The sequence below is a fragment of the Uloborus diversus genome, chromosome 9 (assembly GCF_026930045.1).
Source record: "Uloborus diversus isolate 005 chromosome 9, Udiv.v.3.1, whole genome shotgun sequence".
Lineage (NCBI taxonomy): Eukaryota > Metazoa > Arthropoda > Arachnida > Araneae > Uloboridae > Uloborus > Uloborus diversus.
In genome coordinates, this window is record NC_072739.1 from 9840105 (window position 1) to 9912193 (window position 72089).

General features: G+C 34.7%; 1 protein-coding gene across 1 annotated transcript; it reads right to left on the bottom strand.

Annotated features, from left to right (window-relative positions):
* Nucleotides 1-13896: 13896 nt before the first annotated feature.
* Nucleotides 13897-40005, bottom strand: LOC129229746 (calphotin-like). Its single transcript, XM_054864115.1, has 6 exons — nucleotides 39883-40005; nucleotides 32321-32506; nucleotides 31116-31505; nucleotides 24096-24500; nucleotides 21630-22112; nucleotides 13897-14163 (listed from the first exon to the last, which is right to left on the bottom strand). Exons 1-6 carry the CDS (start codon nucleotides 39932-39934, stop codon nucleotides 14048-14050), a joined length of 1632 nt encoding a protein of 543 aa, XP_054720090.1. The 5' UTR covers nucleotides 39935-40005; the 3' UTR covers nucleotides 13897-14047.
* Between the last annotated feature and the right edge of the window lie 32084 nt (nucleotides 40006-72089).

Sequence of the window (72089 nt, forward strand, 5' to 3'; positions counted from 1 at the left end):
ACCATCTGGAAGTTAAAGTGCGTGTTTTTAGTTTTTGTCTTATATCTCAAAAGCTATTTACTTGCAAACAAAACTGTTATTTGATGGATTAAAGAACGTAAAATTATCTTTCAAAAGCTTTTTTTTTTTTAAACTTTTATTGTATCTATAATAATTGACGAGTAATTAAATTTCAAAAAGTTAGTGAATTTTCGGAAAACATACCATTTTTTCGCTCTTTTCTATCTTTGGAGCCCTTCGAGGATTTATTTGATGTGATTCTTTTTCCTCTTTTCGATCTGAAGTAGTGGAGGTTATTAGGAGGATTTTATTTTTTGAAATTAGAAGGCAGGTGGGGGAGGAAGGAGGCGAGTAATGTAGAAAGACAAAAATATATGCAGGTGTTCTTTTCATTCTTTTTTTTCCTTCCACCATAGTCCAGCCAACCAAGATCCAAAATGAGGGTTAAAAATAAACGTTTAGTTATAAAAAATGGAATACATGTGCAAAAAGGTCTCCTAACGAACATACTAAAAGTCCCCGGTTTTAGAACGGTTTTGAGGGGAGCTCGTGCCACTATCTTGGGTTTCCGTTTTTTCGGTTTATTTTAGATTCCGTTTTTTCAGCTTTTGTCTCATATCTCACAATCTTTTATCTTGAGAGCAAAATCATCAGTTGTAAATTAAAAAGCACAAAATTACCTTTAAAAAAGTGTTTTTGTTATAAGTGTAATAGCTATGCAAAGAATGTGTTTCCAAATTCGTGCGATTTTGAAAACTATCGACTTTTTCCCCTCTTTTTCATTTTCGGGACTCTGAAAGACATATTTATCACTTGCTTTTAAATAAATGGACTAAGTTATGTCATTTACGTCAACTAAGACCCAAAATGACCTTAATGTATGTAAGAAATAAATGTGTACCCTTGTGCGGTAAGAATAAATGATAAAATTAATGATAAAAGGTTCAAATAAGCAAAAAGGGCATCGTCTTCCTCAAATTGTTATTTGGTGATAAATCGTTAAGGTCAGTTTTTTTTAAACCCCGGCAGTTTATGCAAGCAATGCTACACAATTCATATATATATATATATATATATATATATATATATATATATATATATATATATATATATATATATATATATATATATATATATATATATATATATATATATATATATATATATATATATATATATATATATATATATGTATATATAATCCTACTTGACGCTGCGAGCTCCCCCCTACCACTGGGGACTTTTGACTTTTAGTATGTTCATCAGGAGCTCTTCCTGTACGTGTGTGCCAATTTGCAAAACATGTTTTTTTTTTCACCCTTATTTTGGCCTTCGTTTACTAGACTATAGAGGAATGTGGGGAAAAGTGAAATAGTTGCTGACCGACCATCACGAGAAAAGCCACCGCCGAAATGTCTGCGCCCGTCTACTGTTATAGCAACGAGACGCGTCTCATTTTTTCAAGGGAAGCTTAATGCTGGAAAAACCCGTACGACTGCTCAAAGTCGAGTGCCAGAATGGCGCTAAAAAGCATTACCCTTGCAGAAAATGAACGAAGTCCGTTTCTATGGCAGTAGACGGGCTCAGACTTGACGGCGGGAGCTTTTCTCGTGAAAGTCAGACAGTAAGCTGACTGATATTTTTCAAAATGAACAAAATTAGAAATTTGTTTTGAAAATTAAAACGCATAAAGAAAGATCATTCTAATACACAATTCAACTTACATTGAAATACGAGTAGTATTATTTTTTTATTTTGGGCAATAAATTTGCGCCTTTAAAAAAAAAGTGGATTTTTTTCACTTTTTTTATGAAGCAAAGTGAAAAATAAAATATTTTTCTAATGAAATATTTTTTCCCCGATCCAATGAATGAGTTAATAAAAGGTTGAAAGAATAAATGAAAAGAAAATGAAACAATAACTAAGTAAATAAATGAATTAATATTTGAAGAAAAATAAATAAGTGAATAAAATAGTGAATGAATATGAGAACCAGTGAATGATTGAATAAATAAGTAAACCAATGAATGAAGAAATGCAAATGAATCCAACTAATAAATGAATACGGAAGTGGTTTAGTAAATTATTGAATGAGTAAACGAAATAAATTATTTAACTTTGCTCCATCCACTTTGCCTCACATGTACTTGACGAATTGTGCAACAGATTTAAAAAGCTTAATATTAATTAAATAAATACTGCATCGAATATTAGACGGCCTCATTTAACATTTAAAATGTTTAATAACAAGACTATAATATGAAAAATAATTTTTGACGCACAGCAAAATATTACAATGTGAGTATCAATTTTTGAAAATTGCGTGCATTATCATACGCTTCAATATTCAGAGGTAATTTTTCCCTGACTGGAACAGACTACATACACTGAAGTGACAAAATTCATGGGATAGCAATATGCAAATATACAGATGGCAGTAGCATCGCGTAGAACAGGTATAAATGCGCAGTGCTTTCGCAGAGCTTTCATTTGTGTTCAAGTTGTTCATCTGAAGAGATTTTGACGTGATTATGACCGCACGACGGGAATTAACAGATTTTGAACGCGGAATGTTAGTTGGAGCTAGACGCATGGGTCATGCCATTTCGGATATCGTTAGGGAATTCAACATTCCCAGGTCCACTGTGTACTGTGTCAAGAGTGTGCCGAGAGTATCGAATTTCAGGCATAACATCCCATCATGGACAGCGCAGTGGTCGACCGCGTGCACTTAACGACCGAGACCGGCGACGTCTGCGTAGAGTTGTGAATGCTAACAGACAAGCAACACTGCGTCAAATAACCGCAGAAATCAATGTGGGACGTACGAGGGACGTGTCCGGTAGGACTGTGCGGCGAAATTTGTCTTCCTTGGGCTATGCCAGCAGAAGACCGACTCGAGTGCCTTTACTGACAGCACGACATCGCTTTCAGCGACTCTCGTGGTCACGTGAGCATATCGGTTGGTCCCTAGATGAATGGAAAACTGTGACCTGGTCCGATGAGTCACGATTTCAGTTGCTAAGAGCTGATGGTAGGGTTCGAGTGTGGCGCAGACCCCACGAAGCCATGGACCCAAATCGTCAACAAGGCACTGTTCAAGCTGGTGGTGGCAGTGTAATGGTGTGGGCTGTTTTTACATGGCATGGACTTGGTCCTCTGGTGCGACTGAACCAAACAGTGACTGGAAATGCTTATGTTCAGCTACTTGGAGATCACTTGCAGCCATTCATGGACTTCATGTACCCCAACAACGATGGGATTTTTATGGATGACAATGCACCTTGTCACCGGTCCACAACTGTTCGCGATTGGTTTGAAGAACATTCTGGACAATTCCAGCGAATGATCTGGCCACCTAGATCGCCCGACATGAATCCCATCGAGCATTTATGGGACATCATCGAGAGGTCTGTTCGTGCCCAAAATCCTGCACCATCAACACTTTCACAATTATGGACGTCTATAGAGACAGCATGGCTCAATGTTCCTGCAGAAGACTTCCAACAACTTGTTGAGTCCATGCCACGTCGAGTTGCTGCACTTCGCCGGGCGAAAGGAGGACCTACACGATATTAAGACGTATCCCATGACTTTTGTCACTTCAGTGTACTTTATTAGGTAGTTAAAATATTACCAGATAGGTGGTTCTAAAAGCAGAGTGAATACTTCACTTGATCACTTTGCCCAGCTTTTTCACTTTACCCCACATTCCCCTACATGAGTAATCTCAGCGCCTCTTTTTAAAAAATACAAATGTTGCTTTAATTTACAAAAAGATATAGGGTCATAACAGGAAGTATCCAGCGTTGTTTAGCACAAATAAACAGATTACAGAACAAATACACGTGTTTCGGAGTTTCCCCTTTTTTAATTCATGTTATGAGCATTTGAATGCAGGATTATGGCGGCGCCATCAAAAATGGGGGGAGGGGGACATTTTATTTTTTAAATTTATTTATTTAAGTTTGTTTTATGATTTATTTTTAATTTAAGTTATTTATTTTATTTTATTTTATTCTGTTTATATTTTATTTCATTTATTTACTTAGTGTGTGTGTGTATGTCATTGGCGTTGCACAGAACTTTTTAAGTAAAACAATAATAAGAATACTTATAAATAAATGAATCAATAAATACATAAATAAATACACAAATATTGAAAAAAATAAAATTGAAAACAGAGCTAAAAAAAAAAAAAAAAAAAAAAGGGATAGAGGTTGAGAAAATGTTTTGGGGGAAATTGCGCCATTGAACTTGGGAAGATGGGCACCCCTGTTTGGATGTAAAAAATGGAAATGCGGAGTAAAGATAAACAAACCGTATTACGCCATTTGCTGTGATTTTTTGAAACTAAGATGTTTTGAGTTTCGAGTTTCCAAACAACTGTGTATGCGTCAGCATTGTTTGAAGATGGCACTGAAAAGGTTGCTTATCTAAGTTTAGTTATCTTACATTTTCCTCTCCGGCAAATCTGCAAACTCGAAATAGCTGGTTTCAACTATAAAAGAACTCCAATTATCCGAATCACTTGGAACGAGACTCCATTCGGAAAATCGAAAATTCGGATAATTGGAGTTTAGTTAAGGAGTATATTTTAATTAATCACGGTAGGCATGATGAAAATTGGAGAAAAAAGTATAAAAAAGAAAATGAGCTGTTAATTAATTAAATGAGAATTCAAATTAAGCGGACTTACAAGTATTTTACATTAGAAGCCAATAATGGGTGTGCACTATGAGATGGTGACTCATCCCAATAATGTTCACGGTGTGCCTACACTAGCTTTGTCACGTAATCTTTTCAAAACTCTAGCTTATTATTATTATTATTATTATTGACATTCTAAAAATGATTCGGATAGTTGGAATTCGGGTAATTAGAGTACTATTACTGTATTTTTACTTGCGATGGAGAAGGTTATTGAAAACATTTAGTGGTGAGTTTCACCTTCCTGCTATTTTTGGTGTGCAATTTAAAGGTTTTCATTTACCCTACAACACTTTGGGGAAAAAAGAAACAATTTAACAATTCCTTCTTCCTAGGTTTTTAGAAAGTTAATTTTTTATGTTTGTTATACTTTTTTCTATATATTACTTTCTACAAAAAAATGACGCATGATTTCCTTTTTTTACTTCCTTTTACGAAGAAAAGGAAGTATTGTATTCGCGAAAAAAATTTCACCCAAAAATCGGCCTTAATTTCCATTTTGCTCGCCTTACAACGAGTTTTCTCGTGACGTCTGTATGTACGCATGAATGTGTGTATGTATCTCGCATAACTCAAAAACGGTATGTCTTAGAAAGTTGAAATTTGGTACGTCGACTTATAGTGGGGTCTAGTTGTGCATCTCCCCTTGTGGTTGCAAAAAATGTCCCGTGCGTAACGCTAAGTTTTTTTTTCCAGCTAACCAAAGCCTTCAAAAAAATAATGCTGTTGGAGAATAATGCAGGCTTTAATATGCTATCAAAGCGTAACATTTAATCCCATATTTAATTAATAGTTACTTGAATAAAATAAAAAGCTTAGCGTTACGCACGGGACATTTTTTCGAGAATCGCCCGCTCCATCTATTGGACAAGCTAGATTTTTTTTTTCTTTTTACATTTCATTTTTACTTTCTTTTACAAAAAAGGAAGTATTGTATTCGCGAAAAATTTTTCACTCAAAGATCGGCCTTAATTTCTATTTTGCTCACCCCCCGATGAATGTTGGGTTTTTTTTTCGACTCGACCACACGTGGATATATGCCTAGGAACGTACAGACACCCAAAATATCCATTTTGACGATCCCCGAGTTAATTACAACGAGTTTTCTCGTGACGTCTGTATGTACGTATGTATGTGCGTATGTGTGTATGTATCTCGCATGACTCAAAAACGGTATGTCTTAGAAAGTTGAAATTTGGTATGTCGACTTATAGTGGGGTCTAGTTGTGCACCTCCCCTTGTGGTTGCATTTGGATGTTCCTAAGGGCGTCTTTTACACCTTTTTTTGGGGGAAATCATTGTTAATTTCAATGCAAACCCAAGTGGTGTTATAATTAGGCAAACACTTTCGCCAACCTTAGAGACAAATTTGGCGGTTTTATTTAATTATTGTTTTTTTTTTTTTTAATCTGATTTCATTTTGGCCACTATTAGCGATATTTAGAGAGATAACCATTGAATCACATTACAATGCCCAATATTGGGAAAATGAATCTGTATAGGACGTTCTGTTTCAGTTCGCAACAAACTTGAATTAAAAATATTTAAAATTTCTTTGCTTACTCCAAGGCACCATTATCATTAAATTAGCGTAAAAGGAAGACATGTGATGCTCGTTTTGTATGAGTTTTAGGTTTAAATGGTATCAGATTAAACTGGGGCCGAATTCAGGGAAGGGTCAAAGGGTCAGTTGACCCTCTGCGACAAGAATTTTATTATGATTACCATTACTTCAATTTTTTAGAACCGAAAATGTAGTGGAATTATGGTTAACTTTTTTGTTTTTGCTTGGTTCTGTAAGGTATTTCTTCTTAGTGTGTCGAAACTCAAAGGATTGACTGGGCCCCTTACTGGGCTATTGTTATTTTGAGTTTTTTGAACAACAATCATTTCTATTGAGTTAAACGTTTTTCAGAGCACCCTTCCACCTCAAACCACATGTGTGTATTTGTGTATTGTTTATGCTTTTCCAACAATTTTATAACTGTAATATCATATATTCAAAGCTTACGGTAACGTGGTCAACCTATCTGCCAAAAGTGATATGACTTTTGATGAAATAATATGATCCGTGGCGCAAGCGGCGCCATTGAAAAAATTAGAGGAGAGGGGAAAATTAGAAAAGGTTTTGGTCTCATTTGGGGGGGGGGGGGTGCGTAGAGTGATTCAAAAATACATGTAAAAAAAGTTTCTCCTAGATAACAGGACACCCTTCAGTATTTTTAGACTTGTGAATAATAATACACAGGAAGAGTTTTAGCTTCCTATTTCAACTGAAAGAGGGTTCTCAACCCCCTCCCCCAAAATTCATACGTATGGGAAAAGAGGTTAAAATATAACATTGGTAAAACAATGCTGCATATTATTATATACACTAGTAATATGCATATACTTTGCAATAAAATAATTATTTACAAAAAAAAAAAAAAAAACTGGTGCGATTAAATGTTTTTAAATTTGTGGCATTTTCTATGCTACGGCTAATGTTAAATGAATTCGCCATTGAGCACATTCTTAAAATTTGAGTAAGTAGCTAAAACTTTTGCAGCATAATACTATTAGTATGTTTAAAAAAAAGTAGGGGGTTTCCTGGACTAGGTGAAAAATAGTTTTTTTGAACTACCCTAAGAATCCGTCATCTACCTTGGGGGATAGGCTTAATTGATACTTTTTACGCAGGAGCAAAAGCTTTGGCCATTGAGATTTGACCCCCTCACAAAAATTTCTGGATTCGTCCCTGCATTAAACTTGTGGAATTAATTAGGGTTCTTGTGATCTGTGGATTAGTATCGTTGGTGCAGAACTTCATAAGCTTCTAAACTGATAGTGTATATCGTGGTTATCTGTCTGCATTAACTTCATAGAGAAGGAAATCAAGGTTTCCTTTGACCACGGCACCGATGGGAAGTCTCGGGAGGTCATTGGGGCCTCCCGAAAATTCCCTTATTAGGCAAATTTTGTCTGACGAATCAGTAACATTTGGAATTCCATTCGGCTACTTTCATCTGACGGCTCGGCAAAATATGAAGTTTTATTCGGTGATGTTATCATCATTCGGAAAAATTTGAAGTTTTGTTCTGCAAGCTTCGGCCCTCCCAAAAATGTAGTTTGCGGGGCCCCTTGCCTTTGGGTCTCCTAGTCTCTGGGGCAAATGAAAACACATTTTGTTAAATGGAAACGTGAGTTCATTTGCAAGCAAAATCAAAAGCTGAATATATTTTATGCCCTGCTATTATCAAGGTGTCTTGTATGTTATGCAAAAAATTTTGTTTTTCAAAGGAGTTGAATTTCGGTGAGGAAAGATCTAAAAATGATACGCTGAAATTTTGCTTCTGTTTACTCCTACCGGCACTGTGTGAAATAATTTGAAGCCTAATCTGACGAGACACATGCGCTGCTGATGTTTAAAACCGATGTTTGCAGACGGGGAATAAATTCCTTAACTGTTTCCTGACTGAATTGTGCGATTGTTTGTGTTGAAATTACTACTGATCATTGTGACTAAATTTTGAATTAGCTTGTATTTTGATTAAACATTCTCAAAAATGGTATATTTTAATGATTCAAGCTCTGTACATAAGAAAAAAAAACTAATTACGGTTAATAACGATCTGGAGTTTTTTCATTAAAGTTGTAATGATAATTGTAAATATTTCCCTAACTGTAAAATAGTCACCTTAAGAGCAAACCTCTTTCGCAAAATCTATAAAAGGCACTGAGTCAAGAATGCCTGCGTTGGTATTTTTCACTTTGTGAGCAATTGAGAAACGCTCTTGGTTATATATTTTTCATTGACTTTCTAATATAGAACAGCATGGGCGCTCATATGCAAAATTGTTAGAGGGGCGCAGGGAGTGGAGGCTCAGATATTTTCTCCATAGAAACCAATTTCAGTACAGATTAGAGTTATTAAAGTTTGACATTTTTAATAGTTTATTCATTAATGGCTGGAGAAGAAATGTTTTTACATTTTTGCAAAGAAAAAATCTATTGAAAGCAAGGAAGTTCTAATTTCTAAGGGGATTTTTGACTGTCTGCTCTAAAAAAAATATTTTATCAACTAAAACAATATCTTTATGATATCGAAAATATCTTCACAGTGATTTTTACGTAAATTTTGAATTAATTTTCACAATTTTCCATGATTTTTCTCAAAGCTTTATTTTTTATGTATAATTACTGCAATAATTACTTACCTTAAGGTAAAAAAAAATGTATTCTGTAGCTGTTCTATAATACTAAGAAATGTTTCATTAACTTCTTTTGTAAATAAGAGAAAAGAGTTCTCCGCAAAACTGTTCTCAAGTTTTTAACTGCCGTGAATCAACTTGATGTTTTTTTTTTTAAAGGAAAAAAATACTGTCATCGACTTATTTACAGAAGTTTTTATCGGCACGCGGTTCAAAAAATGTAGAGAAACGCCTAATAGACTATGCGAGCAATTATACACTGTATTCCAGTTGATAATAAATCTTTTTGTTTATCTGTGGTGGATAGTTAAACCCTTTCTTTTGTTTGTTTTTATTCACGATTTACTTTTACATTGCATTATCTATCTTAAGTAGTTAAGACCGTCGAGTTCTATTGGATGGGATTCCCTACTTTCGCAGTTGAAGCAGATAAGATAATATTGTTTAAAGTATTATCAATACTATTTTACTCCAACATTCTTGTAATAGTGAAATTATGCGCTTGCTTGAAGTTTTTGGGTTTATGTATGTAAACAAATGATCATGCTGACTTCTAAGAATGCTGACTTCAGGAACGACAAATGTATTTACTTTTGCTTCTAAATGTAAAAAAAGCTCTTAAAACAGAAAACAATACTTCTTTTAGGAAAAGATTCTTTTAGAGAAGGAAGAAAGCAACCAACTACATTACTGCATAGGATTGTGGTTGACAAATAAAAATCAGTCATTACCCCAACTTTGTATTTTTGTGGAAATGTTTGCTTTTGCACGACACCTCTTCATGTGTTATTTGGAGGTTAATAAATTATTTTGCAGTTAAATTTTTCTTTGAATTCAGTTCGTGAGCATTTTGAACCAAATTTATATACAGTCGAACCTCTATATATCGAACTTCCTCATATCGAAATTTTCTATATATCGATATCCCAGCAAATTTCAATGTTCATTACATAGAAAAATTGTTTCTATATATCGAAAAAATCTCTATATATTGAAATTTTTTTTGAGACATTCGTAGATTTTTTTTCCACTTTAGACTGTTTGTCTCATAAAAAATAAAGATTAGGGGAGAAAATTATGTTGACTAAAGGTTGCTAAGAAACTCTTAAGAAATCTGGGTTTGAGGGGCGTGTAGATAGGTCGTTGTTCCGTTCTGGAGTTCTTAAATTCCCTCAAGTTTATTTCAAATCTTAGTTGTAACCAGTAACACTGTAAAATCAGTTTGAAGTTATCCTTTTTGTCTGTTGATTATCATTCCTACTCTTTTTAGCTGCAGTAAAAATCATTCAAGTTAAGTAGATAAATTTTTTACTTTTTTCTCGATTACATTGTCAAAACGAAAATCCACTCATGTTGCGAATCTAGTTGAACTGCCGAAGAATAAAGATGTATGAAGGCACAAAAATGTAATTTCTGTTAATTCTTCAATTTTTAACTTTTGTTTAATTCGATGCTCATATAAATTAGAAATTGAGTTTTATGCACGAAAATTAGCTTTAATTTTAATGTTTTAGGAGACTTTTATGATAAAATAAGATCGTTTCTATATATCGAATTTTTTTCCGGCAATTTGCTACTTCGATATATGGAGGTCCGACTGTATTTTAAAAAACCTTATACCAGGGGTTCCCAAAATTCCATCTGGTACCACAAGGAAAGACGAGGGGTGCCACGAAATTTCCAAGTCATCAGTATACAACAATGTAACAGCTATACTGCCGCCTGCAGGTAAAGGGCAGCAACTGCAAGTTTTTCATTTTTTTTTTGCATTTTTGTCATCTATGGACGTCAGCTTTATAGTACAAACTTGTTTATTTAGTTTCCACTGAAAAGAAAGGCGCGAAAAAAAAAGTCTAATTGAAAGATTTCCCTATGGTTAATATTGAATCCGACACACATTTCTTCAAATATCTCGAAAACTCATTTCTTCAGATACTGCCGTTTACCTGCACACGGCAGTATAGGGGGTCGCGAGAAAATTATAATTCTTCAAAGGGTGCCGCGAATGAAATAAGTTTGGGAAATCCTGTCTTATACATTTGTCAACCCTTAATGATATCATTAAGTTATCTTTTCCCCATAAATTTAAAAAATATGCTCAATACTTTTTCAGCATTAAATTTATCAAAACGCGATCATAAAATAAAAGTAATTTAGACTTCATGTAACACAGTAAATAATTTAATTTTTATTATCACAAAGCAGAAGTATGTACAAAGTTGGAATGAAAACAAAGAGAAGTTTAAAGAGCATTTTGCAGTATTTTTCATGAGTAATCATGAGCTCTGAATTCAGAGAGCCCTGAATCAGAAATGAAAAATCTGAGAAATCATCAGAAATGAAATCAGAAGGAATCAGAAATAAGAGCTTTAAAAAGCTCTGAGTAAGAAATTCAGAATGCTCAATAAGCTCTGAAGTTCTGACAAGTGTTTTTTTTTTTTTTTGCAAAAACACTCATTTTAGAATTTAATAAACTGTTAAAGTCATACAGAAGTTTTACATGATATCTATCAAGACAGATTATAATTTGCAGTTATTTGTAATAAATACAATTGATACTAATACTATTGTTTGGTATCAATAAATAAGTTTAATAATTTATAAATTCTAATAAATTATGAATGCAAAACTTGTTTGAAGGACAAATACTTTTGACCTCTCATGAATAGCGAACTAGACACTAAGGTGGTTCAAAAAAACTTTTTCTCAGCTAGAGTCCAGGACATCCCCTATTTTTTTCGATTTACTAATAGTATTATGCTGTAAAACTTTTAGCTTCTTACTCAGATTCTAAGAGGGTGCTCAAAAACCCCTTAATTTTTCATTAGCCGTAGCGTAGAAAATGCTACAAAATTTAGAAACATTTAATTTCTCCAGCTGTTTTCATTATAAATAATTATTTTATTGCAATGTATATGCATATTACTAGTGTATATTATAACATGTAGCATTGTTTTTTCAGTTCAATGTATTTTTTTAACCCCCCTCCCCATACGTATGAAGTTTGGGGGAGGGGGTCGAGCATCCTCTTCCAGTTGAAATAGGAAGCTAAAATTCTTTAAGTATATTACTATCCACAAGACTAAAAATATTGAGGGGTGTCCTGTTATCTAGGAGAAACTTTCTTTCTTACAAGTATTTTTGAACCATCTCACTGCGCACTCATACATTTTAGCATTGATTCTTATTCAACGTATTCTTTAGCGTTGCTCGTTGTAATTTAGAAACATAATCAGATTTATTTTTTCCCCGAATTGACTCATATTTACGTTAAAATATATGTTGCGCTATGTAATGTATCTATGTAACTGCTATTGAAGCACTTGTCTGACTTGATGTGGTATACAGTACAATCGCGTTTATCCGGGCTGACTGGGATTGAAAGCTATCTGGATCATCGGAAATCCGGATAATCCGAGTAATATGGGTAATAAGCAAAACACATTCGTAAATAACTAGTCTCATCTTTTATTACAGCAAAAAATGGTACTTAGTAACAAAATTGCATAGGAATGTTACTCGCAAACACTTTACCATTTATAGTTCAGCCGCAGTGGTGTCGAACTGACACTCCAAATCCACCTTGTTGTTTGTTAGATTACACTGTACTCCCGATTATCCGTATGCGGATTATTCGGTTTGCGGATAATCCGTGCAGCCAAAAATTTAAATTAAAAAATTTAAAGTTAATTAAAACTAAAAATTATGCCAAATTTTTTGCATATTTTATTATTAGTACTAATGTATTAATTTGAGTTCTAGTAGAGTATCGTAGCTCAACCCGAAGTATTTTATATACACCGTGTACTTTACTTATAGCCTCCAAATACACACTTTTCAGCATGCTTGGTCATTTTAGAATTATCCGTGATTTTCGATTATCCGTGTACATCCGTGCATTAATTAGCACGGATAATCGGTAGTACAATGTACTGCAATTTATTGTGCAACCTAAAAAAGGAATTGCATTTAATTAAAATAAAGAAAGAATATTTGGCGCATTTCTAGTTCTGTTCTTGCTATCATAACTTAGAATAATTATTTTAGTGAATACAATTTTTGTAACCCTGAAAATTTCATCCGGATAAACCGGATATACGGATAAATGGAGGTCGGTTAAATGAGGTTCTACTGTGAAATAAATAAATACCTTCGTGCTGAGAAATAACAGGAAATATCCAACGTTGTTTAGCACAAATAAACAGATTATTTACTACACGTGTTTTGAGGTTTCCAGGAACCTCTTAAAGCTCACAACATTTAATTGAGAAAGGAGTTCCTAGAAACCCCGAAACACGTGTCTTCTGTAATCTGTTAATTTGTGTTAAACAACGTTGGATATTTCCTGTTATGTTCTACTGTACTTGTACAGGGTGTCTTGAAAAAGACTGACTGTTTAAAAAAAAATTGTAACAGGAGAACGGTTAATGATAAAAAACAAATTCTTTCAGAAAATTCGTATGGTGGGCGCTACATTTTCTCCCTCAGAGTTTCATATTTTAGTTCAAAAATGTTTCAATAGATGGCGCTGCTCATAGTAAGCCGGTAAGTCAAAAAAGAAGAATTGAAATTCACCGATTTTTCCTCCGATTGCGACATGGGATTATTTTCGAAAAATTATGATGTAATTTTTTATAATTTCTTTTGATATACGGGCTTACTATCTGCAGCGCCATCTATTGGAAAAAATACAACTAAAATTTGGACCTCGGGGGGCGGGGGGATTTACGGCCCACCACATGAATTTTCTGCAAGAATTATTTTTTTATCATTTACCGTTTTCCTGTTATAATTTTAAAAAACAGTCAGTATTTTTCAGGACACCCTGTATATAAGATGCGCTATTCGTGAGGGGACATTTAGTACAAGATGATTAGAAATGAACCATCACTTCCCATTTATGAAATACATTTCCTAAAAGTTGCCGTTAAACGTCCAAGCTCATCATCGGCAAAATTTAAATGCATTCATACAAAACTTCTTATCCATTCTTCAAAGATGACGTTTCGGAAGTTCTTATATGCAGTACACATAAAAAAGTTGACACCAGGGTATGTGCCACTTTGTTTTTATGATTTGTCCACAAAAAAAATGTCCACTTGAATTTACATTGATGCCCGAAATCTCCTCTTTTGTTTTTTATACTTTCAACAGGTGGCGCTGCAGGCGATGCCGTCAGGGGAGCAAACGCAGTCGCTGCAAGGTTTGCTGAGAGCTGTAACTTTGTCGTTGATTTTGTAGTACTTTCCGTACACGTTACATCCTGCAAAAAAAAAAAAAAAAAAGTTTTACTTTTAATTGCAAATTGTTTTTAGGACGCATATCTTACTTCCACAAATAACAATTTAATAACTTCCATATATCGCGGACAGATACAAAAGGGGGTGATGAGAGCGATCGCTCCTCCGGCAATGTTTTGGAATTGAAGCCCTAAAAACGCAACTGTAGACCATCTTTGATGATGACAGAGGAAGCAAAGGGGTACTAGGGCTTTCCTCCGGTCGTTTTTCGAAACTGGAATTCAAAAAACGAGATTTTTGACGACCTTCGATGATGTTAGGGGATTTTCGAAGCAATCATTCTGAGTTATTATGAAGTTGAAGTTCTAAAAACGCAATTTTAGAATACCTTCGGTAACCAAAAAAGGAAAAGGAGTACGTTTGGAAACCTCCTGCCTCCCCCTCTTTGTCTAAATCTCTACTTTTTAATTATTTTTAATAAAAATAATGCCGCTATCCCACCCCCCAAGCGTATATGAATTTGATACGTAGAAAGAGATAAGTAAAATAATCAATTGTCCCCTTCTTGAAAAAAATTCAGATCTGCCCATGCGGTTAAATTTCTCTATCTTATCGAGGAGTGCCCATCCCCCTGAAAGCGATGGCACCCCCAGAAATGCTAACCAGGGAATCACACGACTTAAATAAAAATGAAAAAAGTTTTAAATGGTTCGAAAGAGCATATTAAGACACTTTTTTTGACCCATAAATCATTCACCCTCGATCCGTTGTTTTCGAAATATATGGTCTTTAAGTCTGCCGAAATATTAAGATAAGTCGCCAAATTAAAAGAATTGGCAAAAAATTGAAAACACCACGTGATTTCACCGTCTGAATTTTACACGACAACTCATTCCCGTTTTTGGTCACCTGCAAAGAGTGTGAAAGTTTTTTTCATATTTTAGATTTTAATCCTTTATTTGTGTGTGTTACATTAAAGAATCCTTATCAAGCCTTTGAAGTGGAAACTAGAGATCTTTTTCCAGAGGAAAGACAACTTAATAATGATATTAAAGGTAAATTTTACTATTTCATTCTTGATCATCATATCATTTCAGAATGTTAGTGTATCCTAAGTGTGATTTACTTATCTTAAGCGTGTTTTACTTAAATAATTTAAGTGATAATTCTTTTTAAGGTATTGTGTTGCAAGTATATCTTAATAATCTAGGAGATTTAATATGAATTGGTATACAAAGCAACCTAGTTTGGGCTCATATATAGAAAGTAAAAGGGATAGTTTTTGATGTTGAAATAAAAGGATCATGGATTACGGTATCAGTTATCATTTAAATATATATATATATATATATATATATATATATATATATATATAATATCAATACATGAAGGTTTATTATCGAAACACTGTTAGAAAGGAATTTAACTTTTAATTTGAAATCGAAAAAATAAATAAATAATTAAAAAAAAAGGATTGTAAATGTCAATGATATGTACTACAAAATTATCAATATTGGAAACAACATCTTGGATATAGGGAACTAGTTGTTTTTATTCGCTTAAAAACTATTAATAAAGTCAACGCTCGTTGTAACAACTCCTGTCGTCCGAACAAAATCGGTCATTCCAACTAAAATCTGGCTATAACGTAAATGCACAGCATAATGTATGTTATTTATCCATTTTTAAAAATACTGGAATAACTTTTAAAAGTTGTGCTTCATGTTAAAAGGGAATTAAAAGACAAACAAAATAATAATTTTTTGAAGTTTTTAAAATTTGGTACGTTATAGAGTACTTACATATAACTTGAAAACGATAAAATACATTGAAAGTAACTGATAGAAATCAGATATTTCTTAAATTAGATACCTGGTTTGCTTTTGCTTTGTTTGAGATCTTTTAAAATTTAGTTTATCCTCGTAATTAGATACTGCAGAAGACTTCGGACCCCTGAGTAAAGAGTTAATGTAAAACATCTTACACATGCCTTTGCTAATTACCCCCCCCCCCCAAATGGAAATGATATGTCTTTGTCAGATTAAGATGTTGAATTCACGCCGTACCTTCCATTTCTCACAGAAATTCGCTAAATTTGACGACTTTATTTAAAATGTCGGCAGACTTTAAGAGCTTATTCAGTGGAGTACCTAGCATGGGTGACACCCGGGGCGGAAATTTGTGGTGTCGCCATGTACCCCCCAGAAAATCTTCGAATTTGTTGTATTAAAAATGTATTTTAGCTATATATTTTTCAAAAATTTGCAATTCCACTACGGGTGTCGCACCTCAGACGGGTGACACCCGGGACGGACCGCCCCCCCCGTAGTGACGCCACTGCCTTATTAATATTAGACATTTCGATACCAGGGACATGAGAGCGCAAAATTTATTTGCGTATAAACGTGTTTTCTGTCAAATGTTACATATTTAGATTTATTTTTTACACACTTAAATTTACACTATCGTGTGGTTTCCTGGTGAGGAGCTCCCCAAAAACGAGACCCCCAAAAAAGGGACTAAGGGTCCTTAAAGGAAGCCTCTAAAAATTTCAATGCTACACCCTATGCCATTGCTCCCTCTCGTAACGACTTATGGAATCTTGCTGGAAATTTAACCATGATCTATGTCGTTATTCAGTTATTCCCTTTTACATTTGAACTAAAGGTCTTTGATAACCAAGAAAGCATGCTTCTCTCGTTCAGTAAACAAAATTTCAATTCTAAGAGTGAAACATTAGTGAGGTAAATAAATATATGAATAAAAATTATGAGCGGGTGAAGAGAGCAGGGGTGCCCCGATGGGAAGTCACTGCACTGTAACAAATTTCGGAAACGTTTCTGGATATATCGGAAACGTTTCCGAAATAGTAGGAATCCTTCATCCAATAGCGAACTCCTCAATATTCAGAAAGCTTTTTGTTATTTCAAGATATCTAGAAGCGGAAGTGATGACGCAACGCTTCGAAACCTATTTCATCCTTCCAACCAGGCGCCAATGAGTCGGAAATAACGAGAACTTCTTTTTTTCTTATCTATGGTTGCTGCAGTCAGCAACTGTTTAGCATTGGATTGCTTGTTATTTCATGTCTAGAGAGTAATAAAATGTGTCGAAACTAATTTTACGCCTTTGCATTTTGGACTGCACTTGATTTTTTAGACGATGTACGCAGCTATTAAGTTATTTAATAACCATTTGCTTCTTTACAATTTCCAATGCGACCATAATTAGATATATATTGTGTGTTCAAGCGTGAATAGTTTCAACACCCGTGTTTATACTTAATGAAACGAAACCCTTTGGATTACTTATTCAGTTGTAAGTGGAGGTACTTAGATTTTCTTCCGCTCATGTTCACTTGTAAGTATTAATGAATATTTTAAAACATGTTGTTATATACATTTATATTTTTGTTGATTTGCATTTGATGAGGCTCCAATTGTAACTGTTTTTGGGTTTATCGAATTAATTTAAAGTTATCCTACATATACCTATGTGCGCGGTGTACTATTTGTTGTAACCAACTGAAACTGATTAATTACGCAAAAGAAGTAAGATTTATATTTGAGAAGCAATCACAGAAAAGTTATTTCAAAATACTTGGATGTACATACATTTTGGTTCAAAAAGAAAAAAAAATCAATTTTTTAATTCATTAGAAATATGGTAATGCAAATATTTTCTAGTATTGTAATATGCTTCACAAAAAATGTGCCGGTATAATTTATCTTTTTTTATTATAATTTATTCATTCATTTAAAAATATTTATACCATTAGAAAATGACCATGTTATCTATTAGTAAGAACATAGTTATGAAATTAATTCATCTGCTTATTCATTTTGTTAAATGTGGTTAACAATAAAAAAATTCCTTGACATTAGTTCCGAAAATAACATTTCCTTCGTGGATATACTAGTTTCATGTAGGACAGTCAGGAGGAATGAGTCAGTGGCAAAAATGGAACAGCTGCATTTACATGCTGAAATAAAAAGTAATATTATTTCATGTCATCGTTTTAAAAGTGATCAGTTTTTAAATACTATGTTATTAATATGCAATGCACATATGGTGAGAGACTGCCATTGACATTTTCAAGGGGTTGCTTTTTTTAAGGTGGGGGGCGCTTTATATCATTTCATGGATGCACCATCACTCTTATAGTGTGGGGGGGGGGGACTCTCGTATATATGAAATGGAATAATCATGTAATAGAGTTCAATGTTTTAATAAATAAAATATATAATGCATTTTGCGCACACTCTAAAAATAAAATCAGTAACCTATTTTGATTAAGTATTTATATTTGTGATAAACTGGAAAAGGGCAAGAGCAGAAGAATAAACCCGAATGGTTCCAGCAGGGGGACTTTGGTGTCATATTTAAATTCATCAATTTCTCTGTTGGTACTTTTCGGTACACTTTGTTCTTCAAAGAAATTGACTTGACGTGAACGAATTTCGGAACGCAAAGTGTAGGTAAGTTCTGTCAAATTTTATCCGAAAATAAAAGCTATCAAGTTTGATACAAGATATGTTTTTAAGTTCTGCATTAAAAATACAATATGTTGATAATTTTGTCTTGAAAATATTGAGAGAAAAACTGAAGTTTCATATTGTTTAACAAACAATCCCACTTTTGAGAAAGTACTCCCCTTCCCTCCCCCGACGATTTTGTGATTATGAATGAAACTACTATATTATTTCATAAATTTTCAAAAATTTATAACTGTGCATATGTTATGCTGTTAACCATGCTATTTGTCATTAGAAATTCAGAAAAAAAAAATCCACGAATGATTCTAAAATTGCTTGTTTCATTGCTCTTAGATATGAAAGAATTGAAACTGATATGGCATGTAATACTATAGTAAAGAATTATTTTTTAGAAAAAATCACGGAAAAAGGATTCCGAAATTCTCAGAAACGTTTTTGAAAATTGTTTGGAGAATTCCGAAATACTCGGAAACGTTTTCGAAACTTTCATGAACCACAGCTGCACAGAATACTCAGAAACATTTCTGGAAATTACGGAAAGAGGATCCCGAAATACTCAGAAACGTTTCTGAAAATTATAGAAAGAGGATTCCAAAATACTCAGAAACATTTCTGGAAATTATAGAAAGAGGATTCCGAAATACTCAGACACGTTTCCGGACATTACAGAAAGAGAATTCCGAAATACTCAGAAACGTTTTTGAAAATTTCATGAACCGCAGCTGCACGATATACTCAGAAACGTTTCCGATTTTTTTTTACAGTGTGTGACCCTCCAAAATTTCCTTATTCGGCAAAATTATAACCCTTCGGCGAAATTTGGAGTTCCATTCGGCAAATTGAGAACTTCAGCTCTCCCAAAATTTAAGTTCGGAGCCCCCTGTACGAGTGTGTGCGCGCGTGTTTGTAAGTGTGTGTGTGGGAGAGGGGGAGGGGGGGGGGAAGCGACGTATGGATCTTGTAGTCATGCGGTCAAAAGTGCATTTCCTCCAGTTTAGAAATAGGATTACTTGGCCCGTCTAAGGCTTTTATCTTTAAAAGCAGCTTCCCATTCTGAAGTCAACATTACTACTGAATGTCAGACAATGCTTTATTTGAATGAGTGATTATCATTACTGCTGCCTTTGGCCCTTGATGAACGTTACAATCAAGCAGACTTTTTGGAAAGCGAAAGTGATTTCTTTTTTTTTTTTTTTTTGGGGGGGGGGGGGGGGTTATTAGGGAAACTAATGTACCATGTTTCATAAACGCAGTAACGTACAAGTCATTCAGGAAGTGTTTTATCCTCAATCCCTCTATTTTTAGTTGCCAAACGTATATTTTAATAGTATTGAATCTATTTGCATAAAATGAACACAATCTTCTCAATCTTCTATTTTTACGGAAAAACTAAGGAAATAATAGGTATGGAAAACTTTTAAATGATTCAAAAGTTTTTATACTACTTGGAGGTATGTAAAATCGGGTCATAAATGGGATGTGTGACACAAAAATAAACCATTTTGATAAATGTAGTGTGCCACTTTGATTTAGAAAACGAAAATTTCTAAGTGTTTTAACTCACCATTTTTACTTCCTTTTATCTGAGTATCTTTCATAACTCAAGAACGGTATGTCCTAGAAAGTTGAAATTTGGTACGTAGACTTCTAGTGAAGTCTAGTTGTACACCTCCCATTTTGGTTGCATTCGGAGGCTCCAAAGGGAGTCTTTTACACCTTTTTGGGGGATATCATTGTTAATTTTAATGCAAACTCAAGTGGTGTTATAATTTGGCAAACAGTTGGCAATATATCGCCAAGCTTCTGGTCGTCAAGTTTCGTCGCCAACTTGGCGACAAATTTAGCGTTTTTGTACTTCCTTTTACAAAAAAGGAAGTATTGTATTCGCGAAAAAATTTTCACTCAAAATTCGGCCTTAATTTCCATATTGCTTACCCCCGAATTAATGTTGAGTTTTTTTTTCAACCCGACCACACGCGGATAAGTGCCTAGAAACGTATAAACACACGAAATATCCATTTTGACATTCCTCGAGTTAATACAACGACTTTTCTCGTGACGTCCGTATGTACGTATGTATGTGCGGATGTGCGTATGTATGTCGCATAACTCAAGAACGATATGTCCTAGAAAGTTGAAATTTGGTATGTAGACTCCTAGTGACGTCTAGTTGTGCACCTCCCCTTTTGGTTGCATTCGGGTGTTTCTAAAGGGGTCTTTTGCCCCTTTTTTGGGGGAAATTATTGTTAATTTCGATGTATACTCAAGTGGTGTTATAGTTTGGCAGACACTTGGCGATACATCGTTAGTCTTTTTGTCGCCAAGTCTTGTCGCCAAAGTGGCGACAAATTTGGCGATTTTTTAAAAAATCTGGTTTTAATTTGACCACCGGTGGTGATATTTAGAGAGTAAGCTATTGAATCACATTAAAATTGCCAATAATGGGAAAATGACATTAAAATTGGAGTAAAGTTAAGTCATGTGATGCACTCATTAGCTCGTTTAGTCACAACATCATAAGGCTTCTATGATTTATGTTGGTTAACAATATAGGACGACAAATTTCAGCAAATCCAGATCAGAATTAAAGAGCTTCCAAAGCTGCATAATGATTGGATCATACAATGAATTGTGTTCAGTATTACCACGCTATTTTGTAAAATAAAAGGTATAAAACTGATACTATACCCTTGCCCGCAATGCTACATTTGCCTTCTAAAATTAATTTAAAAAGTCAATCTCAGTATTACAAAATATGTAGTGTAAAATTAATCCCCATGGCTCTAAATTAATCTAAATGAATGTATATACTATTTACAAAGACTAAGCGATTGCATTCTAAAAGAATTGAAATAATTAGCGATTATACTGGAGATTATTCTTATGCTATGTTAAAATGGCAGAATACAGAAATGTGTCAGTAAAAAATAATAAAATAACCATCATTTAGTTATTATTTTTTTTAAACTGTATCTAATCCTTCTGATAATTACCAGAAATTTTGAGGTTTCCCCCGAGTTCTGCCGGCAATTCTCCAACAACCACATTCGGAAAAGTATCCAGCTCGACATCCGGCCCTTCGGTCACACCTGTCGTCGTCGGTAGAGTTTGTATCACAGGTAGAACAGTGCTGATTTCCTCTTCGGACAGGGGCGAGAGAGACACTTTCGACGGCGGGAGAGTGATGCCCTCATCGAGGACTTTTCTCACCCCACTCGAATTGTCATGAATCTCGGCCGATTTGTTGACTGGAATCTCAGTGGTGTCTTCTGGCGTCGTCGCATTGGGGTCGAAGACGGGGTTGAGTTGAGGAATGCTTTCTGTCGTGGCGGCGGGAGGAAGTGTAGTTTCGACGAGTTCTTCGCCGGATAGAGTAGTTGGGAAAGAATCGTCTGTTGTAGTTGTTTCTGGAACAGCTATTGGAGTAGTTGGGAAAAGCATCACTGGAGGTACTGTGGACGCAATTGTGGTTGTTGCTTCTTGAAAATAAATATAAATATGTCAGCCGTAAATTTATTGATATAAAATGATTATTATTTAATTTTTATAAAAAACTAGCAAACATACCCAGCGTTAAAATTATCAATTAACCAACGTTTTGAAGAACAAAAATTGTAAATTACTGTAGACGCGTGATTCGGTGTTACAAGGAACACCTTTTTCAACGCAAAGAAGTGTGAGCTTCTGGATGAAAAGTCAACCGAGAAAAGCCAGAATCCAGAATTCCCTCAAGCTCACACTTCTTTGCATTGAAAAAGGTGTTCCTTCTAACACCGAAACACGTGTCTACAGTTATTTACAATTTTTGTGCTTTATAACGTTGGTTAATTGATTATTTTAATTTTCAGCACAAAGGTATTTATTCGTTAAACCCAGCGTTGCCTGGATTAGTAATAATATTGAAAAACACTTTATACTTTATTTATTTTTAGCTGTGCCCCGCGGTTTCCCCCGTGTTAATAAGACAACAATGTGCTAAAAAACTGTTTTAAGTGCATCACGCTATGACATATATATATATGTATATATATATATATATATATATATATATATATATATATATATATATATATATATATATATATAGTAAAAGTTTACACACTCTTATCCACATCGTTTCTTTCCGTTAAATAAGAAAATCGAAAAAAATCAATAAATAATAATTAAAGAGCCTTGAATTATAAATTAATTAATTATTTAAATGAGCTGGGTAGCATCTGCTAATAATCTTCGCGTCCGGGTTCGAGCCCGGATCCCCATTGTTACTGGTCCAACGCTTTACCGACTAAGGTATTCGAGCAACAACAGTTGGAGCTATTAATGCAAAAAAAAAAAAAAAAAGCATCATTATTATTTTGTAGTAAGTTACCGCCCTAAGCCAGGGTTAAGGCAGAAAAAGCGCGAAACTGCAGTCCTCGGATGGAATAACTGAGCTGGTGGTGTATTTTTTTTGTGTATCATTATTATTTTTTATTTTAATTTCAATTTATTGCTGCTCCACTCTTATTAGTCATATAGCGTGATGTTATACAGCCTATAGCCTTCCTTAATAAATGGAATATTCAACACAAAAAGATAATTTTTCAATTCGAACCTCTTTTTTTGCTTACTATGCATTATTACTACTCTAGTATGTGTTATGTGTGGTTTGCCTCGAATATGTTGTTTTAGTTAGTACACTTATTGCAATTTTTTAAGTGTGATTGCTAATGATCGTGTGACATTTATGTAGTTAAGCCGAAATGAGCGTTAAATGCTCATTTATCCATTATTGCTTCGAATTTGAAATAAATGAACGAGTTAGGTGTTATCGAATAGCTTGTTTAAGCCGTTAAAGATTACTAAATGCTGAGTCTATGCATCAAAAAGTAGTTATTTCTTCGTAGTTTGAACCGTAAAACTTTTCTAATTCGTCGAAATAAGGTAATTTTGATGCTATGCTTGATACTTATGAAATCGATATATGATTTTGAATTCAATATTATCTATTTGTTACAATATCTATATGTATGTAGAGGTCGTGAGAGCAAAAAATAACTTGATAATGCATAAAATACACCGCAAGCTCAATCATTCCTGCAACTTTCTTTAAAATATCATGTTCTGCTATCAATCTTTGAGTTGAACCGCACTATTTCGTCGATCACTCGTCGGGTCTGTACAAATTCTACATTAGCTGCCAGCTTGTTTGGCTCTCTTGGCCCCCTTAAGAGTTTTCTCGCCTGCAGCTCAATTACTTACTATTCCGGGCTGATGAGTGCTAAAAAGCACAAAACGGCAGCAGTCCTCTGAATAAATGGCTGAGCTGATGGTGTATTTTATGTATTTCTGCCTCAGCCCTGGCTCAGGGCAGTAACTTACTGCAAAATAACCTAAAAATGATACTATGACTTTTCATTTCCTTATCAGGTTTCTGATCTTCAAGGAAAATAATTTGAATTTATTGACAAAAAATCTACCTTCATCAGTAGCCGGAGTAGATATGTCAACGTCCATACGATCTATATCAACTTTGTTTACATCCGCCTGTGGATAAACTTCTGGAATATCTGACAAACTAGGATCTTTAACTGGTAAACTTGATTCCGCGACTAGTTTGTTCACAATGACAGGAGGCTCATACTTTGGGACATTTTCAGCGGGTCTCAAGATAGGGCCGTGTGGTAGAGGTTTCCACTGGTTGTCAGATGTAATAAGAGGCGGCCGGATCTCTGGCATAATTGGCACTGGAACTTTTTGAGGAATAATAGGCGGTCGAATGTCTTGACTTGTAGGAACGTTCCTTTCGGCTGGAACAAAGGGAGGTCGAATTTCTTCACTTGATGGTTTAGTGTCTTCCATGTCAATAGAATCTTCTTTGATTCCTAAATGAAAAAAAAAGGTTTGGTATTATTATGTGAATTTATTAATGTTACATCTGGTTTTATTCAGGAAGATATCAATCCATGTAAAAGGCAGCCAAGAACAGGAAAAGTAGTTACAATAAACAACTGAACATGCAACAAAAGTAACAATTTAAAATCAAAAAATCTGTAAATTAGAGGTTTTCAGATTTTACAACAGGGAAGTTGCAACCTATTAAATGTTCATATTTTGGCTATTGGATATTGTTTATTGACCCTCAAAACTAAAAAATTCACCATCGCCGAATTTTAAAACACCGTGATTGATTTTTAATGAATTTTTCAAAATCCACGCGCAAAAGTGCGCTCTTCTGAAACGTCACGAGCCTACGTCACAGGGCGCTAATGGGCAGCCTTCCGCCGAAGATCCCTTGTTTTCGCTAGGGACACTTTGAGCGCGCTGATATTTTTATTTTTTAGAAATTCAATAATCCTTTTGAACACACTATGGAGGCCGGATTCGTTAAAGCACAATCTAAGTAATCTTCCTCAAGTAACATCAATGATGATATTCGAATATTTCCGAGAGGATGAGAGGTTTCATATTCCAGAAACGCGAGGAGTTGAATGCGAGGAGATAAGCCTTTTACGTTTCGTCTTCGAAGTCGAATGCACGTCCTTCGGCTTCTCCCCTATCGGAAGAGCGCATGACGTCACTTCCTATGCCATTTGGCGTCACAAGCACTTGAACTTTAAAAATTAATTTAAAAAAAACTACTTATCGTATCGCAAAATTTTTTTCATCTATGATGTTCATACATGTTATTCTATCATATAAAAATAAAATTGAAAAATCGAAAACTTCCCTATTGTAGTAGAAATAAAGAGAAAGTCATTTCAGGAAGTCCATGACTGATCGCGAAAAACAAATAAAGCTTTCCGATTAAATTTTGTTTTTGATCAGTTGAGTCAAGTTTTGAGCAGGAGAGGAAATGAGCAGCATTCATGTTGCCAGAACCGCAAATTAAACAGGTACTAGATGTTAAGATACCTATCTTGTGGAGGCGCTCTGAATTTATTAATGTCAAAGGTAAAATTGAGAATCTTGCATGCTGATCATGTAATTGGTGAACTAAATTCAGTATTTTAAATTAAAAAAAAAACTGATACGTAGATCTGTTTCGTAGGAACTTCAGATAAATACATTGAAAGTTAAGGTGTCGAAAGGTTTCAGTTTTTAATTTTAAAGAGGAACATATTGTAGTTCTTGGTTGAAATCACAGATTGTCGAACTTTTCCCCCCTCGAAGACCAAATACCAATTTTTGAAGTGATAACTTCTTATGGGAGGGTAAACCGATTTGTGATATAACGCGCGTAACGGCGCAACTCTTGTCTGGCATTCCTTTCGTTCGCACATACGACAGAAGCGCGCATGGTCGGTTTTGTTTCTTTACTCTTTGGGTCAGCTTTAAGCGTTAAGTGATAGTAGAAAAAGTAATGAAACTAACACAAGATGGATGATCGTCGCAACATAACGCAATCTCCTAACGAAAGGTGAGTTTAATAATACAATATAATGCCAATAACATTGTAAACAATATATATTCAAAACAGCATTTAATCTTTAAATTTGTTTTCAAAACAAAAACATTTTTGCGATTAGTCATACTAAAATTATCTCGCTTCATTCTGGGTTTTGACCTGTGAAAAGGTGTACATAGTTAGAACAAACTACCGTATTACTCCGCATTTGACGGCATGCCGCGAAATATGAGGGTCACCAGATTTTTAACAACCCTTTCCTGGTCCTTTGCTTCGTGCCGGAAAAAACAAGGTTAAAAAAAATCAAAACGAAGATTTTAATGTTAATTTTGCTTCTGATCGAGCTAAAAATTGAGTATCGTTTCTACAATCTAAATTACAATTACAAATGATTAATAAGTCAGAAGAAGCCACACTACAAGTCACGAAACTGTACTTGATGCAGTCTTTGCAAGATTTTTAGATAACATACAATGCAAAAATTTCGTTGCTTATTATAGCTACCATAAGCCAATTGTTACTTTCATAGGATTAAATAATGATAATAATTTAATCTTATCTTATCTGAAAGTTATCACTTCTGCCTAGCGCCCCGTCACGCACATTTTTTTTTTTGGTTTTCAGAGACCTCTTCATATAGAGATCGTTCGAAAGGAAGACAATGTAACGCATTTACATTTGAATTCCGTAAACTGAAACGGAAGTTGAAGTTCCACCCGTCTTCTGAAGTAGTTGAATGAAAACAAATTGTATGAAAGTGTTCCGTGAGAATTGCAGTTTAAATTTAAACTAAGAACTGTTTTCTATGTCCTAATTCCTTTTGCAATCATGCAAGATTTCCATTTATTTTTCTAAATTTCACTGCGGCTATATATTAGCAAATCTATACCAAGTGTGTAAATTTTTACAACTTGCAAAGTACATACAATATACCAACAGCCCGGTATCTAGAGACTGCAGTTTCGTCCTTGTTATGAATTCATTAGTCTGGACTGGTGAATAACCGAGCTGGAGGCAGATGATATCTAATGGAAGCTGAGAGTGCCTACAAAGTGGTAGCTAAAATAAATTTAGCTTACCAATGAGAGTTCGCAGCTATGGTTCTGTATAATTCGTAAATTGAAGGCAAAGCTTGGGTATTAAGCAGTAAGTTACCGCCTTTAAATAAGTGTAAGTCAATTGGTAAACGTTTAGAGATAATATGACTTAATTTGGATTCAGTCTCATAAACCCCCAGTTAATTCTTATGCACCCTCAGTTCTTTCGTTGATGTTGACCTCTCCTCTTGCAGGTCTGAATAGACTCCTAGAGCTCTATGTGTTACACTGTGGGAACCGATGGTTGAAACGAACCTAATTAAGAGAATACTCAGTCTCGGTTTAACTTTGTGTTTTTAGTAGACTATTTTGTATGAATTCCTAAACTTTAGCGTACTTTAATAAGATTGTTATGTATCTTCAAATTTATCATTAAAGTTTTCTTTTTTTCCAGAGTTAATCTGATCTGATTCGCGCGCGCGCGTTAAAAATCTTTATGACTCATTCATTTTATTCAAGAATTTCTTAAAATTAGTTTATATATGATTCACTCAAATGTTCCTTAGAAGTCTTTTTTTTTTTTTCCGGCTGTGCACCAAGTCGTGTTATTACTAATTCAGTTCTCTAAATTAGTAATACCACGCGAACTGGACACGATATTCATGGGACTATTAATGGAGTAGCAATTGCATAGTTTTTCAACTATATTAATTCTACTTCTGTTCGTTTCGTGATGGCTTACAAAGTATTAGCGATCTGCCGGATCGCGAAAAATTTAGATCGTCGCATACGAATCATTCATACCTAGATCCGCGAACATGGAGTAGGATACGACGGACCGAAACTTTTTTACCCGATTTAATCACGGTCTAAGTGTAAAATTTGTGACAAAAGGTATTCTCGGAAGAGTAAAGGCACAAAATCTTTGAAAAAATCATCTACAGTCGAGTCCCGACTTACGCGAGAGATGCGTTCCATGACCCCTGGCGTAAGTCGAAATTTCGCGTTGTGGAAAAATATATGCATACAAATTTTTTAGAAGCATACCAAATTCTTTTAGACACTTATAAAACCACTTCAAACTGCTTTAAAGCATTCCTCAACTATACATTACAGTTTCTTGCATAAAGAACTGAACCTTTACTGTATTTAAAAAATAAAAAACTGTTTTATTCAACATGAAATACTTTAAGATGCACAAAATGAATGATCAACGGGAAGGGAAAGACATAAAATAAAACAACACGGTACATATGTAGTCATAATAAAATGCTGCACTATAATAGTACTGTACAATAGATACGATAACAATAATTAAGAGCTAAAAAAATGAAGATAGTGATGATTTATGCTCCATGATCAGATCGTTATTCTTTTTAAATACGGTTTGCTTCGCCTTTTCTTTCATAACGTTTCAATTTGTGGCAACATCTCCTCTTCCTGATCTCGTTATTAATCCACAATACAAGAGCAGCTTCCATTTTCATAATATTTACTTTGTAAGACTGCTTGGCAAGTTTCAATATTGAAACTAAGTTCTGAACTTTTACGGATATCTTTTTGTTTTGACTTTTAATTGTACGTATGGAAGATTCACTCATACTTATTGTCGCGTTACCGTCGACGTTTTGTAGTTGCTCAAGCATATCGAGCATCTTAGCCTTTTTTTTTCTAATCAGAAACTTTCTTTTTCTTACCATCTTCACAAAACTTTAGATGAAGGTGCCACTAAGGTGCCATTATATTTCATCAACTTTAATATTTAGAACGAAAAAAATAAATAAATAAATGAAAGATGCTGCGTTGTTATTTGATGCCTAACAACGGGGGGGGGGGGGGGCGATGCGTAGACTAATTTGGTGTGGGAACTTTCGCTGTCAGTGGTGCTTAAAGGGATGAAATTACATTCATGAAATCAAAATTTAGTAGCAATAACAAAATCGATATTTCCTTCCAAAAAAAAAAAAGAATCGTGTTGTGGAAGAAAAATTCGCGTTAGCTCTAAAATTCGCTACTCGTGAAATATTCGCGTTATAGCCATTTCGCGTAAGTCGAATCGCGTTGTAGCGGGAGTCGGCTGTATAGCGAAAACATCATCAATACGATTCATTCGTAAAAGAAGTCTCCACTAAGAAGATCAGAGGGGAGACTCGGGAGGAATGGTTTTGCGCTGCATTTATGCCGAAATAAAAGCATGAAAAATTATTTCGAGCTTGTTCAGTAGATTTAGCAGCAATGGTCTGGAGCTGCAACATGTACTGGACAACCTAGAAATCATTTTTTACATTTTATTTGGACTTATAAATGCAACTGTCTCATTCCTTCGGACTCACCCTTGCCGACGAAATTACACAGCGAGAAACATCTTTACAAACGGCAAACAGAGAATTTATACTCACGTTTTCCGAAGAATGACTAGAAAAGCCAAACTGAAGAATACCACAAACCTCAAATTAATAAAATCGGTTGTTTAATTGCTGAAATTGTATCTTATAATTCTTATGAATAATAAAAATTAATTTAAATGGAATTTAAAAATATTTTACAACATCTATGTAGAATTTCAAATTTGCAATAAACATAAAACGGATACAGATACAGGTCTTTATTTTCCCTCTGATATCCACGGATACGGATCGGATATCGAACGCATTACTAGATAGTATATACAACTAGATGAACGGTTTACCTCTTCTTGGCAATTTTTCAACATGTAGGGGAATGTGGGGCAAAGTGAAATAGGGGGGGGGGGGGGGGCAAACTGAAATGCAGAAATATTTTCTCTGTTTTTAGTGCCACTTATCGGGTATTGCTTTTACTATATAGTTACACATGTAGAATATTTCAGTCAGTAAAAAGTTACCCATGAAAATCATAGAATATGATAATAGTACAAGAAATTTTGAAAAATTGATAATCATATTGTAATATTTTGTTTATCTCAAAAATGTATTTCTGTTATTATTAAATGATAAAGTTCTTGTTATTAACATTTTAAATATTAATTGAGATCTACTGATATTCGTTACAGTACTTATTTGTTTAATATTAAGCCTATTTGTGTTAAATACTTTGTATTGTTAGTCAAGTGCATGCGGGTAAAAGTGGAAGGGGCAAAAAAAAAAAAAAAAAAAAAAAAAAAAAAAAAAAAATTAAATAACTCCAGTTCATTCACTTAATCAATCCTCGATCAAATCACTTAAGTATTTATTTATTATTTCATTTACATTCTTTCATTTAAAATTAATCTTTATATTTATTCATTTATTCACTTACTTTCGTATTCATTTACTATTTTGTTCACTCATTTATGTTTTCTTATAAATTAATTAATTTATTTATTTACTCGTTTATTGTTTCATTTTCTTGTAAATTATTCATTCATTCTTGTATTTACTCATTCATTTGGTCATACCTTTAATAACCGAATAGGAAATATTTCGTTAGAAAAATATTTTACTCTCCACTTTGCCCCATGAAAAATAAGGTTAAAAATTTCCACCTTTTTTTTGGAAGTACAAATTTACTGCCAAAAACAAAAATAAAGTTTCAATGCAAGTTTTAATACAAAATGTATTGTTCTTTTTTTATGTACTGGAATTTTCAGAACAAATTTCTAATTTGTTCGTTGTGAAAAAAGTAAGAAATTTTAACTTTTACTTTGCCCCACATTCCCCTAATTATTGCTAGCTTATTGATACCCAGATACGTATTGTGCCATTCTGACTATGGTTGGGGCAAGGCTAACCCGGCAATGTACATAATGGTTGAATAAACTTTCTGTAACCTTCAGAATGCTGACAGGTAAGCTACTATTCATGCTATTTGTGAGAGATTTTCGATTGCAAATTTCATTGTAGCACCTTATTTTACAGGGTCGTTGAGGTAAATGCGGAAAATGGGACACAAGTATTAAAACTCTTATAAACGCAAACAAAAAGGATTTATTTTGTACACAACTTTGCAATATTATAGAAAATATGTTATAAAAAGAAATTATTCTATATAGCCGCCGTTAGCTGCCACCACTCGCTCAAGACGTGACCGGAACCGACCGCATGCATGTTTCACCTCCTTCCTGTCCACGTTGGGCACCACCTCAGTAATGGTGGCTCTCAGCGCGTCCTTGGTATTATGAAATTTTGCGTTAACCTTTTCCTCAACTACGCCCCAAAAGTAGTAATCGAGGGGATTGCAGTCCGGGCTGGAGGGTGGCCACAAGTCGTAGGGCACATTACTGTGATGCCACGCTTGGGTTCTTCTCGACTTGTGGGCTGGCGCTGAGTCCTGCTGGAAGACATAATCTCTTCCGGCGGCCACCATGTCCATCCAGGGCTTGACTACCGTTTCCAATACGTGAATGTATCCATCGGCGTTGATTCTGAGACCTTCTTCAAAGAAATGAGGTGGCATAACATCCCCTTCGCTGCTGATAACCCCAAGGACTATGACCGCTGCTGGAAATTTGGTGTGCATGACGGTGGGCACTTCTGAAGCATCCACTCAACTGACCTGAAGGTAACACCTGAAGATAACCACTCAATAATCTCCTTTGGGGATTTACCGGCACGAAGGGACTCAAGGATCGCTGCTCTTCTGTCTTGTTCCTGGCTCATGTTGTTGCTTGTTGTAACGTGTCGATATGCGCGCGCCTCGTGACGATATGAACTACACATTAGATAACCTATTCGCAAATATGCACTCAACAACCGCTAGAGGGCAGTTAATAAACAAATTCCGGATTTACCTCAACGACCCTGTACATCAACGTTTGATGTGCAGTTTTTAGAGAAAACAGAGGATTTAGGAAAAGTTTCAATAAAAGCCTATTGTCCGTTTTCCACGAGAAGGCACTTGACCCCTCCTTCGTCACGTAATATCCGATGATCCTACTTCGCTGTTTTCGGTCATAGCATTTGTTGTAAAAGCAGCACTTTTTAAAATGTAAAAATAACTAAAATGACAACAGACAAATGAAGCAAGTGATCTAAAAGATATTAAGACAGTTTTGTACATTTAAATGCAAGCCCAAGTTAAGGCTGTCAGGTTGTTTCATTTAGAAGCGCGTAGATTGCTTACTGATCAACCCCGCGTAAAATGGAACTCTGCGGTCGAGGAGGTGGGGCGAAATGTCTTTTCGTGAAAAACGGACAATAGACGCTCTTTGTCTACTATAAACAATTTTTAGGTTTCGAAGATGCACAGGTATAATTCTTCCAACCAGGGCTGTCTTAAATAAATATATTTTTTAAAATCTCACCACATGTTACTCTAGGACAGCAGTAACCGGGAAGGTATTCGAGGATGCAGGACGGTTCTGGAGGAGATGGACACTGCTGCACTTGACACAACGGATGCCCGTAGAAGCATCGGCACATTTCGCAAGGGTTGCTCTTCACTATGACTTCGCCACTATTGTAGTATCGTCCATCTACGAAGCACACGTCTGCAAGAAAACCTCAAAATTAAAATAAAGAGAAATAGTTTTTAAAAGTTTTTTCTATAGCTTTCTTTTCTTTATTTTTCCTTCTATCTCCTCCCCCCCCCCTTTTTTTACCGAACCCATACTGTTTAGAAAATGTATTTTCCAAATGATCATACTCGTAGTGTCACGAAACTAAGTTCCTAAATAACTTCTGCCACGCAGTGATAACAGATACAGTCAAACTCGTTTCTAACGAGCCCTGATTTAACGAGAACCCGGATTTAACGAGGAAATCAGAAATACTTGGTTGGTACAATGTTAAACCTATGGGAGCATAACTCGCTTTTAACAAGCAAACCCCGCTTGAAGCGAGCAATATTTTTGTGAATCGCAAAATTCCTATTGACTTCCAGCTCAGCTTATCCTTTTTTGGCAAATTTTCTTTAACACTCCAAAGTCAACCGAAGTTAGTAATAAATCATGAACCCCGAGAACAAGTGATGACAGCACTTTTTTAATTTGTGGAGTAAAGAAACATAAAAAATTACATATGTGTGTATACGTGTATTCCTCAAAAGGAATGACATAAGAAAGAGACATTCAGACAGTTCAAAGCAAAAGTAACCAACTTATTTGGAACTGAACAGTGATTAAAAAGAAGAAATAAAGCAACCATGATGAATTTTTATGATTTTTTCCACGAACTCACTTTTACGAGCACTCGGTTATAACGAGCAAATATCGCGGTCCCTTTGCACTCGTCATAAGCGAGTTCGACTGTACCATCAAACTAACTTTAACAACACAACATTTTTTGAAGCAAAAAAAAAAAATTAAATTAACAAACATAAATGAGAACCAACATCTTACATATACAGAACTCTTTGGACAACAGTGTTGTCGTTTGACGGACTTATAAGTTTTCCCACACATGTACTGGGTGGCCAAGATCAGTGGTGTGCACAGTGGGGGAGGGGATACCTGTTGACCTGCCCCTGAGCTGAAGGGAGCCTGAGATTTTTAAAATATGGGGTGAAATATGGGTAGGAATGTAGGGGTAAACATTATGGAGGGGGGCGCGTAAAAGTCATTTGTGACGGGCCCCAAAATTTTTGTGCACGCTCCTGGCCAAGGTTAAAACTTTTCTTGTAAGGGGGGGGGGGAGGCACCAAATTTTACCAGGATCAGACCAACAGTTTGCGAATCGGGTCCTGCCTACGATGTGTATTAGAGGTAAAGTGTGCTTTTTTTAGATGTATAGAACTTTAGATTCAAATAAAACACAGTTAAATGGTGTTAATTGCCATGAATTTGGCTTTAGTCGAAAGATGATTGGTTCTTTACCATTTTTAGTTAAATTTGATTTCCGGCATGTGGCCATCTCGGCTGGCTCCGAGAAAGTCCAATCGGGAAGTCCAATTTTCTCACTTTTTACAGCAATGGAGGCTGTATGTTAGTGATAACGAGGCGAATGTTCTCTTCCAAAGCGTCAATCGTCTGTGGCTTACCGGTGTAGACCAGGGACTTCACATAGCCCCACAAAAATAGTCCAACGGTGTTAAATTGCATGATCTTGCGCGAAATTATTCGTTCACCAAATGTTTCTTTCAATAAATCAATTGTGACACGCGCTGTGTGGCATGTTGCACCGTCTTGTTGTCGATTCATGATGAAATGGCAAACCAAACTAAACACAAAACAAGTGACTGCTATCAAAATGGCGCACATATCAAACAGTGTTGCCAACTTAAAGTTCTGTACCTCTAAAAAAAGCAGTCTTTACTTGAAAAACTGATTTTATACAACTCATCAAATTTTGAAGGATACATGTTGGGTTACTTCCCTCTTTATGTATGCAATTAATGCAAATTTTATCGCAATGGGTTTCTCTTAATGCCTCCTTTAGTCTCAAATGTAACTACTTAGGGTCTGGTGGGGTAAAGTGGTCATAAAATCGTAGGTTTTCAACTTTGGTGGATAATAAATACAACAAATAATTTAAACACCTCAACTTTTTTTGTTGTTATTTTGCATTGCATTAGTAAAGAACACATTACATTGAAGTTTAGAAAAAAAAAAATTGATTTAATTAGTTTTATAACACTTTCTTTTCCCTTTGTATTTATGACCACTTTACCCCATGGGATGGGGGAAAGTGGTCATAGTTAAAAATAAATGCAAAACCGTATTAAATAACCCTAATATTTGTATATTTCAGTTATTTTTATGGTTACAAGTATATGCACTAATATATGCGCGTATTCACGAGTATATACGTGTCGTGTAAACATGAGTAATCACGTTCATATATGAGTAGATACCGTGCATGCCTGAGTATATACATGTATAGTAGACGTATATACGCATATATGTACAAGTGTACATGTGGGTATATACATAACTGTACATAAATGTATATACGGGTATACACGAGTTAATTCGTGGATGCATCCAGTGCGTGTTTGTACGTGTCTACTCACGTATATACACGTATATATGGAAGCACGAGTATATACGTATGTATACGTGTAAACACAATTATATACCTGAAAAAACGTATATACGTACATTTATGTGTCCGTACATACTCGTCAACCAGTACATATATGTATTCACGAGTATATACGCTTACATACATGTATGCCTACAGAGTGAATCCAAGCTCTTGAGCAAAAATCTAAGGGGTGTGAGAGGTGAGGATAAAAAGCAAAGAATAATAAGGAGTTTATGGTCGTTGACGCGCTACATGCACACAAAGCCAGAAACTGATGGATGCAAAACAGGTCACAATTTTTTTACACAAAGATGATTTTACTCAAAATTTAGTTTTCAAGAATGTTTAGAGCACTTTTTAAAAGTTACGGCCCGTAGTAGTTCTAATACACGCATCGCAACAAAGGCGCAGCGACGGAGGAAAGTTTTTCAAAAGTCTCGTTATTAAAACAGAGAGTGCTTTGTGATTGCGACGCATGCATTACAGCTGCAGGCCTCAAATTTCTTCAATCGCTTTAAAACCTTACAACCTAAAATGTTGTGCAAAATTGTCTTAGTGTAAGAAATTTGTGACCTGTTTTGTATCCATCAGTCTTTGGCTTTGCGTGCATGTAGCGCGTCAGCATTGTGTTTGTGACCATATGTTCCTTGTGATTCTTGCTTCTTATCCTCCCCTCTAACACCTGGTAAAAATTTTCCCAAGATTTTAAACTAACCCTGTATACTTGCATGTCATATGCTTGTATGTAAGTATCTACTCGAGTACGTACGTGTATATACGTGTCTACCTGAGTATATAAGTGTTCGTATACATACGAGTAAAAGCAAGTATATACTTGTATAGTCGAATGTATATCTGCATAGATAAAAAATACCCATATCGCAGATACCCATATACGTATTTATTGGTGCATTTATGTGAATACGTTTGTATACGTGCCTACACGAGTATATGCGTATGCATACGTATATACTCGTATATTTAACCCCATTTACGGTAAAAACAATACATATTAAGTGAAATTAATATTTAATTCATATCTGCCTTATAGATAACTCTTAAGTGACATTAGAAGAACAATAATCGTTAAGCCTAATATTATGACCACTTTACCCCATCTTACTGAAATTGTTCTAAAAAATGATCTAAAATATATTCAGCTAACTGCTAATGAGTAAGCGATCTTAAGACATGTAGGAAGCTTCCTGTGCCGTCAATCTGTTCATAATTCTAACAAACAAAATTTCCCGAAAAAGTTAAAAGAGGTGTTTAGATTTTTAAAATTTTCATATTTACACAAAATATTTTTTTTACCAAATAAAATTTTGCCAGGTTTGGAAATTTTGTATTCAAAATGTAGTTTCTAACTCCCCGAACCTAAAATAAAATTTTCACATTCATTCGAACATTTATTTCCAAGCTATAGTCATTTATTTGACGTATGACCACTTTACCCCATTGACCACTTTCCCCCACCAGACCCTACAGTTTATGGTTACTCAAACAATAATTAGACTGCTACTTGTAGAGCTAAAGAGGAAAAGACAGCTCACTTCATTTATCAACAGAAACTTAATATTTATCATCTGAACCAATTATTAAATTAGTTTTCAAGTTGCAGTCTAATGGACTTCACTGATTGCTCTGTGAAGAACGTTTGTATTTATTTATTTTTGTGCACTGTGAAGGAAAGCTGCAGTAAATGCGTTTAATATTAATATGACACCAAGTTACAGTCAGTAATATTTTTCCAACTAGCCGCAAAATAATTAACTTGTCATAAAAAAACAGCAAAATAACTAGTAACTAAATAAAGTAACTGATTAGAAATTCAAGATTGATAAAACGTAATATTTATAACCATGAAAAAAAGGGCAAGGGATGCCAAATAAAATGGCAGGTAACCGAAATTAAAATAATGCTTTTATAATTACTCTTCTTTTGTTTATAGATGTGCTGGCTAAATTTTTTGAATATTTTTTTACAACATAAGAGATGGATTTGCTGCGTGAAGCGATAGTTAGCCGCAAATATGCGTATTTTGCAGAAATGGCAATGAATGGTTTATTTTTAAATGTGAGTAAACAAGTATTTCAGCTATATTTAATGTAACGTCTTTCGATATTTTTTAAAAATGGCATAAAAATTGTTTAAGAAAAATTTCATGTACAAATACTTTACAAAACAACTATAGATAATACATCACTTTGAATTGTTTCAAAAACTATGCATTTTTAAAACAAACTTTTTTCCACTTTTCTTTGTGGATTATATAAATGCAATTTTGGCTTAAAACCGTTCAATTTCAATTGCATTACGTTCACTAATTTCAACCCCAATTATTCATAAAGGATAGTTTTATACATGAATAATATATCTATCTATCTATCTATTCAGGGGAAAGTGGGGTAAAACCGGGACCCTAAGGTTTACAGGCTTTCAGAGATCACAGTTTTTAGCATAAAGGAACAAAATTTTGCAAAAGTATGCACTACTTATCTATTAATGCAACCACAGTTTCGAAACCGTAAGTAGTTTTTTTTTCTAATTTTTATAATTTTTTTTGTAAAAAAAAAAGTCATTTTACCCTGTTTTGCCCCACTTTGCCCCACTAGTGGGGCGAAACCGGGTAGACATGTTATTGCTATGGGAAAATAAAATTTTTAAAAGTTTCCACAAAATTCTAGTTTTATTTAGTGACATATGTTAACTATTGTCATAACATACCAGAATAAGTATAAAAGGACACATATTGATGAGTTGACAGTAAATTTAACTGTCTTTACCTTTAATTTTTTGGTGTAATATAAGGCCTATGGACACCAGTCGCAAGTAAAATAGTTATCTTCCTCTTCGGCTCCTGAGCAGCAGCTTTCATAGGCCCAACGACGACATTGGATGCATTGGATCCATTCCTCACCACCCTTGGAGTCCGAATAAAGCTCTTGCAGTAAATGCAGGCAGTATTGTCATCCTCTTCACTGGACTCATCCCTCATTTACTCCTTTTTTTCTTTTTTTGGACGCTTATTTTCTGTCTGTTCCTTTTCGGCACTTTTATAATGTTGTCTTTTCTTTGATTCGTTTATCTTTCTTTCTGTTTTTTTTCTTCCGTCCATCTTTGGTCTTCTTTCCATCATTTTTCTTTTTCTTTTTTTCTAATCTTGCCTAAAGATGAAGCTTGTATGGGGAGCCCGTCAAAATGACAGTTTTTCCTTTTCCTCCCTGTCCTCCTTCGACTGCGTCTTTCTCCGAAAGTATGGGAGTCGTACCCAGTTTTCCCCTCGGTTAGTAGCCGGTTTTGCCCCACACGTACAGCTTTCATAAAAAATGCCCTCATATGACTATATAGAACTCTACAGACAATTACTTAGAATGATAATGAAGGTAATTAAATGTTGTACAAAGAGAGCTACATACCTTTGCTGTTGCAGAAACAGGAACGTAGTATAATCGGTCTAGTTTCGTTCAAAAATTTTAAGCAAAAACCACTCAAACAGAATTTTCTTCACAGGAACGAAAGAAGCTAGTCTATTACGTTCAAATTTAATGGCCACTGCTTTTTCATCAAGGTGGAAAGTAGTTACTCTCTTGTCTACGTGATTGCAGCGCTTACAGAGGCTAGAAGGGGGTACCCGGTTTGCTCCCGACTTCCCGGTTTTACCCCACTTTCCTCTATATATCGTCGCCTCAGAGCAACAGTAAGACATCTAATTCCAGGAATAACATTAAGATATCCTACTGTTGCTCTGAGGCAACGATATATATACAGTTGGATCTTGATAACTCAAAGCTTATAACTAGAATGTTTCTTTAACTCGAAGTTTCTATAAATTCTCGAAATTGTTGTGGACATTTCTCATAACTCGAACTACCGATAACTTGAACCTTTTAGCTGTTCCTTTGGGACTTCGAGCTATCGAGAGCTGACTGGATATATCTATATATATATATATATATATATATATACCGTTCCGTTTTAACCTGCAAGACCTCTATTTTCGCAACCGTTAGTCCTAGATGTATACTTCCAATCGCAAAACGTTCAAAATCAGATGCAGAGTTAAGATATTGAACGTTTGAAGTAAAAATAAAAATGGATCAAAAAATACAAAATTTAACTTTTTATACGGGCCCTAGATCCCCTAACTAATGTTTAGAAAAATATTCTTCATTGAAAACTATTACTGAAACAAAAAACTTGACATTTGTGCGACCAAAACTCAAGGTGATATTCACTTTCAAAGCTTTAAGGGACCATACAGAAGACGAGATTGGAACTCGCTCTTTCAGAAGAATGACAGGTCGTCAAAGTAAGAAAAACAAGGCATTTATATTTTTCATTGCTATTCAAAAATAAATGCAAATGTAATGCCGTGATACGCAAAACCTGGAACAATTTGAAAAACCACACTCTATTTGCACATATCATTATAAACACTTGCTTACCGCTATATTTCCCCCCAAAAGGTGTTATTGACGGAGAGTGAAAAGTGGTCTAAGTCACAAAACGCTGCGTTTCATATCTCGGTGAATATTGGTCGTACTAATTTCAAACTTTTTGTGTTGGAATTATTTTTCAATGGATATTATTTCCCTAAAGATAAGTGAGGGGACCTGGGGCCCGAATAAAAAGTTAAATTTTGTGTATTTTGACTCATTTTTATTTTTACTTCAGATTTTCAATATCATAACTCTGCATCTGATTTCGAACATTTTTGCAATTGGAAGTATACATCTAGGCTTAACGCCTGCGAAAATAGAGGTCTTGCAGGTTAAAGCGGAACACCCTGTATATAAGTTTTTTTTAATATAAATAATGGCAACAAAACTTTGGGAATCATTTTGTCAATGTTCAAAACATTAAAAGTAAGAAGTTGGAAACGAATGAATAAATGAATTACCAGTAATTTCCCGTGAATCTTCTTCCGATTGGGGAGGCTGTGGTACTGGCATGGGTTTTGGGATAGGCTTTTCTACTGCAGGTCTGCCACCGTTATTCTGAAATCTTGTGTTGAGTTTCCCGCCAAACTGTGAAAAGCGACGATCAGCAAATTCAGAATCTGAATCTTTATTTGTGTCTTCTGCTCTGAAAAGTTTTCCTTCTTGATCAAAATCATCGTTATCAGAAGTCACGTACTTTTGAGTAGAGGGATCTGTAAAGGATTTAGTGTAAACTTTAGTAATGATACTAGCGGATTCAGTGGGAGGAGACGTTTGTATTGTAGGAGTTAATTGTGTTGAAGTTTGTGAAATAATTTCGTTTTTGTGATCAACTTCTTCTGCAGACGATCGTCCGACTACATTGTCAGGATTTTTAGATTCGGAGGTTTTTCCATCAACTTTAGTTTTGTTTTCACTGAGAATAGCGGAAGAATTATTTACAATGTCAGATCGTTCTGTGGCTCCCACATCACTATGTGCTGTTGTTTTTGTATTTTGCGCATTTGGAGAAATTTTGGACGTGGATTCTCTCATCGGTTCCGCATCGTATAGATCTTCATAATCTTCTGACCATTCCGGATGGCTATCTGGTCCGAGTCTATGCAGTTTTTGGTGTGGATTGGTTGGTCTTCGATAATCTGGGCGATAACCGTAGCCAGTCTGACTCTGGAATTTTCCTGGTGGTACTGGCATTTTTACAGGTGGTCGTCGAATCGAACCTGTTGGTCTGTGGTTGGAAATTTCTACAAATGATGTCTCAGGTGGAGGTGGTGCTGGCGTTGGTCTAAAACGCAAAGGTGGTCTTTGTCTAGTGCCCGTTTTTTTATGGTTGTTTATCACTACAGGTAGTTCTTCATTTGCAGTTGATGGTCCTCCTTTCCTGTTATGTGATGGTCCATGATTAGAAAATATCATTTCTGGTGACTTAAAGCTGAGACTTGGTAAGTCAGAGGTTGAAGTTTTCAACGTGGTTTCACTCGGCGTCGTTCTGTAGCTATTATCCATTGTAGTTTCTTCAACTATTAGTTTTGGAGCCGCAAGATGAACGGATGATTGTGCATCTTTGCTAGGGACAGTATCTACTTTTGAACTCGACGAATATGTTTCTGTGGATGAATCCTCATTTAGAGAATTCTTCGACTGAGTAATAGTCCATAAAAGCTCAGCAATCTCTTTTGGTATTGATTTAGTTGTTTGGAAAGGGTTAGCTGAATAAGTTGGTTTTTTGTCATTTTTGTAGTTTAGTGTAGTGTACTCATCCCTTCTGTTTCCGGTAAAGGTTAACGTGCTACTCTCTGATGTATGTGGTACATGCTCTGTAGAAGTATCTTGATACTCTGTTTCTGTACTTTCTGTATAATAGTTTTGCGAGTTCTCTTTCGTCGTTGGTTGCAACTGACGAGTTGTTTGGTGACTGTTTTTATATGGTTGCGAATACTTTTCTTTGTGTGCAGCTATTGTTGCTGCGATGTCTGTTATGTAAGGCTCTGGAGTATTTTTTGCAGAACTGCTATAAGTTGTATACTTCGCTGGGACGTAGGCTGTCTGTCCAACATTTTCATCATGCGAATCTGTATGAGGGTAGTTTTCTGTAATTGTTGGTCTTTGCTTATAAATAGAATCACTAATATAGCTTCCTGTATTAGTTGTGGTCAAATGTGATTGATCTTTAGTTCTGTAAGTTGAGTATTCCGTTTGTGGTTTATATTTATTGGATAACGTTGTAATTTTGCCTCCTTGAGTTGATAGTCTATCGCCATATGTAGGCTCATTATAATCATCAAATGCTGCAAATGTTTGGGTGTTTGGTGAAACATCATCATACAATTCAACATAATCATAGGCATATGTGTCTTTATCTTCTTCACTGTACTCAGCTTCATCTTTTGGAGGATGTTTTGGGCTTGTTGCCGCAGGCATTTTCCCATTTTCGTTTTCTTGGGGAATTTTTTGTCCTGGTATTCTCGTACTAGACAGTCTTGTTCTATGTAAAGAGGTTGAAGTTGTTCTTGAGTTTTCTGCTGCTGCTTCTTCATCGTCCGCTTCAGTTTCATTTGAATCTAGTGCACTAGGAGATTCTTTAGAATGTCCATCTTTTTCTGTTGTCACGACTAAAACAGCAATGTTTTCTTCAGGAATGACTGAAATGCTCTCCAAGCTGGATTCTTCGGTTAGTTCAACAGTGATTTTTTGTTTTTCGGAACTTGTTTCTGGAATGTTATCAGAATCTCCATCACTGCTGATAGTTGAGAGCCTGTCTGTCGCTGATGGAATTTCATCAGTCCTTTCTGTTTCGAAAGTTTGAGAAGAAGATCCGTAACTATCGGATGAAGCTATGACAGTCACATCAAAGTCTTCAGTGCTATGAGATACCGGAACTTGAGTTTCATTGGAAATTCTTTCATCTGGAAAAGAAATGCAACTGCTCATTCTTATTTCTTTGCATATTTTTTGCATAATTTATACAAACTATTTGAAATAATGATATTCCAATAGAATACCCTTTCGAGGGTGATAGGAAAAGCGGAAATCAGGAAGTACCTCTCCTTTACATGAAAGGGAAATAAATTTAAAACTAGGTTAACAGATATGTTGATCTAAAAAATATTTTCGTTCAATGATCAAGTGTAAAATGGCGTAAAGGGAAACAATTATTTGGATTGTATGAAAAAGAAAAACTTTTGCTGGGCCTGTCATAAACATTGAGGTTGAGAATGTTTATGACAACTTTGGGGTGCAGTGATTGATCTATATTGTTAATAAGCTTTTTTCATGAGCAATTAATTAAAGAAAAAAAAACCTTTTTACAGAAAAGTTAAAAAAAAAAAAAAAAAAAAAAAAAAAAACAGAAATGAGAAAGAATGAGATAGGATTTTGTGCCAAGGGGAAAGGAAACTAGCGCTCATCAAAATTTATTTCGAAAAAGCACAACAAAATTTTTGAGGTTTTAATGTTTCTTATATCATTTCATAGACTGCATTGTTGGAGTTGAACCTGCTTACACAATAAGTTATAACAGTGACGTTAATCTGCTTACTAATTTTTGCTTTTAAAATACTTAAGTTCGTCATCCTGGCATGTAAATGCTCATTATTTTCTCTTCATTATTTTGCATTGCATCATGCGCCACTGTGTTATTTTAAGCGAAACGGGCGATTATTTTTTCAATATAACTTTTGTTTGAAAACAAGAAGAAAAAAACGATCTAGAAAAGATGGAGCCAACAATAATCAAAAATATGAAACTTAATAAGCTTGTAGTGCTTTTGTAGAACCTCTACCGTAAAAATATCTTACTTTCTGATGCTAAACAAACGGGCGGTAATTAAGCACAATAGGCTATGGCACGAATTTAAAAAAGAAAAAAAAATTGATTGCAAAATTCTACGGTACGCCCTTTTAATTCTTGTCCCTCTCCAAAAAGCTCTTAGACCCCTTAACCACCCTCAAAAAAAAAAAAAAAAAAAAAAAAAAAAAAAAAAAAAAAAAAAAATTGAATTTTAAAATTTTGAATTCAAATTATGTTTTTCGCAATCACGAACTGAGACAGGACCCTACTCATTGGAGTTATTGTTTCTAGAAACAGCTCCTGTCTCCCCCAAGCCTGCCTCTCCTCCTGGGCGGTTACGTGTGCATAGTTGTGTGTGTGCGTAGACCTGTGTGTATGCACGTAGGCGTGTGTGAGTGCATGTGTGTGAAGTTGTGTGTGTGTATGTGTGTGAATGTGCGTGTGTGTAGGACATGGACGCCTCCGACCAGGAGAAGCGGATAGTTCAAAACCGGAGCAGCCGCGCCGTGCCGCCAGCAGAGGCTTTTGGTCCAAGTTGAAAAAGGCACGGACACCAAAAACGGTCAAATGAGAACAATAAGCAATCGTGATTGCTCAAAAAAAAGCAATGGCGAAAATGGTGAAGTTCATGGTACCCATGCCTCTTCGTCAGAATGGGGTTGTTTCCTTCACTCAAAAGTACTACTTTTAGTCACTGAAATTGATAGAATAAGCAAAAAACATAACATGGAGCGAGAAAAAACTTTCATTCTCTCAACGCTCAAATTTTATTTAATTTTTTAAAGTGTCCGATTTTGAAAACAAGGCGTGGTCTTTATGACGTCACAAATGATGTACTTTGGAGCATCCATTTGTCTATCGCGTTTCCACGTTGTAATAATCATGAAGCGAATTAAATATTGCACTCTACGCTTGCTATAATTCCTGTCGTTGCCATTACACGTGAGTAAAGATGCGAATTAAATAATGCGCTCTGCGAATGGCAACGGTGAATAACATTTCATCATTTGTGATGTCATTGGCAGAAGCGTAATCAATAAAAGTGCACAGATTGAAATACTTTTTTAAAAATATTAAACTTAGTCAAATTATTTAAAAACTGGTCAGATCCTAAGTTTTTAAACATGCTCTTTCAAAAAAAAAAAAAAAAAAAATACTTTTAAAATTTTGGAAACAACCCCGTCTACTGCCTCAGAGGAAAACAGCTTGCTTTTTCTTTTCGATAGAGCGCCAGCTAGAGAAATCTCAGCAAAACCATTTTCTTTTTTAATAAGACTTTTCACCGCGAGTTCTCTCTCTTTATCTGATTCATGTTTGCTTTACCTATAATTAACTTGGTTAAGGTTTCTTATATACTACGAAAGTAAAATTTAAAGAAAATAAAAAGTCTTTTACCGCACTTGTACTCTGTAGGGCAGCAGTGTCCTTCGGGGATGACGGGTTTGCATCCAGGCACGTTGGGGGAGCATTCGAGCCTTCTGCAGACCACGCCCACCTGGGTGCAATAGCATGTCTGGCAATGGCCACTGCTGGGGACAGCCACGCCCACATCAAAATCATAGCCCTCAACACTGCACGAAGAAACTGAAAATTGCAGAGAACACATCCATTAGTGTCTTTCATTTCATAAAATAAGGATTTTAATCTAAAAGAGAATCAACATTGGAGACAACCTAGACGCAGACTAAGTTTTTTATGGACTGAAAATTTATGAAACTGAAAATTGCAGAGAACACATTCATTAACGTTTTTCATTTCATAAAATAAGGATTTTAATCTAAAAGAGAATCAACATTGGAGACAACCTAGACGCAGACTAAGTTTTTTATGGACTGAAAATTTATGAAACTGAAAATTGCAGAGAACACATTCATTAATGTTTTTCATTTCATAAAATACCGGTTTTAATCTTAAAGGGCATCAACATGGAGACCACCTAGATGCAGATAAGTTTGTTTTTATGGACTGGATGGTCGAGATTCCGTAAAGAAATAATTCATGTTTGCATATATGAAAGCTTTATTCTGGTGAATTTCAATGAAATGATGTACCTCTGACATTAAAACTATGTAAGTTGCCTAAAAAATTATATACCGTCGGCTTTTAGGAAAAAGTTACCCAGGTCATGTTATACATTTGACATATACGGGGTGTTCCGTTTTAACCTGCAAGACTTTTATTTTCGCAACCGTTAATCCTAGATGCATACTTCCAATTGCAAAAATGTTCAAAATCAGATGCAGAGTTAAGATATTGAAAGTTTGAAATAAAAATTAAAATATGCCAAAAAATACAAAAAAAAAAAAAAAACTTTTTATACAGGCCCCGGGTCCCCTAACTTATATTTAGGGAAATAATCTTCATTAAAACTAATTCCAGCACAAAAAGTTTGAAATTAGTTCGACCAATATTCACCGAGATATGAAACGCAGCGTTTTGTGACTTAGACCACTTTTCACTCGCCCTCAATAACACCTTTTGGGGGAAAATATAGCGGTTAACAAGTGTTTAAAATTATATGTATGTAGAGAGTGTGGTCTTTCAAATTGTCCGGGGTTTTGTCGTGTGTTTTATGGTATCACGGCATAAAATTCGCATTTATTTTCGAATAGCAATGAAAAATATAAATACCTTGTTTTTCTTACATTGACGACCTGTCATTCTTCTAAAAGGGCGTTAAGTTCTAATCTCCTCTTCTGTATGGTCCCTTAGAATTTTAAACTGGAATATCTCCTTGAGTTTTGGTCGCATAGATGTCAAGTTTTTTTGTGTCAGTAATAGTTTTCAATGGAGATTATTTCTCTAAATATTAGTTAGGGGATCTAGGGCCCGTATGAAAAGTTATTATTTTTTTTGACTCATTTTTATTTTTGCTTCAAACTTTTAATACCTTAACTCTGCATCTGATTTTGAAAATTTTTGCAATTGGAAGTATACATCTAGGACTAACGGTTGCGAAAATAAAGGTCTTGAAGGTTAAAACGGAACACCCTGTATACCGCAACATTTTAGTTTCACATTTGAGGCAGTGAGAAGCAAAGGGATGTAAGGGGACTACTTAAAGTCTCGAGAAAAACGCGTTTAAAGTTTAGATCCTAGGTAGGCTTTCATTTCAGTTTTTTCTAAATCATGCAGTACATAAACACCCTCCAAAGCTACTAGTACCTTGTCTTGCCTTAAAACAGAGAAGCTCTCCTACCAGGGGCAGCAAATAGGGGGGGGGGGGGGAGAGGGTTGGTCGCACCCCAATTTTTTTGACCAGAATGGTAAAAAATGGAGAAATTCAATTTATGTAAATCTCAAATCAATGTTGATTAGAAAAATCCTCGCTGATTCTCAGAAAAAAATGACGAAACTCGATACATTTCCAGACAAGAGTACAAGTGTTTTCAGCTATTTGGATAATGGCTTGGGAATTTATGATGCATTTGCCGAATGCCGACCTTTTCAGCACAGAAAACCACAAATGGAGAATCACGTATTATTTTAACTAAGGAAGTAATCTTCTCATATAGGCTTCATTCATGCTTGTGTGTGAGGCATAACGCATCCAATGTGAGAGTCCCGTGCAGTGGTGTGTCTGCATGATTTTTCACAAGAAAATTCCTTGCTATTTCGCATTCATTGTTACTCTCATATTTTTAACCGTAAGTTTATTTGATGAGTGTTCTTCGCTTTCTTCTGCTAGAAACCACATTTCAGCAACTCAATGCATAATATACTTTCATAGAAACTTCTTAAAAATACGCTTTTTTTAAAAAAAATATCGCACATCAACAAATACCTTTTCCTTTTCTGGGGCTATTGAATTATGCTATCTCGGAGTGACACAAAGTGGTCTTCAAGAGTTAAAATCATAAATATCCTTCTTAAAATTTCAGAGTAGGGATTTGACGCCTGGAAAAATTGCTATCGGGAAAGGACTCTTTCAATGATGAAAAGGCTGATGCCCCTCAACATGCAGGACTTAGTTTGAATTTTTATTTACTTAGCGTGTATTCTAAAGAGTTTTTGTGAATAATGCTTTGCTCTATCAAAACATCTTCAATCCACTTAGCTTAATTTTCGGACTGTTAGAGCTTTAGTTGAATCTACATCTGAAACTGTTAATAATGTTCGTACAAATGTATATTTCAACCAGGAGTTGAACTTTTCAAAAAAAAAAAAAGGTTCTCCTTGTCAATTTTATAAAGGCCAAAAAAAAAAAAAAATGTGATATCAATCTGTATGATGATGTTAAGTCATAACATTGATTTAATATTTTGTATAAAATAAGATTCAGTTTCGAATAAAATTAATACACGATTTGATGATAAAAATTTTTGCTTCGGTGATTTTGAAAAGCGGAATGTGAGAGGTTTTCTTATATAACTTCGTTACTTCAATTTTTTTTAACTATTCCAATCAGCTCGGCTAGTAGAGAAACATCCTTTTCGTATCGTAGGAGATTAGAGAATTATTTTCGTAGCACAATGGGGCAAAAAAAAAAAGCTTTCATCTTTAGCTGTATTGGCAAAAAAGCACGACACTGGGCATTGACGGATTAGTAACAGGATTTCATGTTCTTCCGAATTCCAAAAATCATACCTTAAAACTTTCCTTAAAGGTAAAATCTGTAGTATCAAGATATTTTAGAATGATGACTTATATTGAAACAAAAATTTTTGTCATAAAAATTTAAATTGTTCTTAAATCCTAATTTTCATAACAATTAAGCTCATTTTATGACTTCTTCTCTCTACCCAATATGGTTTTGCTTTACACTGAGGTAACTCATTTTTAAGAAACTCGACCACCCAAATGAAATGTTGAAATGCCTTCCCTGACTCTTACCATTTGTATTGATTTTCCCTAACTTTTTTAATTTTGGCACTTACACCCCTTTGCTTCTCACTGCCTCATTTTTCACTTCATGATGAAGTTTCGATCAACTTAACTTTCTTTTTTCAAAAAATAGATAAATAAATAAATAAAATAAACATTTTCTAGAATTAGAATGATTCTTTTTAAAAATACTGTAGACACACGTTCAAAGTTTTCTTAAGTTTTGAGCATCACATCAGGAAGGTGATGACTTTCACTGCCCATACGAGTACTCTGAATATTCCGATTTTTGATGTTTCTCATGACTCCTACTTGTATTAGCAGCGGGTATTATTAGTTTCTGACCGGATGTTGACCTTCTGGTTTTGCTAGGTCTTTGGACGGTTTCCATAAACGCAGGGTTTCAAACCCCCACAAAAACTCGCAAAGGACCTTATCGATGGACTGTCCACTCCAAATCACCCATCATTGAGATAAGGCGAGAAGTTGGTTGCTTCTATTGGGTTTTATGGCGCAAGAGCCGGTAAAAAGTTTCCGCATTTTAGAGTGTTTCCTCAAAACATTGATGTCCTTGAAGTGTAGGCCGTTTTCCGAACCAAATATCCCCGAAGTCAAATTCATACAATCGTGGATTAACATAGGAGCATTTTCAGTGTATGAGCAATGGGGCCGTGCCTACCCTGATATGATTTTGTGTGAAACAAAGCTTCAGATACCTTGGGATTTGCAAAGGAGGAGGTCCTTTGCAACCCACAATTGTTTTGAGACTCTTTAGAGAGATTTTGATTCGTAGGGATTGTTTAGCCCTGCTAGACAATTTCGAGATAAGTTAAAAAAAAGAAATTATTATCCTGAATCCAGTATGGATGTTCTGTGGAAATCACCGTCTCAAAAAAAGCTTTTGTGTTGCGTCAATATATTCTTTTGCGCCTCAATTCAATCGGTTGTCATTATAATTAGGTTAAAATCTTTTTTTTTCTTCAGAAAAGCCTACTTAACAAACATAAACTTAGAACAGAACTTGTTCTGATTCCGCTCTAAGTAATTGGTACAAATGTGAAGTTTATTTTGCATTCATCATATTCTGGTAACTTCCAACGATTTAATATGCTAACAACCAAACTAAAGTTTGGGAAAGCGGACATTCTCAATTTGCCGAATTTCGCCAAATGATGGTAATTTTGTCAAATAGAACTCCAAATTTTGCCTAATCGTCTCACAAAATTTGCCGAATAAGGAAATTTTTGGCAGGTCACAGTGACCTTCCATGACTTCTCATCGGAGAGCTCTTCATATAAAAATCTGAGGTACTGGTAAAACCTCAAGTACGGTTAAGTTGACCACCTGTCTAAGTTGACCGCTATTTTCAGGCACAGAATTAGATCTATATCATATAATTCAACCTTCTATAAGTTGACCACCTGTTTAAGTTGACCACTAAAGTAGTGCACCGCAAGTGGTCAACTTACACAGGTTTCACTGTATCAGTATTCAAAAAGCATCTTTACAAAGGGCTTGACTTTACAGTTTTAGGTAGCAACTCCATCCTAATAATTATTTTACACTGAAGAAATACAAGTTTAAGTGTAACTTCATGCTAATACAGTCGACGCTCGATATAACGACCATCTCCGTCCCAGAGAAAAAGGTCTTTATAACGAGTGGTCGTTATAAGAAGTATAATTTAAAAAAATATACACAGTCATCATGCATGCCCCGACGTTGTTCCATAAAGAAATGGTACTTTTCAAACATTCCAGTTAAATGCCCAAATTATTTTTATCATAGGAATTTTTAGAAAAATCGTGTGCAAAATACTATGACAGGATATTAAAGAAATTTTAAAGTAGAAAATATAGAAAGGAAAATGTTACACACTTACAAATCTGCTACCACTACACTTTATGAAGATAAAACCAGAAACAGACGTTTGCCTTTTTAGCAGACGTGATTTTTGCAAAACATTATTTTCCTTTTCAGATATAGGTGATAAATTGTGTTTTTTTGGCTTTTCAAAGAAACATTTAGGAATCTGGAAATTTCTCGATTTTTCCTCCCATTATTTTTCTGTGCTAGTTGTGGTGAATGGTAATCTCCCCCCCCCCCTCTCAAAGTTGGATTTGACATACATTGAAAACTTCAGGCAGATGTCCGTAAACAATAAACAAGGTCATTTCAAGCTACAAATTTGTTTTATTGGAAAGAACACCAGAAATAGCGTCCGCTGAATTCGGTCGTTGTATTGGATTAGACGATACAGAACGGTCGTTATAACGAAGGCGAATTAACGTAGAGTTCATAGGAACAAAGTTGGGACTTTTACCACTGGTCGTTATAATGGGACGGTCTTTATAATGTGTGGTCGTTATACTGAGCGTCGACTGTAATCATTTTGCACTTGAGGGATTTAAAGTTTCATTTACCTTTATTAATAGGATGATCTATATGTCCGTTGGATGCGACTTGGAGGTTTTCGTCTACTGGTCTATCGATGGTTTCTTCTGTAAAATTTAAAAACATATGTTTACGAAGCATCACTTTTTTTTACAAACATCCAATAAGCAGAACTTTACGTAATGCATCTCTAAAATAAAAGTTCAGTCGCGTTTTAATTTGATTCTGTATGAAAACAACACCAAAATTGTGAATTTACAATGTTTTGTTGTTTAAGATTCAGTAAAAACAAATCTGTGGTTATCTCTTTATATTAAAAAGAAGTAAGGCCAAAAAACATTTTGAAAGGAAGTCTGGGGCGGACCTGCGTCCAGGAGACCCCATAGAACCTAACGGAATGAAACTTTGTAGAAAATTACTTCGAGTTCCGGTAGTTTGCACCTGGTGTTTTGTTTTTTAAAATTCGAATTAGTTTTTTTGTAATTAATTTTTTAAGCTCAAATTTCGCGTAAATTGCATATTATTGCCTATTAAAGGAGTGATAAATTACTTGCACATATTAATATTATATATCGTTGGAAAGGGTAGAATTTTTCCCGTTCTACACAGTTTGTTTCAATGCTCTAACTTAAATACGGCGGGAGTTATTTGCGTTTTTAGCTCGAACTTTTTTAGGCTTAACTAAAATTTAGGCACTACTTTCTTCATTAAATCTATCAGTAAAATGTAAAGGAATTGTTCCACAGTTTTCTTTTTGACACCACTGGAAAGAGCGGCTTTTTAAACTCCAGGTCTTACTCGACCTATGGTCGAAAAACTTAGCATGTTCAAAGAAAAAAAAATGTTACAAGCAGTTTTAATCAAGTTCGAAAAATCTCATTTCCATTTAAATTATTGATGTTTTATTTGGCGTTGCCACAGTTATGTTTTTTTCGATTCGTTTGATTCTTCTTTCTTATTCAAAAATTTTAAGGGTTTCGATTTTAACGGAAAATTTTAGGCTCAACTCAATTCAAGCCCCGAGCTAAAGAGCAAAATATATTACTAGAAACCACGAATATGAGCGCGACTTTTCAAACGTACACAACTGCAGTTTTGCAATGCTCAGGAGCCTCTTAGCCCTTATCGCTCTGCAAGTTGGTACAAATTATTTTGAAACCCGGGGAAGGGGTGCTTTTTGTTCCAAAAGGCGCTCATAATGCGTTTTTAATCTGTTTCTTTCTAATTGACGATTTAAATCTTTGCGAATCAAATAAGATTACGAAGCAATCTTCTGGGGTTGGTGAGCGTTAGCGAGCAGGGGGCAGAGCCCCCTAATTTGTCAAAAAATTGATGTGTCAAACTTAACCATTTTCTACTTTACTGATCATCAAATATGTTTAGAGTGGTATTTTTCTATACCAGAATTTGATCTTTCCAAAGATAACGTTCAGCAGAAACAATATGAGCTACCAAACCTGATATAATAAAGTCGGGCCCCAATTTAACGAAATCATCGGGACCGAAACTTTTATACGTTGAATCGGGGTTATTCATAATATCGGGGTGCGAACAAAAATTTAAAAAATACACTTTTTTTATCTTTTAACCCCTAATAAGCAACTGCACAAAAATATCCATAGTTAGTGTACTTTTTATTCAACATTAGTGGTACCAGCACGACTTTGCCCGTAATAGAAAAACTAAAAAGTCTTTTGGTTCGCCTGTATATTTACAAATAATGTATGGTGAATTTTCTCGCCAATTGGCTCGTACCCATGTTACGGTTCCACGTTATGATAATTTCGTATCTCGCCCATTGGCTTGTGCCCATGTTACGGTTCCACGTTATGATAATTTCGTAATTTACTCGTCCATCTTATGATATTTTTTTTCTTAAAATTTTAATAGAAAAAGAACCACATCGAATTTTCGAAAAATCGCTTCGAGGTGCACACCCCCTGCTACATACTAACCTTTGTGCCAAATTTCATGAAAATCGGCCGAACGGTTTTAGGCGCTATGCGCGTCACAAACATCCTACAGACATCCAGACATCCTCCGGACAGAGAGACTTTCAGCTTTATTATTAGTAAAGATGCGCGTCACAGACATCCTACAGACATCCAGACATCCTCCGGACAGAGAGACTTTCAGCTTTATTATTAGTAAAGAATTCGCGACTTATTACTCATTAGTTAGTTTGAAATTTTGTTTTGTTTGTTGAAAACAATTTCTTTGATACTTTACTCGAAATAGTTCTCTTTCGACTTTATGTAGGGAAAAAAATACTGTGTCATTTACAGCCTGTTGCATGAGATATGTTTTTACAGTTTCCATTCCATGTAAAGCATTAGAAAAATCGCTTTCTGCATTAGAATTGCTATTCATTGGTTGCCTACTCGCCCGTCAAACATTGCTCATTCCAAGAAAAGTTTTTCAGCTTCGCACTAGGTGGATATATCATTTGGAAAACAATCCAATATTTCCCAATTCAAATTAACAAAAAAAAATTTTTTTTTCGGCTTTCAAAATAATTCGTTAATTCGGGGTTTAATATTCGGTAAATAGGGGTAAATTCGCTAAAAAGCGAAACTCGTTAAATAGAGGTTCGTAAAATTGGGGTCTGACTGTAAAAAACTTTCATATAATTTTCACCAAAAGTTGATAACTCTACGTATTATGTTTTGCCTTATCAAACTAGACACATCAACTTTGGGCAAACAACCACAGAAAAGCATTCAACATTTTCTGTTATAAATTAACCCCAAAGGACCGTTAGCTTTAGCTTTGATGCAAGATAAATTTGGATGTGAGATTGAGTTATGAAAATAAATTTAATCAGAGAAATTTAAGTTAAATAGGATTATTCAGTAAAGTCTGCGCTAATTCTATACTAGCTACCAGTTTGTTTGGCACTCTTGGCTTCCTTAAGAGGTTTTCCATTACCAGCTCAGTCACATTCCTATGCCGGGCTGATGAGTGCTAATAAGCACGAAACTGCAGTCCTCGGCTGGAAATGACTGAGCTGGCGGTGTATTTCATGTATTAAATAGGATTGTTGCCATTAGTTAAAAGTGCTGCTTTTAGTCACTGAAGTTGATAGAATGAGTAAAAAAATAATAATAATAACATGGAGCGAGGAAAATTTTTTATTTTCAAAATGTTTAATTTTTTATTGATTTTTTAAAATGTCCAATTTTTCAAACAAGGCGTAGTCTTTATGACGTCACAAGTGCTGTACTTTGGCGGGAATTCCACTGGCACGCTGAATGTTTACGCTTACTGTCTACTGCGTTTCCAGGTTATGATAATTCAGAAGCGAATTAAATATTGCGCTCTTTGCTAATAACATCAGAGAAAGGCATTTCATCATTTGTGATGTCATGTGCAGAAGCGTAAAAAATGAAATTGAATCTGCACTCCAATTAAAATATTTTTTTTTAAATATTAAACTTTGTCAAATTATTTTAAAAAATGGTCAGATCCTAGATTTTTAAGCATGCTCTTTCAGATAAAATTACTTTTAAGATTTCGGAAACGACCCCATTGTCTTTTTGTTGTTTTTTTTTAAATTTCATTTATTATGTTCATTTATTTATTTTTTGAACCTATGCTTTTCTTACCGAAAATTTGATGAATTTCAGGTATAAAAATATCTACTAGAAAGTTTATAAAGGTACGGGAATATCGAAGGGATTTAAGTGGTTTATTCTAGACATTCGAAAGTTCACGAGTTTGACGGTAAGTGACATTTCCCACAACCTCTAAATGATTTGTTGCTTCACGCTTGCTATAAACTGAAAAATAAACAAATAAATTTTTCAAGTTTTCTAAAAAATAAAATGTTTCCAAAAAATTAAGAAACAAAATTTTTTTTTTTTCAACTTTTATTACAGAACATCGCATGTACTATCATATGAAGTTAAATTTTTATCGTGATAAAATAGTTTGAAAGACTTAAAATGTTGAAAATTGGATACAAAGTTGTGATTTTCCTTGAATAGAAATATCAGTTCTGCTTGAACTAAATTAAAGGAAATGAGTTTTTTTTTAACCAATCTTTCTTCATCATGATACAAATGTTGTATGCTTTTAAAGTTGAATAAATAAATACCTTTGGGCATGAAAAGTAAAAATAAGAAATAACAACTTAAAATTGCACAAAAACTGCTGATTACTGCATACACGTGTTTCAGGGTTACAAGGAACATAAGCTCACTTATTTTGCATTGAAGAAGGAGTTCCTTGTAACCCCGAAGCACGTTTATGCAGTAATCTCCATCTTTTGTGCAATTATGCGTTGTTATTTCTTGTTTTTACTGTTGTCTGTTTTATTTTAAATCAGAGTTCGTTGATTTAAATCAGCTTGATTTAAATCATGATTAAAATCATGATTGAAATCAAGTGATTTAAAAAAAATCATTGATTTAAATCAAATTGATTAGAATCGATTGATTCTTTAAAAAATCATTAATAATTAAAACCAGTTGATTTTCTTTCTTCTTTACTAATAATAAAGCTGAAAGTCTCTCTGTCCGGAGGATGTCTGGATGTCTGTAGGATGTCTGTGACGCGCATAGCGCCTAGACCGTTCGGCCGATTTTCATGAAATTTGGCACAAAGTGAGTTTGTAGCATGGGGGTGTGCACCTCGAAGCGATTTTTCGAAAATTCGATGTGGTTCTTTTTCTATTCCAATATTAAGAAAAAAATAAAACTATCATAATTTACGAAATTATCATAACGTGGAACCGTAACATGAGCACAAGCCGATTGGCGAGATACGAAATTATCATAACGTGGAACTGTAACGTCGATAGAAGCCAATTGGCGAGAAAATTCACCATACATTATTTGTAAATATACAGGCAAACCAAAAGACCTTTAATTTTTCTATTACGGGCGAAGCCGTGCGGGTGCCACTAGTTACTAATAATAAAGCTGAAAGTCTCTCTGTTAGGAGGATGTCTGGATGTCTGTAGGATGTCTGTGACGCGCATAGCGCCGAGACCGTTCGGCCGATTTTCATGAAATTTGGCACAAAGTGAGTTTGTAGCATGGGGGTGTGCACCTCGAAGCGATTTTTCGAAAATTCGATGTGGTTCTTCCAATTTTAAGAACAAAAATATTATGGACGAGTAAATTACGAAATTATCATAACGTGGAACCGTAACATGGGCACAAGCCAATGGGCGAGATACGAAATTATCATAACGTGGAACCCTAACATGGGTACAATGCAATTGGCGAGAAAATTCACCATACATTATTTGTAAATATACAGGCGAACCAAAAGACCTTTTAATTTTTCTATTACGGACAAAGCCGTGCGGGTACCACTAGTATTTTTATAAATTAATTTTGCATTTTTAGAATGTGTTGCTCTAAATTTAACTACACTGGGTTAAAAATCTTAACTTCAACAGGCAAAGCTACATAGATCCCTCTTTCTGTGTGTGTAACAGATTTCCACTCTTGAAGTATTACTTTTACTCCTAAGTTACAGTTCAGAACAAAATAAAAATTTGCAGTTTTTCTTATGCATCATGACTAATATAGTTAAGAAAAGTAATAGTTCAACGTATTATTTTACACTAAAAACGCACCTGATGAAACTTTATCTTTAAGCAACGCATAAAACAAAATCATATCTCTTCAAAGCATTATAACGTATTTATAAATCCTCAATTTTTTTTTAATAGTTAAAGAACTTATCCTAAGTTTAAAAGTAAGCTGAATGAATTCATCAATTGCAGCGGTTCCCAACCCATGGGCCATGAGCTTGTTACTGAGCCGCGGACACTGGTCGAGAATCTGAACCAAGATAAATCTTGGAGTCTGAATTTCCGTTGTTTATAAAGATGTTCCGGATATCCGTATCCCTATCCGCGGATATCCGAGGGAAAATAAAGATCTGTATCCGTTACTTTTTTGGCGGATCTTAAACGGATCTTTTCTATTCTAAAAATTCTTAAATATTTGAATTAAAGACTCTTAAATTCCGTTTTAATTAGGTTTTATTCCCCGTCTAAACTATAAGTTATAATTTCCGAAGCCAATTTACCCCCCATTGCAAAAAGAAAGGGGTAATAAGTTTTAAAAGTGTGCATCTGTGTGTCTATTTGTGGCATCGTAGCTCCTAAACAGATGAACCGATTTTTATAGTTATTTTTTTCGTTCAAAGGTGACTTGATCAAAAGTGTTCTTAGCTTGACCTCGTTTTTGTAGAACTTTAACTACCGGAGATATTAATTAAAAACCGACTCAATGTTTTTTACAATTATGGTAGTAAAAACTTACCCGTAGGTTAAAAATATTGGCCCTAATTGAAAGAACGAAGTTTTTTGCGTTTGATATTTATTTGGAACTTCCAAGTTATATACAGTAGGAGCTATAATCTTGTTAAGTAAATTTTAATGCTATTCTAAGTCTTTATACGCGTGATTAGTAGCGATTTCATAGTCGGAAGATGAAGAGAAAAGGCTCGACGATTTAAAATTTCTATCTCCTGTCGGTTCACATTTGTTAACAATATGTATTCTGACCCGTGAAATTCATCTTAATATAAGGTCGGACTCTCTGGGGAATGTTTTTTTTTTAAATTTTAAATTTAATATTGGTTTTTGTTATTGACCTGGGGTTTGTGTAATTCTTCATTTTGGTCTTTCTCGGCATCCTTCAAAAAAAAAAAAGTGAGACTAAATTATCTATTTACTAGCTGAAAAGGTGTTCCCGGCTCTGTTATTTCGTCGGTCGGGATAAGATGGGTGGAATGGGTCAGCGCTGCATTTACATTGAAATAAAATGCGAAAAATTATTTCTAGCCTGTCCAGTAGCAGCTTTGCACTCTTGCTCCTGTATCCTACATCTACCAGTCTATCTAGAAATAATTTTTCATATTCTATCTAAGCATTAATGTAGCGTTGACCCATTCCTTCCAATTCCACCTCAATTTTAACGGGGATTTAAAGAGTAAATAATTGAGTCTTGTTTATATTTTCGCCGTAGATGACATTTTTGAAGAACCAGTGCCATTACCTTAACGGAAATACTTTCCGTAGCAAATTTTACACTTGAGTAGTTAATTTGGGTAAAAAAAAAATTAGATCCGTATCCGCGGATCTTGACACTAATGATCCGGGTCCGTATCCGTATCCGCGGATCTACTTTTTGAACGATCCGGCACATCACTAGTTGTTTATAAATATTCACTTATTAGATGTACAGTCACTCGAAAGCTCTCCCTGGCTCATAGCCATTAAGGAACTTTAAGAATAAGATTTTTCATATTTCTTAGGTACCTACTTTCCCCTGTAATTGAAGATGAAATCTAATGAATCAGAAACACCTTAAAAGAAAATTGCCAAAACTAGTATTAGTCATTGAACTGGAAGAAATCTCTATAGCTCAATAGTATTAATTTCAAGCTTCATGTTAAAAATGCTCCTCCTTTGTTGAACTGGCATGACCATCCAGTGAACTGAGATACTTGAGGGGATTTTCGATTTTTTTTTTTTTTTTTTTTTAGAAATGCATCGAATGTTGCTAGTTATTTGAGACTAAAATTATCTATTTTCAATCCAGATATCAACTCCGACGCAGAAGAAAAACAGCGTCAAAAATCCCCCATCTTTGATGACTTGTTTTTTGAGTTTTCTTACAGCTATGCCAGATAAGTAAATGCAATAAAGTTATTTTCTTTCTTAAAAATTATTTTGAAAATTGTTTTTATACAGTATACCCATGTCAGTGGTGCAGCTTGAGGGGGAGAAGGGGATTACATATATCCAGAATTCTTGTTCTTAACTCGCTTTCAATCCTAATGCTGTATATTATTTACACTTAAGGGGGAAAGTAATAAGCAGATATCCCCCCAAGCGGGTAAATTTTGGCTGTGAAAGTAATATATGGTAGTTAGTGGGCCTCAATTGTGTTTTCTATCAAACTGGTGGGCCGCACAACTAAAAAAGTTGGGAACCGCTGATCTATCGTATGAAATATATTATGATAATAAATATAAAGTAATTAATGTCTACAAATTTTGGAAATTTAAAAAAAAAAAAATCTGATTTAAATCAAAAAAAATCCTGCTTTTTGGATAAAAAAAAAGTCGCGAACCCTGTTTTAAATTAAGAAATTCGACTGTTAGAATTTGATAATCGTCAGTATTGGGTATAGTAAATATGAAGGAACATACCACATTGATAATGGGACGGACAGCAGGTGTATCCGCTCTGGAACCTTGGAATGCATCCTTTAATATTAAGGTGGCACTTGGGTCTAACACACATCTGTTGGCCCTTGATGCAGTAACAATACTCGCATTTGGTCCGAGAAAGCATAGCCATGCCCTCGGAGTACTTATAGCCTTTGGAAAAGCAATCTGTAAAAAGAGTTAGGTAATTCAATCTAACAGACATTCAATAAAGTTTGATTTTTGAAGCCTTGTTTCTCTTATCTGACATTGGCAATCAGAGTGAATTCTAAAAGAAATGGCAAAAAAAAAAAAGTGTTTCACCAGTTACTTTCAAACAGTGATTCTTTCAGACTTTTTGCTCCGGGGGGACACTTTGAAAGTTGGGGGGGGGGGGGGCAAGGGCGTATTAAAGGGGGCGGAGCACTTTAAAGTTCGGAGGGGTCAAGGGCGTATTTAAGGAGTGGGACATGACCCCCCCCCCCCCCCCCGCAAGAAATAAATTCAAAACTACCAACTCTGAATAATTTTATAACTTCAATTTGCGAAGTTACCTTCATGTTTGGCTTGCCCGACCCTCCTCAAAAAAATCCCTGTATGCATCCACCGGCGGGACGATATGAGTTTTAAAAAACACTCCTGGTTCATTATATCGTCCCATAAAAATGTAACAGATCAAAAGAATGACAGTACTGCAATATTAGGAAAAACAAAAATTTTGATTGGAAAATGCAAAAAAAAAAAAAAAAAGTAATGAAAACATTTCTTAATTATTAAAATATACACAAAATCACTCTAAGCGAGAAAAATATTACAAAATTTCATATTGACGGTCCTCCGTCACTCTGTAAATGCATAAGAAACTTTTAAATTTATAAAACACACAACGAAGCATGAATATCGTGTAATAAAAATTATTTAAAATTAAGCACATTTATAGAAATAAATATTCGTTGAATTGCTCCTTCTGAAGTCGAAATTTGTTTCATCAGATTGTCTTACAATTCCTAAAACTGACAATAACATGTAATAAAATAAAATTGCAAGCAGTGAAGAAAAATAACTCTCACTACACAAGTTTCACAGGAAAAAATGACAAGGAAAATGATTAGAGCCCGGATTATGTGCACTAAAAATCATGAAGAAATGCATGCATATATATACACTAAAATACTTAATTTATTTACTAAAAGCTAAAAAAAAATATGCGCTGAAAACGAAAAAAATATTTGCTCTTTTTTTTATAAACTTGCGTGAAGAAAGAAGTGAAAAAAAAATATTAAAAACGCAGTAATATGCATTTTTTAAAAATACGGTTTATATGCACTAAACGTCAAAAGGGGCCAAAATTAGCGATTACATATGCACATATGCAAAATACGGTTTTGTAATATGTGCAAAAAATAAATAACTAATTAAATAAATAAATGAAACTAAGTAAAAATAAAACTGAGAAAAAAAAAACTTAGGGTTTTTAAAAAATGAAATATTTTAAATTTTTTGAATTGAAAAAATGGATAATATTGCTAAATTTGAACATAAGTTATTAATTGTCAAACAAGCACGCATGAGAAACTTTCAAAGAGTTATTTCTTTTACTTAAAATTTAAAAAAATGTTAGGAGGGTAATATAATGGGACCCCAAACTAGCTTTAATTTAGGATTTCGATTGGATCGTAAACAGAGGCGTATGTAAGGACTATTAATTATTAAGTATATAGAGATATTTACATTTTAAAAACATATCATATATGGAAGTTTATTTATTTATTTTTTAAACAACTTCATTAAAATTAACTTTGATAAAGCTGACAAACTAAGAAAACTTGAAGAATGACTTCCGGAGACCCTAGTAAATTAAATATGGATTTCATTCTTGCATACAATTTTTAAAACGAACAGTACAGTATTATCAAGAGTAATTATTGTAAATAAATTTTTTAACTAAGGGGAAAAAATATATTAATAACAAAAGTTTCTCTCAAAATATTTTGCTTTTGACTCTGATTGCAAAGATGATCGCTAAAGACAGTGAAGACTTCCGTAGGAAGACTTAAAACAAGTTCACACGTTTGATGGCTTCAAGTTCTAGAATGATTACGAAATAAATCTGTTCTTCAAAGAAAATCTGCGTAGATTTTCAAAAGCTTTCTAATTGGCTAAAAATCTTGTCGGCCTAAAAGACTGTGGGATCACATAAAGGGGGGGGGGGGGTAGTAAAATATGCCGAATTTTCAGACATTTCTCTCGAAAAGAAGACGTTAATGACACTGCTATTTTTCATTTAAAAGAGAAACGAATATAGGCTATACAGGCATTTCCAGCCCGCCAAAGGTAACTCACAGCCCAATATCCCTTCCCCTCCTTACAATGATCCTTATCCAGGAAACTTTTGATTTCCAAGGAGATGTACCATGACTCCATGAGTGCCCACAGAGTGGAGAAGGTTCCGATACGAACCTCACCAATGTATTGTGTGAGTTAACAGCTAGATAAATAATAGATAACATAGTTCCAACCACCTCATACCTACAACAACAGAAATAAGCAGACAACAAACGAAAGAGGTAATAAAAAGGGGGAAACACATATCTTGAACGTTAATTAATTGCACATATATTTCTAGGGGAAAAAAATATGCTTTTAGCAGTTTGTTGAAAGCAAAGGACTTTCCATTGACAGTGACAAAAGGGAGACCACAGAGGCCGATACCCCCCCCCCTCGGATGATAAAGTTCCGAAATTTCTATAATTTCCTAATTTTTTTTAATCTTTACATAGTAAAACAAGTGTTTTCGAATTTCCCCCCTGAGGGGGGGCAGTTAGCCTCCTTCGGGGGGGGGAGCACTGCCCCACCCCCGGAGAGATGCCTGGAAGAAACACTGCTTTCAAAGCACATGCGAAGAGCTTCGTTGATATTAACTGGTTTAATAATTCAGCCGTAACGAAGCCTCCGGGGCGCAATTGCCTAGAACGTTCGGCAGTTGTTCAAGCACACATGGGAGAGTGGTATGTTTTTTAACCTTTAAAAGAATGGCAGTCGCAGAACTGGCCGACAAAAGCTATGCTTTTATTAAGGGTTATTGAGTAACATAATCTTATAACGTTGAAAGAATATTGAAACTACAAATCGAATATCAAGTTTCAGTTAAAACTTATGTGATTTAATCGTATCAGTTTCCTGCTTTTTACTTTACAAAATAGATTGACGACACTTTACATAATAACTGAATACACAACACATTTATCCTGATGTGTCTATTTGGGAGTTACTCTAAAGGTCTGATCTAAAGTTTCTAAAATACCGCACCATGCATTATAATAGTTTACTCACCGTTATAATGCTATGAATTTAAAATACGGGGTTTTTAAACCTGGAAAAAAAAAGTCTTTATTGTTGCCCTATAAGGGACGCCCCGAACTTAAATTTTGGGAGGGGAAAATTTTTCGATATAAAGAATGAAACTGCGAAGTTTACCAGATAACGAAATACGGAGCATGCAAAAATTTGTTGAATAAGACAATTTTTTAGGAGGTCACAGTGACGTCTCACAACCTCCCATCGGGGTTTGCGAGGCGTCCACACTGGCTCCATTTTTACCTAACATTTTTAAAGTACTCATGAGATAAGAACCCATGAGACAAGAATGACTTTTTACTAAAAGAAAGGTCTTTTAGTAAAAAGTCATGACTTTTTACTAAAAGGTCTTTATAAAGTAATTCACTAAATTTAGACAATTTTTCAGCGTAATAATTTAAGAATTTATTAAAACAGTATGATTTTTCTTTTCGTTCCTTTTTTTTAAACTTTTTAATTTTTTTGGAATCGTTATTTATACGTCCGGTTGCTTCCGGTAAGAATTGCATAGGGATACATTGCCCTTTACTATTTGTTTTCTTTCTACCTTGGTGAAAACAGACTTTGTTTTCGTCAAGCACTTACGTCGCCGTCATGTTTTCTCTCCGTGGTTGAACTTTACATTTGAATGGAGTTGTTAATGATTTCCAACTTCATTGGCGGAAAATTTCATTTACTGAAATTTTTAATGCTATTTAATGGTTTGTATTATGTTCTTGGTGGATTTTTTCACATTTAAATTGCTTACTTACTTATTTGACGGTTTATTTTATAATGTATCGGAACTTTTAATCTTGTGTAACGACATGTTTCATTTAAAAATTACTTAAATAAATAGATTGAAACATGTGAGTAAGAAGTTTTCTATGTAATTTTAACCAAATATAGTGGCAAATATTAAGGTTACCACATAATTGTCGAACGCCATAAACTAGGGCATTCGTTAGTTTCCAATAGCAATACATCCATTGTATCGCCAATTGGCCCATATTCTACACTTTTGCCTTGTTTGCAAACAAGACTGATCATTTAAAACTAGGTTGTAAAATGTTTTAGGCAAAGTTTGACCACGAAAAGAAGGCGGATGACCTTGAAGCGAAACATCATTTGTATCATTTGTAATAGGTAGAATCTGCCAAAAAGCACCGAATAGAAAGATGCATGGTCTCGCTAATCCTATCTATTCCAAAATAATAACAAACAACCTGCTACAAATGATACAAATGATGTTTTTTACTTCATGGTCATCCACCTTCTTTTCGTAGTCAAATTATAGTACAGACAGCTTACGTGTATGTAAAATAAAAAGTCGTAACATATCAGAAATGTCAAAAATTAGCTAGTACAGTGAAATCCCGTTAAAATGAATATCAATACAATGCGAATTTCAACCCCAATGTAATTTCTATTATTACATTGCTTGAATTCCCTTACAATGAAATTCCCGATACAACGAACAAAATGTGCGGTCCTGAAGTTCGTTGTAACGGGATTTCACTGTAGTTTTACTTGGATTAGCTACACTGCGAAGGTCATACACTTATGTGTTGGCAAAAAGGTGCCATGGAACCTTGACTGTTACTTTTATATATATTGGTGATAAAGTGTATTTTCTAAATTCGGTAGTTACCTCACAACACGTGCACTTTACAATAGAAAGGGATTTTTTTTTTTTTTTTTGTTATTCATAACTATAATTTTGTGCAGAAAACGTTCTAATTAATGACGAGAAGAAAGAATTGTTATTCATAACTATAATTTTGTGCAGAAAACGTTCTAATTAATGACGAGAAGAAAGAAAACTGTGGTTGATTGAATGCGTGATTGATGGTTTTATGCGGATCTACTGCGCACCAAAAAAAACATATAAATATATTCCATTTTCCACTGTAAATGTTTTTAAATTTAGTTATTAATGCAAAATTAAGCTTTTGAGGATTGCATAAGGAGCTATTTAGGGGGATTAATGTAGTAACTGAAAAATTTTATGTGAACTTACAAGACAGTTTTCAAAAAATTGGAAGCACTAGGCAATTTTATTTTTCAAAAACTTGTAGCTACAAATGGTACTTCTCTTTCATTTTGAAAAAAGTCTCGTTTAAAAAACTCCGTAAATTTCCATGTATTTTAATTAGTAATGACATTAAATTGTTGCAGTAATTTAAAGAATATTAATTTCATTGATTTGACTATATAGGTGTTTTTGCTCTTGATTTTTACCAAATACAAAGTTAAAGTTAAGTAACAAAATGTTTAAATAATTACGCTCATAGATCCGGTACATACGTACATCCAGAGGTATTGTTCCTTTCAGAAAGTTCATCTTCGACATAATCTTCTTCCTGAGAAAGCTGAGACTGTTCCTCACCAGATGATCCCCTAGAAGCAAAAAAAAAAAAAAAAAAAAAAAAAAAAAAAACACTTTAGAAAATTGTGACAAACTCCCTGGGCATTAACTAGGGGATAAAAGTTGTTGCATACTAATAACCCTCATATAAATAGTAGCCGATGATCGAGTAACCCGCGTGTTTCAATAATGACGCCACGGCATGATAATTTGATAATACGTTTTGGTAATGTTTAACATGCAGAGAAAGGCTTTATTGTGACAAGGCTGAACTCGATCAGGTAACTTAACAGTTTTACTGGTAAGACTCATTTCAAGGGAATGAAGAAACGGAAACAATTAACGCTATCAACTGGAGTTTAGGATTAATCCACTGGTGTTAGAGTAAAATTTTCCGCTATCAAAATATCACCAAACAGGCAAATGCTTCGTTCAAATGTAGAAGAGTAGAAGCAATTTTCATCTGTCATACCTTGGCGGGCGACTTTCTAGCAATAATAATAATAATTGTTATTGTTATCATTATACAGAGGACTAGTGTTTAGTGAATTTAGAACCAGGGTATATGATTTTTGACTAACTTTTGGCCTCTGAGTCCAAAAACAATATCAGTTTTGTAAAATGGATTAAATTTATAAAAACCTTTTGTGCATTATTATGTATGGTTTTAAGAATATTCTATAAATTTTTGATCAAAAACTATTCACACACAAGCCGGTGACAGAGCTTTTCCCAAAGCAACTTTGGAGAAAGATGATTTGCCATTGTATCTCAGCTGACATTTATCCAAAATCAAATTCCATTTGAATTTAGTCAAAGCAATAATTAATCCTCCCCCTACGATCTCAGATCTTTTTTGTTTGACTAATTACTTTCCCGGCCATTTGAAGTTAGAAGTGCTATTTTTCACGAAAAATTCCACTATTTTGTTAGTAAAAACCTTATTAAAAAGTCAACGTATTGGGGAGGTTTTTTATATGCAGAATGTGTGTACTAAATTTGAAATGAATCGGTCAATTGGTTTTAAAATGGGACACAGACTTTGAAAAAGTGGTTTTGAGAAAAACGCTTTTAAAGTTTTAGAAGCTAAAAAGCATTAATTCCAGCTCCATAGAGTACAGCCCCTGTAGCAGCTTCGATCTCCTCAGCCTTTTCTTTTTTCTGTTATTTATTTACATTATATTTAACTTAACCTATGCACTGACATTCTAAGTGTCTGCAGTTGTCAGAACTGCTGCATTCTTTGGCAGCTGTTGGACCTACAGTTTGAAGGAGGAGAGACTGAGTACGTGATAACTTCAAGAATTCTGCTCGAAACGACTTGACATTTTTCGAACATAGTATTTTTGAAATGTTTAACTACAAGTTGAAATAAAAAAGAAAAAAAAAATCACTTTTTTGAAACTATCCCCCCCCCCGCCCACTTAACAATCCGTATATCAGCGTCCAAATGATCAGAGCCAAAACTATACTGAACTACAGTTGATACCTTATAAGTTGTGATTCATCCACTAGTGTGTATTTGGTCGGGTTGAGATAAGGACTTGGTGGTGGTTTCCTGGTAACTTCTGTGACGGTGCTGGTTCTGTCGGTCCTAGGATCGAGGCCGAAGAGTCCGAAAAATCCTCCTTCATCCTGTCTCAACCGATACTTGTAACTAGGCTCATTCGTCCGCTCTGTCCTATATGAAGCTGTGGAAGAAGTGCCTGAAAATGAAAGTTCGTTAAAATTAGCAAAAGTGCGGATAGAGTGTAGATCAATGGTGCAAACACTGCAAATATTTCTCTTATTAGAGGAATGTAGGGCAATGATGCTTAGCGCGTAACCTCGCTTACCCCAGTGTCTCTGAATAAAATAAAACCACCATCATTGTAAATTTATAGTAAGAATATATAGTCCAAGGGTTCTCCAACTGGGTGCCGGAGGAAGAGGCAAGGGGTGCGCGAAGTGTCCATGGTATCCATACGTATGTTAGGTGGGTGTGCCAAATAAGGCCATGTAGACCTAAGTCATCCCCCTATTTTTTGAAGAAGCATAATAAAAATTTCTCTATATTGTGTCTTCATCGTCATTATAAATCCTGACTGATGATTAAGCCTTTTCAACTAGCAGTTTTTGATTCCAGACAACAATGTAGCAAAAGTTAAAAACTAACTTGTCTTATTTTGCGGTAGGTTTTGTTTCTATGTTGTTCACTGAAGTTTATTAGCCTAAAAAAAGTTATTTATTGTTCTTGAAACCTAATTCATACAGTTGACGAATTCAAAGAGAAACATGTGTTTGTGTACAGTCATTTTTTCTTATTTATTGGATATCCTAGAAGCCCAATAAGCCATCTGATGAATATGAAAATCTGGTGCCAATTCAGTTATAAATGAGCATGATATTTGGTTATGAACATCAAGTTGGTCTTGTTTAGTCACTAAACGAAAATGCACCAAACTTTAGTGAATTTTCGTTATAGAAATGGATTAGAGTGCCACGAGAAAACTGTATATCGTCAAAGGGTACCATAAGTCGAAAAAGTTTGAAAACCCCTGATACAATCAATTTCCAGAATAAGGAAGGTGCTGTTGTGACATGGCGTAATTAGCTTGAAGTTGTTTTGTTAAAACATTCTACAACATCTAACTTGCAGGGGAGTGAACATTCTTATTTTCAAATGTTAATTTATTCACTAGCTGCGCACCCGGCGTTGCACGGGCTACTTAAAAAATGAAAGAGATGTCCAATTGATGTTTTTGTATTACTCTGACATCAGTTTCTAAAGCGCTAAGGAGTAAATAAATACGCGTAATGCAAGGTTTGCAAAACACCAGTAGAGCATATTTTTGGCAAAAACCTCTTTAACGTTAATCATATTTATCAATAATACAAGTTATGAGCATTTTCAATTAGCACAAAAGATGAAAATATATGCATTATCAACTATAATCTGTACTCACGTTAAAATGAATTACATCTGATAGACTATATCTGAAATATTTATGTACAATTACAATCAGCTTTTTACATAAAATGACACACACTTTTTGGTTGATTACGTGAAACTAAAGCACCAAGACTAAATAAATACCAATAAGCATTAATTTAATACCAAGTCATCAGATTCCAATTTAGCTTTAGTTAAAATCCTTAAAAATAATCGTTTTTGTTCAACTCTGTTTCACTTCAAGAAATCCAATCTTAATTTAACATGTTCTTTTAACGATACAAACTGTATTTCAAAAATAGAAGCAGAAAGGAAAAAGAGAGTTATTACAATTCGAAAACTCACCCATGTGACGGGAAAAAGTCCAGCAAAATAAAAATAATTAGTCGCACACCTAAATGTACCAAAATATGAGGCCGGTGAATGATTAACTTACACTACAATCAATAAACATAGCTAAAGAAACAACTGTCATATGCTGAAAAGTGTTTAGAACGTTTAATGTAAAAATTTAAAAAAGGACAGACGATAAAATAAAGGCTATGTCCGAATAGAGCAAACAATTTTAAACTAATTTAAAATGAAATTCTAGATAGAAACGCTGTTTTAAGATTTGGACAGCAGCCAAAAAAATCTCTTTTAAAAGAATTATTAGAATTTTACTTGCTTACCCATATGCAAAATGGCAACAGGAAAGAAATAAAAATTCCTGAATAACGTTATGTTAATTAACGTTTTAATTAATATATCTGCTAATTAAAGTCGCACAATTACGGAATCGGTCCTATTGTTTTCTTTGGAAAATTTCAAATTGATCGGTATCTCGTTTGACTCTCGATTCGCAGCGGTTCTCGAGAAGATCGATCTTCAGACAGACAGACAGACAGACGGACGCGAACAGATTTTAATATATAGTAGACTCTCGATTCGCAGCGGTTCTCGAGAAGATCGATCTTCAGACAGACAGACAGACAGACAGACGGACGCGAACAGATTTTAATATATAGTAGATTACTGCTATTAAATATATACGTTCTTGTTTTTAATCATTTTATAATGATTTTTAATGCGAATTATGGTGCATTTAAATCCAACATGGTAATGAAAGGTAATGGCGCTCGTGTAAGTTGGTGAGTATATGAAACCAGCTCACATTGAGATGAATCTTAGCTATCTAATGAAGAAGATGATGATCCAGATGATTTGTTTCCAATCAAATACGATGTGCAGACATAAATCTGCTGTTTTTTGCGAAAAATTTGGGGTAGATAACGAAACGTGATCTCGCTGTACTCAGTATGTGGTTACAATCTGTAGAAACTGGTTGCATTACAAACACATAATTAAGGGTGTGAACAGACCACACAACTACATATCGTAGCTTCAGAGCAACAGTAGGATATCTTAGTGTTATTTCTGGGACTAGATGTCTTAGTGTTGCTCTGAGACGACGATATGAGGCAGTGAGAAGCAAAGGGACGTAAGTGGCAAAATTAAAAATTTGGAGATGACCAGTAAAAAAGGTAGGTGAACCTCTGCTCTGTCTTGGGGCAATAGATAGTACTAGTAGCCCTGGTAGGTGCGGCTGTACAGCATGATTTAGAAAAAAAAAATAATGAAAGCCTACCTAGGACGCCATCTTTAAACGGGTTTTACTCAAAACTTGACAATGTCCACTTACATCCTTTTGCTTTTTACTGCCTCATATGTGACTTTTATCGTTCTTAAATCGTCCCAAACTTTGAGCGCCATAACCCTACCACGTCGGGCATTACTGCTCAATTAATGGTGTAGTTAAATAAACGAGTTAGAAAATCCTACAAGTTTTACGCAAATTAGTTGATTGTAAACTGTTCTTAAGGCTTTGTAGTTGTACTTCGCAATAAAAATTAATTTTTTGGGTAAAATTTGTCTAGTTATTCATGTTACTAGCACTCCGAACTTGAATTTTTGGAAGGGCAGAAATTCTGAATTTTCCAAATGAAGCTCCAAATTTATCAAATGATAATTTTGCCGAATAAGGACAATTTTGGGAGGTCATAGGGACCTCCCCTGACTATCCATAATAACTTACTGACATGTGGTCACCACGTAACCAGGCTGCCTGCATGCCATTCCTGCAATAAGGTGCATGGTTTTAGTGAGTCTGTATTTCTACTTGCGGAAAACATATCAGAGTCGGACTTTACGTTTGCCTATTTATACCCTATTGAGAATTCTCATGTTTGCCTATTTAGACTCGATTAGGAATTCTCATATTTACCTATTTAGATTCGATTAGAATTCCAAAACATAAATCAGGCGCTCCTGATTCATGTTTCCCCGCGGAATTCCCCGGCGTTCCCCAACTTCATTTGTTTTTCAACGATTTGATTAAAGGGCCATTCCACCGTCACGTGCGGGACAAAAGTACGCTTAAATGTCATTAACATTTCGTCATACCTCTTAATATTTTAATGAAACAGGGGTAAGCAATTTTTTAAATCTTTACATTTGATATAAAGATATACTCCTGACACAATTATATTTTTATTAAACAATATCGTTACTTAAAATAAAATTTGTTTACATGCGTCGCGTGCGGGACATCCAAAGTCAACCTCTGGTAACTTGCTTATGAATAAGCTCATATTTTTGCTCTATTAATAAATTATGAATTTATTAATAGAGCAAACGCTATTAATGACGAAACAAATTGTAGATTTTGAAAGCTATGGTTCCAACGTGAAAGATACGTATCTCATTAGTTTATAAATAATTATTTAAACCATTGAAAAAAAAAATATGTATATGCTCATTCCATTGAAAATGGCCATTTTGTCCCGCACGTGACGGTTCCTACATTTCATAAAAAAGTAATAACCTTTGAAGAAAATTTTTGCTTAAGAAGTCGCACATGCGTTTGTGATTTCTTAAACAAAATTTTGTTCATTATCTTTTTAAATTATTATTTTTTATGAGCGTCACGTGCGGGACAAAATTACCGTTTTCCGTGGAATGGCCCAAAGGTTATAACTTACAATATAATTTCACTTTACTCACTTTTACAATCCAACTGTGGACAACAAGTGCCTTTCTCTCGAACCACCCTGCAACCGGGGCTAGCGACCACCGTGCTACATGTGCGCAAGTAGCATAATAGAATTCCTTTGCTACACGTACAGTTGAGGCAAGGCTCCGGGCTCGATACTGTCTTGCCGTCTTCTACGGGTTTTCCTTGGAACATACATCCTGGAATGTAGAAGGAAATAAATTGTCATCTATAAAGAATCCATACGATTTTGTTTATACAGGGTGTTCCAAAAATGGCTGACATATTTGAAAAATCAATAAAAACTAAACGGGCAGTGATAGAAATATACTGGTTGTTGCATTTTGCTTGGGACAAGAGTAAGTTTTCAGACAACCTCTCAAAATTAGTTAGAATGTTCCTCAACAGATGGCGCTGTAGGTATTTTAAAAGGTATAAAAGAAATAGCAATCTGCACGATCGCCAAAAATGACCGGTATATTGAAAAAATCAATGCTGCCCGTTTAGTTTTTATTGATTTTTTAAATATACCGGTTATTTTGGCGGTCTCACAGACTGCGTTTTCTTTTATACCTTTTAAAATACCTATAGCGCCATCTGTTAAAGGAACATTCTAACTAATTTTTAAAGTTTGTCTGTCTGAAAATTTACTCTTGTCCCAAGCATAATGCAACGAACGGTATATTTCTACCGCTGCTCGTTTAGTTTTTATTGATTTTTCAAATGTGTCGGTTATTTTTGGAACACCCTGTACGTACACTATTAAAACAAATCCTGAAATTTTACGGTGAAAGTTATTTGCAAAAAATTTTACGGTAGAATAAACACGAGTTAAATAACGCAAAATGCTAGCTGCGTGTTCGATCTCGGGGCCTTCGGATTGGCAGACGGCTTTGCTGCCCAATATTCAAGTTGGGTCACGTCGAGTGAGGGATGGTGAATCGATTGGCGTTGCAATCGTTTATTTTCTTCAGTACAATTTACTGTAGTTTTTTCTGTACTGTAGACACTCCATACAGTAATATTTACCGTAAAAGTTTCCTGAGTTTTTAACACTGTATGGCGTAAATTTCCGCCAGAATTTTTGTGCCTGCGAAAGAATTCTTAATTTGATAATACCTTAGTTTTTTTTAGCATAAGTGCTTTTTTATTGTCGAGTATGTTGTATAAGTCATTGAAAGGAATTGTTTTGATGAATTCCATACAGTATTTATGTTTTGTAATCTTGAGAGAACCAAATATAACTTTAACTAGCCGAAGAGGAGCAATAACAGATAATGATCCAGACTTTAACTCAAAAAAATCTCTCTGGAATTCCCTGCGGTTCTTATTTCATTATAACACCCCTACTGGATGCTTACTGCTACTGAAGGTTTTCTGCAGTCACTTTTATAATTTTTTAACAATGCAATGAGTACTAAGAAAGTAACATATAAAGCAAAGGAATAGATAACAACGGTTGTAATGAGCTCGTTTTCATATCTATCTTATTACGTAGCTATTAGTAGTTATGCAAATATTTTCCCTCGAAACTGGCTTCACATTTTGCTCCAAGGTTAAATGATTAAATTTTATTGCTGCAACTTTTCTTCCTCTCTAATTGTACTAATTTTGCTGTTTGTTGATTACTTTTTAGAGAAAGAGTGTACAAACAATCAATTCAGTAATATGGCATGATTGCATACATATTCACTTCACAGACATTCTGAAATAGCACTGTTTATATTTTTCAAGAACCGCAAGTTTAAGAACGTAAGTGGCGCCCGACTTTTTTCTATACGAGGGCCGCACCCCATATTAAAATGATTCTCATGGTCCA

Bases quoted from the DNA above. Each gene is read 5' to 3' on its own strand.
- LOC129229746 (XM_054864115.1), bottom strand. From the start codon at position 39,934: ATGCCAGTACCACAGCCTCCCCAATCGGAAGAAGATTCACGGGAAATT. The intron at 31,506-32,320 runs GTGAGATTTTAA...CAGCGGTCATAG, and splicing joins CTGTCCTAGAGTAACATGTG to TCCTTGGGGTTATCAGCAGC. The intron at 14,164-21,629 runs GTAATTATCAGA...TTTTTTTTGCAG, and splicing joins GGGAAACCTCAAAATTTCTG to GATGTAACGTGTACGGAAAG.